The 65,398-nt window shown below is 49.4% G+C and overlaps 1 protein-coding gene and 1 pseudogene across 1 annotated transcript; one reads left to right on the forward strand and one right to left on the reverse strand.

Annotated features, from left to right (window-relative positions):
- Positions 1–21,285: 21,285 nt before the first annotated feature.
- Positions 21,286–37,258, reverse strand: LOC137147321 (GTPase IMAP family member 7-like; annotated as a pseudogene).
- Positions 37,259–41,855: 4,597 nt separating this feature from the next.
- Positions 41,856–60,432, forward strand: LOC137147322 (stonustoxin subunit alpha-like; the record flags this gene model as incomplete). The annotated part of the gene is made up of 3 exons (XM_067539333.1): positions 41,856–41,934; positions 56,504–56,627; positions 58,385–60,432. Coding segments are annotated over exons 2-3 (2,145 nt in total), but the record flags the coding sequence as incomplete, so codon positions are not given.
- Positions 60,433–65,398: the final 4,966 nt, after the last annotated feature.

A 65,398-nucleotide genomic window follows, 5' to 3' on the forward strand; every position in this document is an offset into this window, starting at 1 on the left:
ACACTCCTGAGACCTGGGCAAATAGCCCAATGCCCAGCCTGGAGTGACCCACTGCTCCATTCCCCCAACCGGGCGATCTCCCAGCCTGCCATGATCCCTGCAGGGCCTCCCTGTTCTGAGTACAACCCCCCGCATGCACCAGGCCCAGCTCAGCCTGGCCCTGTACAATCCCAGACTGCCTGGGAATAAAAGGAGACCTGAGTTGTGGTGCTGGTTCTTTCTTCTCTCCCCCCACAGCAGCCAGAGTTACTTGTGAGAATCAGGAGGGGTCCAGAGAGTTCAGCCCCTGACTCCAAACCAGAACCAGCCAGCACCACCAGGCCTGGACTCCTGGCCCTAGAGGTGTCTGTGGGAAAAGGAGTAGGGAAAGTGGAAGCAAAGCGTAAAACCAAAGGCCAAGGAGACACAGTTCTCTCACCGATGCCCCCACAGCCTCATCTCTCCATCTTTGGGATTTTAGAGCCGCCAATCACCATGGCATCCAGGTCCCAAACAAAGTTCAGCAGCAACAGAGCCCCTAGCAGAAATGGTGCCATTTTAGGCTGTATGGTGAGGCCCATGATTGTGTCGTTCCATCCCAGTAACAGAGGCACTACATATTCTTTGCAGTTTTATGTAGGCAATAACCTGAGAGACCTTGTGTTAAAGGTTCTCCCGCAAGAAACCCTGAAGTTTTCAGTCACAGAACATCCAAAGTTACCTGGCTGTCAACCACTTTTGACACCATACCAGTTAAAGAATTTTTTACTAGAATTTCCGTAATATTTACCCAATCTGGCTCAAAATTGTTCAAAATGATTGAAATATATTTAAAAATGTATTCAAATGATTAGTAAACGCATCGTATAACTTATACATGATACATATGTGAAAGCATGTTTAAAATGCTCAAAAAATCCTGGTATGCAGTGTTGTTCTAGCTGTGTTGGTCCCAGGATATTAACAGAGACACAGTGGGTGAGGTCATGTCTTTTAACGGACCAATGTCTGTTGATGAAAGAGACAAGCTTTCAAGAATATCATAGAATATTAGGATTGGAAGGGACCTCAGGAGGTCATCTAGTCCAACCCCCTGCTCAAAGCAGGACCAACCCAACCTAAATCATCCCAGCCAGAGCTTTATCAAGCCACATCTTAAAAATCTCTTAGGATGGAGATTCCACCATCTCCCTAGGTAACCCATTCCAGTGCTTCACCACCCTCCTAGTGACGAAGCTTTTCCTAAAATCAAACCTAGACCTCCCCCACTGCAATTTGAGACCATTGCTCCTTGTTCTGTCATCTACTACCACTCAGAACAGCCTAGCTCCATCCTCTCTGGAACCCCCTTTCAGGTAGTTAAAGGCCGCTATCAAATCCCCTCTTCATTCTTCTCTTCTGCAGACTAAACAAGCCTAGTTCCCTCAGCCTCTCCTCATAAGTCATGTACTCCAGCCCCCTCATCATTTTCATTGCCTTCCTCTAGACTCTCTCCAACTTGTCCACATCCTTCCTGTAGTAGGGGGCCCAAAACTGGACACAATACTCCAAATGTGGCCTCACCAGTGCTGAATAGAGGGGAATAATCACTTCCCATGACCTGCTGGCAATGCTCCTACTAATGCAGCCCAATATCCTATTAGCCTTCTTGGCAACCAGGGCACACTGCTGACTCATATCCAGCTTTTTATCCACTGTTACCCCCGGGTTCTTTTCTGCAGAACTGCTGCCTAGCCCGTCGATCCCCAGTCTGTAGCTGTGCATGGGATTCTTCCGTCCTAAGTGCAGGACTCTGCACTTGTCCTCGTTGAACCTCATCAGATTTCTTTTGGCCCAATACTCCAATGTGTCTAGGTCACTCTATATCCTATCCCTGCCCTCCAGCGTATCTCCCACTCCCCCAGCTTAATGTCATCTGCAAACTTGCTGAGGGTGCAATCTACCCCATCCTCCAGATCATTAATGAAGATGTGGCACAAACCGGCTCCGGGACCTACCTCTGGGGCACTCCTCTTGTGACCGGCTGCCAACTAGACACTGAGCCATTGATCACTACTCATTGAGCCTGATGACCTACTCAGATTTCTATCCACCTTATAGTACATTCATCCAACCCATATTTTTTTAACTTGCTGGCAAGAATACTGTGGGAGACTGTATCAAAAGCTTCGCTAAAGTTAAGGTATATCACATCCATTGCTTTCCCCACATCCACAGAGCCACTCATCTCATCATAAAGGCAATCAGGTTGGTCAGACATGACTTTCCCTTGGTGAATCCATGCTGACTGTTTCTCATCACCTTCCTCTCCTCCCAGTGCCTCAAAATGGATTCCTTGAGGACTTACTCTGTGACTTTTCCAGGGATTGAGGTGAGGCTGACTGGTCTATATTTCCCAGATCCTCCTTCTTCCCTTTTTTGAAGACGGGCACTGTATTTGCCTTTTCCCAATTGTCCGGGACCTGCCGCAATCGCCATGAATTTTCAAAGATAATTGCCAATAGTTCTGCAGTCACATCAGCCAACTCCCTCAGCACCCTCGGGTGCATTGCATCCGGTCCCATGGACTTGTGTATGTCCAGCATTTCTAAATAGTCCTGAACCTGTTCTTTCAGCACTGAGGGATGTTCACCTCCTCCCCATTCTGTGCTGCCCAGTGCAGTAGTCTGGGAGCTGACCTTCTCTGTGAAGACAGAGGCAAAGAAAGTATTGAGTATTTCAGCTTTTTCCACATCCTCTGTCACTAGGTTGCCTCCCCCATTCTGTAAGGGGCCCACACTTTCCCTGATCTTCTTCTTGTTACTAACATAGTTGTAGAAAACCTTGTTATCACCCTTCACATCCCTTGATAGCTGCAACTCTAATTGTGCTTTGGCCTTCCTGATTTCACCCCTTCATGCTCGAGCAGTATTTTTATACTCCTCCCTAGTCATCTGACCAAGCTTCCACTTCTTGTAAGCTTCCTTTCTATGTTTAAGCTCACTGAAGATTTCTCTGTTAAGCCAAGCAGGCTGTCTACCATATTTGCTATTCTCTCTGCACATTGGGATGGTTTGTTTCTGCACTCTCAATAAGGTTTCTTTAAAATACAGCCAGCTCTCTTGGACTCCTTGCCCACTCATATTAGCCTCCCAGGGGATCCTGCCCATCATCTCCCTGAGGGTGTCAAACCAGTCCTAACCAGGACTAGTTTCCTCAATCATCATGAAGCTGGCCTCAGTTTCAAGAGAGGCCTGTGTATTGTTAAGGAGACACTTAGCCATGACACCTGTTTGGGATGGAAGAGAGCAGTGCTAGGTCTGCAAATCAGGGGACTACATTTCTCATCAGTCCCCCTCCATTCCACTTGCCTTTCCTCTGGTAGCGAGGGTACTACCCTGCTTCTGGCATGCCAAGTGAGTCTGATGGTCAAGATCTCAAAGCTTTCATGGTAGTTTGGCCTATTATAGAGTGTAAAGGTCCTCTGTCGTTGGCGGGGTCGGTGGCTCTCCCTCGCCGTCTATCTCTGAGGGAGGTCACACCTCCCACCGCCTGCGCCCTGAGGGGAGTCCAAAAAAAGGGGAACGTCTCCTGCCCTTAGAAGGGCAAGACCCATTTTCAGGCCTGTCCCTTAGGTGAGTGAGCCAAAAAAACAGGAAAGTAGCTTCTGGCCCTTAGTAGGGCAAGCATGCCGTTCAAGGCCCTGACCCTTAGGCAGGGCGGGCGAAGCAAACAGGAATAATCTCGAGCCCTTCACAGGGTGAGTAAGCAGTTCTGAGCCCCAGCCCTTAGGTCTGGGAACTCTTCAGAGCCGTCCCTGTAGGGCAGCTCCTCTAGGTCTCCTGGGGTCTCTTCGGGCTCACAGGGGGCTGGCAGCTTGGGTAGCTACTTCAGGTCTCAAGTCACCGGGGTCTCCTCTGGCTCACAGGCTCAGGTAGCTCCTCCAGGTCCTCAGGGCCCAGGCAATGGGCAGCTCTGGCAGCCTCTCCTCCGGGTAACGGTTGGGTGCAGGCCCAGGCCCTGGCACCAAGTGGAGACGTCCTTCTCCCTCAGCCGCCTTCCCCTGACCGAGTGGAAGGCCCGCCCTCTGTACTCCTTGCCCCACCAACTGCCTCCGGTCAGGCGCTGCTGCACTCCTGGACTCCGCCCCCCAGAGGGGGCCCGGCTCTCCATCGCCGTCAATCTCCAAGGAAGGCCACGTCTCCCGGCTACAAGAGCCTTGTGACTGCCATGAGTATTCACATACACGTCCAGCCTCCTCTGTCCATAACTGACTTCCTCACCCTAACGATGTTGGGATGGCCTTATCCTGTAGGTCAGTATGTTAATTATATCAACTAAGTATCATCCATATCCATTCATTGCCAAGGCAAGTTTGTGGTTATGCATCTGCAGATGTTCCTATCCTAAACTATCCAAAAACTGGTATTTGTACATATTCCTGCAGTTACCTGCTATAATTTGATACAAAACTCCCCTAAACATAATATTCCCAGTTCCCCAATAAGTCAGGGTCACTGTTGGGTAGCTCATTTCAGCTAAAGCTCATAAGCCTCAAAGCCTTGTATTAAGTGTTCGAGCTAAATATTTCACAAGATATAGGCCAGTAGGTTCCTTGTGCTGCTGCTACATAAAATACCTGAAAGCTAGCTCTACGGGCTACAACCTGGACAGGAAGAAAGAAAGAGAGAGAGGGAGTGAGGAAGGAACCCTTTCGCTTACCCATGCTCAGAGATAAGAGCCAGGACTTTGGACAGATTTTTAGGACTTTGAAGTTTTACTCTTGAGTCTGAATAAAGCCAGACCCATAAAAGGATGGTGATTGGACAAGCAAGTGCATGGAGTCTCTCCAACAGAGGCTGGAATAAAGGGCAAGGCAGGGCAGGGTTACCTGAGCCACATGAGGGTGCACACAGCAGCCATCTCATCTACAGAGAGTTAACTGGACACAGGGTCAGTCCCATCTCCAGCATTCACAATCACACCGACAATGTTCCTGGGAAATCAATCAGCTCTTCTGGGAATACGTCTGAGACACAGAAATCAAGAGAATCTTTAAGCATTTGTGCAGCTTTTCTAAAGGGGAAAGATGTGAGCAACACCTGTGAGACTCCTAGTGATAAAACAGAGAGAGGCAAACCTGAAAGTAAAACTAAAGATAAAAGCTACAATAACGTCTTTCAAGGCCAGTAATTCTGTACCTTGTCTGCTGTTTGCAGCTGCCAGCAGGGCAAAGTCTCTCCACTCCCTGCCAGTAAGTTGGTTATTTAGAGTTCAAACCTGTGACTTGTTTAGCTACAATGAAATAGATATGCTCATGAAATCATTTACTATTCATCTAGTCCAAGGTAAGTGCTGTATTGTGGAATGGTTCCCGTCCTTGGGCCTATGCTCCAACTCAGTATGTGACCAAAGGTGACCAAATGTGAACAAACTCTTCAGCTGCCCTATAACCAGTGCTTCAGTTGTGTCAGGGCTGAGCCCTGGCACCTCTAGACTTGGCAGTTAGAATCATAGAATCATAGAATCATAGAGTTGGAAGGGACCTCAGGAGGTATCTAGTCCAACCCCCTGCTCAAAGCAGGACTAACCTCAGCTATATCATCCCAACCAGGGCTTTGTCAAGCCTCAGCTTAAAAACCTGTAAGGATGGAGATTCCACCACCTCTCTAGGTAACCCATTCCAATGCTTCACCACCCTCCTAGTAAAAAACTTTTTCCTAATGTCCAACCTAGACCTCCCCCCTGCAACTTGAGACCGTTGCTCCTTGTTCTGTCATCTGCCACCACCGAGAACAGCCTAGCCCCATCCTCCCTGGAACCCCCTTTCAGGTAGTTAAAAGCTGCTATCAAATCCCCCCTCACTCTTCTCTTTTGCAGACTAAACAAGCCCAGTTCCCTCAGCCTCTCCTCATAAGTCCTGTGCTCCAGCCCCCTAATCATTTTGGTTGCCCTCCGCTGCACTCTCTCCAAATTGTCCACATCTTTTTTGTAGTGGGGGGCCCAAAACTGGACACAGTATTCTAAATGCGGCCTCACCAATGCCGAATAGAGGGGAATAATCACTTCCCGTGACCTGCTGGCAATGCCCCTCCTAATGCAGCCCAATATTCCATTAGCCTTCTTGACAACCAGGGCACACTGCTGACTCATATCCAGCTTTTTATCCACCGTTACCCCCAGGTCCTTTTCTGCAGAGCTGCTGCCCAGCTCGTCGGTCCCCAGTCTATAGGTGTGCATGGGATTCTTCCTTCCTAAGTGGAGGACTCTGCACTTGTCCTTGTTGAACCTCATTAGATTTCTTTTGGCCCAATCCTCCAGTTTGTTTAGGTCACTCTGTATCCTATCCCTACCCTCCAGGGTATCTACCACTCCCCCCAGCTTAGTGTTGTCCGCAAACTTGCTGAGGGTGCAATCTACCCCATCCTCCAGATCATTAATAAAGATGTTGAACAAAACCAGCCCCAGGACAGACCCCTGGGGAACTCCACTTGTGACCGGTTGCCAGCTAGACATGGAGCCATTGATCACTGCACGTTGAGCCCTATGCTCTAGCCAGTTCTCTATCCATTTTATAGTCCATTCATCCAACCCATAGCCCAGTTCATAGCCCTGGCACCTTGGGGCTTGCTGCATCAGTTATGAATGTAAAAAAATTGCTTGAGCCCTGGGACCTCTTTCATTACAAATTAAGCACTGCCTGTAACCTCTGGTTTGGGTGGAGAGAGACATGGGTGAAGGATACAGAGGGGTCTTGCTATGCTGTTACCAAATACAGTGTTACAGTGGACAAGAAGCTGGATATGAGTCAGCAGTGTGCCCTGGTTGTCAAGAAGGATAATAGCATATTGGGCTGCATTAGTAGGAGCATTGCCAGCAGATCAAAGGAAATGATTATTCCCCTCTATTCGGCATTGGTCAGGCCACATTTGGAGTATTGTGACCAGTTTTGGGCCCCCCACTACAAAAAGGATGTGGACAAGTTGGAGAGAGTCCAGCGGAGGGCAACCAAAATGATTAGGGGGCTGGAGCATAATATGTATGAGGAGAGGCTGAAGGAACTAGGCTTGTTTAGTCTGCAAAAGAGAAGAATGAGGGGGGATTTGATAGGAGCATTTAACTACCTGAAAGGGGGTTCCAGGGAGGATGGGGCTAGGCTGTTCTCAGTGGTGGCAGATGACAGAACAAGGAGCAATGGTCTCAAGTTGCAGGGGGGGAGGTCTAGGTTGGATATTAGGAAAAAGTTTTTCCCTAGGAGGGTGGTGAAGCACTGGAATGGGTTACCTAGGGAGGTGGTGGAATCTCCATCCTTAGAGATTTTTAAGCTGCGACTTGACAAAAACCTGGCTGGGATTATTTAGCTGAGGTTAGTCCTGCTTTGAGCAGGGGGTTGGACTAGATACCTCCTGAGGTCCCTTCCAACTCCATGATTCTATGATACAGAGGAGTCCTCCTATGGTGTTATCAAATATGTCCCGAGGGCTGATTGAATCAAATCCTCTCTTAGACCCATGGCTGATGGGCCTGTTCATACCCAGAGTAACATCAAATGAAGAGCTTAAAATTTATTTTAGGCTGACCCAAGGTATTCATTTCAAAGACAGCGACATCTATCATTCGCTCATCTAATTAGGACACTCATGTTATTATTCTGATAAGGAAATGGGTTTATTTATGAAATGAGAATTAGAACCAACTTTAACCCTCTTTGGCATAAGCCTAGAAACTAACAATTAAAGGTTCATCACTCAGGACAGGAACACACAGGGATGAACGGATGGAGGCCAGGACCAAGGGTGGAGCTCGGGAACACAGGGACGCCAATGGACTCCAGGACTCAGGTGAGTTATCTTCTTTCTTCTCTTCTTTCCTTCAGCAGGTGGGTATGCGCGCAACTGACTGTCACTACAATGGACGGCACGAAGCTTCAGGGCTGCAAAACCTTTATAGCTTGTTTCCCGCCGTTTTCCACGCGGCCCTTAGCCCTTGGTGCACACGCTACTCATCTATGCACACAGCACCTTAGATTTCTGCACCCGACGCTAATTCTCTGCACTCAGCCCGTTGAGCCCCAAAGTTCACACAGGGGTCACATATAACTCTGACAACCAACAATCAGGTTTCTTACAGGGTAACAATGGGTGTGATGACGCGGCTTGGGGGCTATAGAGAGACCCTGGTATGTGGGGGATGGGGACACAGAGTCATGTTTTTCACACCTAGATATCACCTTACACAAAACACAAAAAGCAAGGAAATTACAATTTAAAACACCTACATGGACATTCCCTCTACTCCTCCACCAAAGGCACAGACTTTGCTACTCCACTGAGCACATCCCACACCCATAATTCTGCTCTCCTCAACCCTCTATTCTGCACACAAACCTTTGCCAAAATGTGTCTTCCCAACACCGTTACTTAAGGGTGTTTGGTGTCATTGTCTGCAGTGGGTAGTTTTGTTGAGGAGGGGGAAGTCTGGCATTTCCAGGGGTCAGAGGTAAAGTTATGATCTGGAATCTGTGATGCACGGTAGTTGTGGGAGGGGGGTAAAGTGTTTACTGGTGCAGGAATAGAGGCTATCAAGAAAAACGGCTTACCTTTTCATGTCTTTGCTTTTACAGATCTGAGTCAGGTATGTTAAGCAGTGGCAACCTTAATTGATAACAATGAAATTCCTCTTTCTGGCTTTTGATAAACTAACTTTTCCCTCCAAAAAATTCCAGCAATTGCAAACAGCAGCACAGCTCCACTGGTGCTAGCATAACACACGGGATGGGGTGAAATTATGTGATGCTTCTATAAAACTCCATCATGCTGCATCTCAAAACTCTTTGGTGAAGCACAGGCCAGAGTTTTACCTTTTCATGACCTTTCAGGAAGCTGTGCAGACTCAAACCCAGGACTATTGTGTTCAAAGTCATGAATGTAGCTCTAAGTAAGAGCTCCCGGACACTGTCAAAAAAGAAAACAACAAAATTGTTTTGTAAACAAATGTAAATTTAATTTTGAAAAGAATATTTTAAGCAGTCTTTTTTAAACAAAACCCATTAAGTAATGAGTCTACCCGTGTGTTTTTCCCATACAGATCTCAACAAACTCTGGTCCTGACATGCTCCTGGGATGGCAGTTTGGTTTGTAACATTTTTATCACAATGCAAAGTTTCAGGCTGTGCTCACAGTTACTTTAGGGGTCTCTGCTTACTCTCTACTGCCCTGGCTCATAAAACCAGAGCCTGACCTCAGAGCACCTGACAGAAGAAGGTTTAGTTACACACTGAGCAGTACAGGATGGTGGTGGAGTGCATGTCTGAAAGGCAGATTGCTAGATGGAACTGTGTACAGAACCGTTGGATGCTGGTGTGGCCAGCGCCATCTCTATGAGTGTGGCCTGCTGCACCCTGTGCGACATCTGTGAGGCTAAGGGGAGAATTTACACCTGGAGTGGGATCAGCATATGGCTAGTTCACAGACCCAGCACAGGCAACCAGGGAGTTCAACAGTCATTGCTGGCACTGGATCCATATGAGCAAAAGAAATAAGAAATGCCACATGTGCCCGCATCCATGTGTCGCAGGGTGATACAGATAAGGAACTGTGATGATCTAATGGATGAATGTGGTTCTGTGGGCTGTTGTTTTATACGGATCAATTTATTTGTTTTTGCTTTTGTGTAATGATAAGAATCTGATACTTTATTACAAGATTTAGATAGAACTTCCCAATTCCTCCTTTTTTCCCAAGCACTCACATGGCAACATATGGTGCAACCAAACCAATTAATTAAGAAATAAGTCTACTGGGGTGTTTTTCCCAAGCAGACTTTTAAAGTTTGCAGATGATGCCAAGCTGCAAGGGGTTGCAAGTGTTTTGGAGGGTAGGATTAAAATTCAAGATGATCTAGACAAACTGGAGAAATGTCTGAAGTAAAAAGGATGAAATTCAATAAGGACAAATGCAAAGTACTCCACGTAGGAAGGAATAATCACTTGCACACATACAAAATGGGAAATGACTGCTTAGGAAGGAGTACTGCAGAAAGCGATCTTGGGGTCACAGTGGATCACAACTAAATATGAGTCAAGATTGTAACACTGTTGCAAAAAAAATAACCATTATTCTGGGGTACATTAGCAGGAGTGTTGTAAGCAAGAGATGAGAAGTAATTCTTCGGCTTTGCTCCACGCTAATTTGGGCTCAACCGGAGTATTGTGTCCCCTTCTGGGTACGGCATTTCAGGAATGATGTGGACAAATTGGAGAAAGTCCTGAGAAGAGCAACAAAAATGATTAAAGGTCTAGAAAACGTGACCCATGAGGGAAGATTGAAAACATTGGATTTGTTTAGTATGGAGAAGAGAAGGCTGAAAGGGGACTTGATACCAGTTTTCAAGGACATAAAAGGATGTTACAAGGAGGAGGAAGGTAAATTGTTCTCATGAACCTCTAAGGACAGGACAAGAAGCAATGGGCTTAAACTGAAACAAGGGCGCTTTAGGATGGACATTAGGAAAAATTTCTTAACTGTCCGAATAGTTAATCACTGGAATAAATTGCCTTGGGAGGTTGTGGAATCTTCGTCATTGGAGATTTTTAAGAGCAGGTTAGACAAACACGTGTCAGGGATGGTCTAGTGTGACACTAGGCCCAAAAATGCCAAGCAACTTTACAAATTGCATGGCCCAAATCTGACCTTTAAAGACATACTATAGAAAAATACAATGGTGGTGAGGGTCAGTCCTCATAAGTAGACTAGAGCTTTGATATGTAAGTGTATGTTGGTAGTTATTTGATGTTGTTTACATATCTCTTGTTAGAGGTTAACAGTGTAGGTAAACTGCTTTCCTGTCTATCACTGTCCTATTGATTAAGAGTTCAACAGGAACATATGAACATTTAGATGGAACAATACTATTGTTTGTATTTCTCTTTGCAGTTTAAGTAGTAAATGCCTGTAAATGGTTGTAAATGGCCTGTTACCTTGTGCTAATGTCACTAGTTACTGGTGTGCACAGGACAGAGGAGATGATACTTCAGAGTCCCAGGTAATCATCTATTAATTGTTCAAGGAAGTACCTGCTGTGAAGAAAATGTCGGTCAGCCTGCATGAATCTATGAAAGACTCTAGTGGACTAATTCTTTTTATCTCAAATCTGTCCAAGCTCGGCAGGGAAAGTTTGGATCACAAGATTGAGATCCCAGCACCACCCTGGACTCACCCTGTTAATTCTCATGGGAGAATTTGAACAAACTCTGCACATGGACTATTTAGTCTTCATTTCTCTGGACTGGATTTCTAACAAAGAAGCTCTAAACAAGGACTGATGACCTCCAAGCTTTTGAGTAATTTCAGAGACTTTGTAATTTGAGAACTTTGCAATTCAGTTATCATCTCTACTTTGAAACTGACCTAAGAGCTTTATTTTCATCTGTGTATGTACACTGAGCGTTTAACCATTACTCTCTTTCCTTTTTTTTTTTTTTTTTAAATAAATGTTAGTTTAGTTAATAAGGATTGGCTTTAAGCGTGTATTTGGGTAAGATCTGAACTATTCATTGACCTGTTTGGTAATGTGTCCGATCCTTTGGGATTGGTAGAACTTTTTTACATACGATGGATAAAGATTGTCAGTAATCCCCATCATATGTGATTTGGCTGTGTGGGTGCTAGCCAAAGGGCTGGATAGTTTTAAGGGAACTGTGTTTTGTCTACTGAAGGACCAGTGAGGTCATCAGAAGCTGTTTGTTGCTGGCTTGGTATATCTTATGGAAGAAAAACCACCAGTATTTAGGGCTTTGCCTGCCCCATTGTTTGCAGTTTGCCCTGTTTAAGCTATCTTAGCATGGCTTCCCTGGAGGCCAACATCACAGTGGCGTAGTCTGACTTGGAGACACATTACCACAGATTAATTGAGTTTTGGATCATAACCCCACGATTCTCAAAACTGATTTTGGCATTTGAGAATTTAAGGGTTAAAAATCAGTTAAAATGGGTGAAAAGAGAGCAGATGCAGATCTTGATAGAAAAGCCCTTGAATACTTTGTGCTCGCAAAGGGCACTATCTTTTGAGAAGAAAAACAGATCAAGAACTCAAAAGCCTATTAGTAGCCTGTGAGCAGAGGACAAAAGATGTGTCATCACCTGCCTTGATACAGGGACTGAAGCAGGAATAGTGGGAATGCTAGCAGTAAAGAATAAGCAGCAATTCGAATATAAAGAGAAACTGGCAGAACTTCGAATAAGAGAAAAGAAAGAAGCTGCTGAAATAGAAAAAGCTGCACATCAAAGGCAGCTGGAACGCCTCATTGCTGAAAGAAGCTGCTGCATTCCAGGTTCTGGATGAACAAAGAAGGACACCACCACCTGGAAATCCATCTCTTCTGGATAACAGAAACTGGGAAAGGATCTGTCCCATTTATAGAGACACTGAGAATATTAAGAAATTTCTATCTACCTTAGAGCACCTGTGCAGTTTGCACAAGACCCCAGATGAACAGCGGATGCCCGTCCTACTAACCAGGTTGACTGAGAAGGCCAGGCAGCTGTTCAATGAAATGGGTATGCATGACGCTTTAAATTATGTTATTGCAAAACTTAAACTGTTATGACTAAACCCTTGAACCTTGGCTAGTAAATAACTACATTCTCTTTCTTTTATTCAGAAATCCAGTGAGTTACTGAGTATTAAATTGGGATTGAACACCATGCCAGTTAAAGTGTCTTCCGAGGAATCTTTCTGGTATTTATCACTTGTATTCAGGGAAATGTGATGGTGTGCACTCGCCTCATGATGCCTCCTGTTGGCTGGGTGCAAACCTACACTGTCTTTCTGCTCAGGGTGCCGCTGTCGCTCATCAGTGGCTCAGCCCTCCAGCTAAGTCTCACACACTCTAAACACATGAAGGTCCCTGTCCCAGGTCACAGAAGCCCAACAGGGCCTATCGCTGCGCCTTTGTTGGTAAGTGCAGCCTGTGTCTGGGCTCAGTTCTCAGCCCCTTCTCAGCTGACTTTAAGTCCATCCCTGCCCTGTTTTAGAGCACTGCCTCCAGGGCTTTCTCCCTAGAGACTTTGTCCTCAGAAGTTCTCTAGTGTCCCTTTAAGTCCTGTCCTTCACTTGTGCCTCTCAACAAGCCTCTCTCCTCCTCAGGGCTTAGGCCTCTTCCCCAGTGGCTGGGGGGGGACCCAGGCCCACCCACTAATCCGAGTCCCAACCCAGGATGTACTGCTTCCATTAATAGTTGTGCTGTTGCTGTTGCTGTTGCTGCTGCTGCTGCTGCTGCATTCCCTACACTGCTTCCTACTCTGTTCACTCACCTTAACCTTAGGGTTACAGCCCTAGGGTTCCCTGTTTGCACACGGTTTCTCCCAGGCGTCCCTGCCTGGAGAGACCATCTGTCTTATCCCTTCTGTTCCCAGCAGGAACTGGCCTGCTGATGTCCTACAGCACCTTTTAACTGAGCCGGGTGGGCTCTGATTGGCTGCTTCCCTGCAGCCTTTCTAGGCAGACCTGGAGGACCCACCTTCACTGCTCTTTTACCTGGGGTGAGATGTGGTAGGACTGCACAGCCTTCAGCAGGGGGCTCAGAGGGCCTGGTTCACCCATCACAGGAAACTTAGAACGATACTGGGCATTTGCTGAGAATGGACCTGATCCAATATCCCTGGAAATCAATCCAGGGGGTCTTCCCTTTGAATTCAATGCGCTCTGAACCAGGTATTGTGATTATATCTAAAATGGGACCTATGTTTACTGCAGCTCCCGAAGCAGAGATTCGGTGATGACTGGCCATTCAGAGACCAGCTCACTCTGCCTGGCCTAGACTTCGCTCAAGCAGAGAGAGATGAAAACTGGCCAGGATTATCACTCTTCCTGGAGAGCCAGTGCAGGACAAACCCTCCCAGCTGTTCTCCCTGGACAGAGGAGGAGGAGCACTTTCAGTCAGCAGTTCCTTCTCAGCCAGACTCAGGAGGGAAAAGAGGGGAGCGGGGGGGAAATTCCCAGTGCCCCTCCCCCACAAAGAGAAATAAAGAATACTACGCTAGCCATGTGCCCTGGTAGTAGTTTAACCCTGAGGAGAAGAGCTGGTGATCTGCTCCCCGCTCTGATAACGTCACAGATAATCTCATCACTCCGTCTCCTCTCCCAAGTATTGTCCTCTTCCCCTCTTCTTTGCTTTACACCCCTTCAAGTTCTGACCCCTTCTGTCTTTTCCCCCTCCCAGCCTCCATCTTGCTCCTCCCTCTTTCCTTCTGTTCCCTAAATTTGCATGCACCCCCACATCTCTGATTTCAAACCCCAAGTCCCCTCCCCATTTGTCTTTTGTTGCTCTGCTACACTCCTCTGGCGTTTGGAGAAGGTGCGCTATTAACTTTTGTTGATGCCTTTGGGGTCGTTTTATCCATCTCTCTGCTCTCCCGAGATTCCTGCTCCTTCTTTCCTCCCTGAAGCTCTTATTTTCCTTTGGCATCCGTTAAGAGATGACACACACACACATATTTACATGGGGGAAAATAACTTTTAAAACAAAAGTTAGCAGGCAATAAACTTACCAGTGTTCCTTCCTATACAGATTTCCACAAACGCTGGTACTGCTTTTTCCCCCGTGACACACTGCACCCTGTCCAGATTGCAGAGGGGAACGTCACAACTGCTGCTTAGCCAGTAGGTCCCCAGTCTGTAGCTGTGCATGGGATTCTTCCGTCCTAAGTGCAGGACTCTGCACTTGTCCTGGTTGAACTTCATCATATTTCTTTTGGCCCAATCCTCCAATTTGTCTAAGTCACTCTGTATCCTATCCCTACCTTCCAGCATATCTACTGCACCCCTCAGCTTAGCATTATCTGCAGACTTGCTGAGGGTGCAATCCACCCCATCCTCCAGATCATTAATGAAGATGTTGAATAAAACCAGCCCCAGGACTGACCCCTGGGCACTCCACTTGATCATTAGACATGGAGCCGTTGATCACAACCCGGTGAGCCCGATGATCTAGCCAGTTCTCTATCCATTTTATTGTCCATACATCCAACCCATACTTCTATAACTTGCTGATAGGAATACTGTGAGAGACCATATCAAAAGCTTTGCTAAAGTCAAGGTATATCACATCCACTGCTTTCCCCACATCCACAGACCCAGTCATCTCATCTTAGAAAGCAATCAGGTTGGTCAGGCATGACTTTCCCTTGGTGAATCCATGTTGACTGTTCCTGATCACCTTCCTCTCTTCCAAGTGCTTCTAAGTGCACCACCCATCAGCATCTCACCTCACATTCACCCTGAGTGGTTCAGTTTAACCCTAGTTATCTGTTGCCTCCTGAATCTCTCTGGTCAGTGGATCTGCGCTCTGCAATCATCCCTGGAATATCAACCGGGGCCAATTAGAGCAACCCAGACTCCTGGTCATTCCCTCGGTTGGGTCTTCACCTGGTGCCATGGCCCTGCCGCTGCAGCCCTGCCCAGGCCTAGCTGGTGATGGCAGGGGCTAGCCACACAAGAGCTGACAGCTGGGCTGGGGGTTCCTGCCATTGCTCCTCTTTGTGCAGGCTGGGCCTCCCTCCTTTCTGGATCACCGTGGCCGGTTTTCAGGCAGGTGGATCCTGGCCAGCAGGACTCATCCCTCTCCTGTCTGAGCAGAGCAGAGCCGCCCACCGCTCCAGCCTAGAGCCCTGTGAGCAGGGTCTCGCCATCACCCGCACAGAGCTGACGTGGGATGGCAGCAGCTCACACACACGCAGAACATGCCCACCCCAACACACAGAGCTGGTGTCAGCAGGGACCCCCAGCAGGATCTGCTGCACCCAGGGCATGGGAGAGCAGCCAGCGCTGTCCATTGTATTCTGTGTGTGGAATGAGTGCTGGAGCTCAAGTCTCAAACCAACACCTTCCCCTCCCCCTGCCCCGTCCCCCCCCACTTACTGTATCCCCCCCTCCTCCAGCTACCCCTGCAGCCACTCGCCCCCGCGCCTTCCTCTCGCCTCCGTCATTCCCTGCCCACGTCCCTGCCACCTCCGCTCCCTCCCTCCCTTTCAATCTCTCTCTTCCCCCCCATGCTCTCAGGTCAGCAGCTGCAGCTCTGGTCCATTTGCTCCACACACTCAGGAGGGGAGCTCCCCTCCCCGGGCCCATTTCCTCCTCCAGCTGCCCCTCACCCTGGCTACCTGCAGGCGTTAAGGCCACACCTGACCCCTTCCCATGAGCGATGGCAGCGTCTTCCCCAAGCCGCGGCAGCCCCATCCCCGGAGCAGCATGGGCTTAGTCTGCCCTGGGGGTGGGAGTGGGACCAGGACCAGGCAGCTCCTCTCAGCCCTGTGCTGCTGACAATCTCTGACAGGGCTGGGCCGGCTCCTGGGGATCTTTCACCCCCGCGATGGGCATGGAGTCAAGTGACCTGCAAACGTATCTCCAGGATCCGCTCATGAACCTCAGTCTGAGCCCTCAGCACCCCTCCAGCTTCAGTCCTGGGGTGCCAACCTCCCTCCCTTCCCACTTCTGGACCCACCTCAATCCTAGGAATGTAAAATAGCAAATGGTTAACGGTAAGTATTAGTCTCACCGTTTACAAATTGTGTTAACCTTTTAACCGTTCGCTGCATGCGGGGCTGTGCACGTGGAGGGTGAGTGGGGCCATTGCAGGGTGCTGCAGGGTGGGACGACGGGGGGCTGGGATGTGCAGGGATTCAGGGGAGAGCATTGGCAGCTCAGGGCTTTGGCACCATCTGAGCAGGCAGCAGAGTGAGTGAGCCAGGAGGCAGCAGCTGAGGTGCACCTGGGTGAAGGGTCTGACGGGGTCGAGCAGGCACGGGGAGTGTCCCCTGTCCAGGGGCAGGGCCAGGAGCACGGCAGGGGGCAGATGGGCTCGGGGGTGGGTGGGGCATGAGGTGCTTTATTGTCCCTTCCTGCGGGCTGGGGGCAGTGGGCCATGTGCGCCCAGGGAGAAGACTGGGAAGCCAGGGCAGAGGCACCAGCCCGTGTGGCTGAGGTCACGTCCTCTCTTGCTCCCCGGTGCCTGCCTCACCAGACAAAGCCCACCCCAGGTGCTCGAGCATGGCCCGGGCAAGGCAGAGACCGCCCCCATGCCTGCCCCCCCAGTATGTGTCTTGCTGCACTGGCTGAACAGCCCCTCGACTCCCCAACACAGCCGACTCCCTGCAGGGGAGAGCCACATGGCGGAAGAGCAGCAGCCGCAGCCACGCACCCTGGAGATACCCGGACCCTCCGCCACTCGCCTGGGTGGTGCAGCCGCCGCAGAGCACACTCAGCAGAGGGGATCCCGGTATCCTTGCCCCATGCCGGCCCCACTCACTGGGGAAGCACACAGCATACTGGGCTACAGATGTAAAATATGTCATTTAAATGTTTAAACAATATGTTTTTTTTATCGTTTAAACGTTTGTTTAATTAAATGGTATTTTACATCCCTACTCCAGACCCCCCGTTCACCCTGTTCCAGTCCTCCTTTCAAATCAGCCCCAACTTGCTGAATCCCCCTCTTCTCCAGTCTTGGCCCCATGGCTATGCCAATAAATCCAGTCTTTATCTGCTGCTATAGTCTTGGACCAGTTGTGACAGCCTGTATCCCTATGTGCACCCTTTTACAGGACTATGATAGATTTTGTATAAAATATACCTTGTGAAGTATCAATTGAAAACTCATAATTTGCTGAGCATTATTGTACTAGTAAAATATGTGTGGCAACGTTGTATGGAAAGATATAAGAGTCTAATGTATGATATTACTAAGACATGTTCCACGTCTTGAGGACAGTGACAAACCAGTTCCATAGAGAAAAAAGGCTAGCTGACACCACAGCCTGGTGTCATTCGATGGACCATCACCCAGGTAAGTGGTCATTCTTTGGCAGGAAAGAGGGTGTGGGTGAAAAAGCTACATCTTGACAAAAGAACAGCTTGGGGTTCCGTCCACACAGACTTTCTGTCTCCTGAACCTCAGCTGGAGATGATTCGCAAAGAAGAGAAAGTGCTATAAGAAGAGAGAACAAAGGCCCCAAATTATTCCTCCCTTTCTCTTTACCCATGGCAGTCACAACACCTAACAAAGGGAACGGTTTTGGACTGGTGGAGGAATCCTGATGGAAAGGAATTCAGCCAGTAAGACTGCTGAAGCATATAGTTAGAGAGACCTTTGCTTTGAATTCACTTAGCTTGTTAAGCTAAGCATTAATTGCATTTTACTTTTATTTCTTTGTAACCAATTCTGACTTGTATGCCCCATTAGCAAAGCTTTGGCTATGGTCTCCCACAGTATTCTTGTCAGCAAGTTACAGAAGTATGGATTGGATGAATGGACTATAAAGATGGATAGAGAGCTGGTTAGATCATTGGGCTCAACAAAGATCAGTATATCAAACCACTAATTAGCATTTGTTCTTTACCAGTATTATGTACTGTGAAATCTGTACCAAAGACCACCTGATTAGGAAAACGTGTCTAAGGGGACCGCTGTAGTACAAACCTCTCAAAATTAAACAAACACTGTTTAGATATCACTTGAAATGTATTTTATTTCATGTTTTGATTGTGTTGAAAATGAAATCGAGCAGGTAATCTAAGCTTCTGAGGTATGAAGTATTAGATAGCTGTAGTGAAAAAAGTATATGAAGTAACCAAATTAATGGTAATTTTTACATCCTGATAGAGAGAGTCTTTTTTTTTAAAGTTATTGATACAGTGGTTGCCAAAGCTTGTAAAGGACTGCAGAAGATACATGGCCTTTCAAGTGAGAGACACTAACTGTCTTTCTCTTTGTTCTTCTAAAATATTAGACAAGTAATTGTTTTCCAGTAACAAATATTAGAATTGAAGATGCAAGATCAGGTTTGCATTCTGCTTTCTCTAACTGGTACTGACTTTGTTTGTCTTTAAAAAGCATGTTTACATTTTGCACTTGTATTTCAATGAGTTACAATAAAATATTTTCATCTCTATTTATAAGTGGTTAGGAATATGGGATTTTGTTGGTTTTATTTTGTTCTCTTAAAGTGTCTAGGCACCAAACCTGTTCACACTCCAAATCCATTCTAGGGAAGCTACAGGGAAGCAGGGGACACTATGTCAGCTCAATCTCACTGCCCCCGGTGGTAAGAGGGAAGGGTGTACGCACAACCCAATGGACATGCTTAGTCAAAAGGTTCTGGGCTCATCCACGTGAGTCACACACCCCTACCGTGGGTCTGTGTGGACAAACACTCAAAGAAGAATTCTTCTTGAGCCTCCTGAAGAGGACGTTATGGCCCTGTGTGCTCCCACAGAAGCATCCAGGGGCTGTAGTAGAAGGGAGAATCCCTTCACTCATTTATAAAGGAAAGAAAATATTAATTTTAATTCTAAGGAGGCAATAACTGCTCCATGGTAAATGTAGCCTTTTATTTTATTTAAAGTGAATTTATTAATGATGTTGTATTACACCACTGTGGGTTTGGCTCTGGTTGCTGCAGTTTCTAGCTCAACAGAGTGAAATTTCCTGTCATGCTTTTCTTACATTTGGAGGATCTGGGAACATGCAAAGTCCAAGGATAAAGACCAGAGACACAAGCACAAATACCAAGTCTTCTCTGTGGGACAAGTTTTATTAAAAGTTTTACTTTTATTAAGTAAAGTTACAGTTACACAGGCATGTAAAAATCCTACAAAAGCCTACGTAATAATTATAAGTCTAGTCATACTCACACCCCTAATGCTATTTTAGGGTCCGATGGACCTCTTGCTAATTGACCACTAGTACAGGGACAGTTCCTGCAGGAGATTTTCTGTGGATATTTCCACTTTTACCCAACCAGGGAACCTTTTGTAAGTCTAAATATGCCTAACACTTTAGGCATATGCCTGGTGTCAGTCCTCTTTCCCTTATCTGTACTTTCACTCCCCATGAGTATCGGGGTGTCCCATTTTTCATAGGTTGTTTGTAGTTCTTATTATTGTCATTAGCATCTACACATGACGTGTATCCTGCAGTCAAGACAGACACTCAAAGATGTTACAATCAGGTATCTCATGGTCTCGGACAATACATTGCGGCCTATCGCAATCAGCTAATGGCACATCTTTACAGTAATCTTGTGACCGTGGGTGCACAGGGTTATTCCTAGGTCACCCACTCATGTCAAGCATTCTTAAACTTATGGCCTAGTATGGCTAAGCTAAAATATTACAGTTCTCAGCCTGTAGGCCTTGCGTTTCAGCCATGCTTTACTTAGATGCCTAATACATATTCATCACTCCTAAATATTTATTAATCCTATACTTCTATAATTCTACAATTTAAATCTATTTAGCACACATTGATTGGATATGATATAGCATATAAATTGACCCTAACATCACATAGCACAATGGAAAATGGATGATAAAATGAACTAATTGGCTACATAAAAAATATCTGGGTTACCATGTGTCCTAAAATTCAGCATAAAACTACACAATCATCAAGTGCTGCCATAGTTGAATAAAAATAATTGAATTTATTTGCATATCATCATTCATCAGTCACGGAAATTATCACATGACATTTCACAGCAAATCAGAAGTTAAACAGGAGAATTATGGGTAGGCTACATCCATAGGTAGGACTGTGGGAGATACACAGCAGTTAGAACTGGCTGAATAAAGCATTCAGTCACAAATACTTTAGTGAATAGAAATGTTGAGTTGAATGTGAAAAAATATTTACAAACCTTGAAGGTTTCATGAATTTTCACATTAATGGTTTGTAAATCCATAGCCTGCATCATTGGTTATTCTCTTGCTTGCAAAAATTTAATCCAGAAGCAGAAACAATACCATGTGACTTAGGTGGCCAGTCAGAAGTTACAAATACCGGATACTGACTAGTCAGAATGAACTGCTTGCGAACAGCCAATGAGCTGAGAACTGTTCATCCAAACTGTTCAGTGAATACTTATGAATGGTCATTTTTATGAACAGATTCTGATTTCTGTAAATGCCCAAGGAACAGAAGTAAGGTCTACATTCACAACCATATTGCAACAATATTAGTCACAAAGAATCTAATACATCAACCCAACTTGTAGCTCAGAAGAACTCTAATAGCTGTAGCCAGAATCGTTAATGGAACCAACACACAATGTTCATAAAGAACAAATGCAAATAGTTTCATTTACTCATGCATTGTAGACATCAGCTATAGGGTATGAAAGTACAAGGCTGACTAAGAAGCTGATACAAAGGTAAACTTCCATGCAGAAAAAATTAGGGGGTTAAAATGCAAAGCATTGAAAGTCCATTCATGACTACTGAAAAACTGGCAAAGTGGCTAGAGAAGGAGAAATTATAGTAAGTTAATTATTATTAAAGCCAGCGTTTGAATGTTTTAAAAATAGCTTCTGTTATAGTAACATCCTCATCAGCCAGTTCCCTGAGTTCACTTAGCTTTTTCTGGTAGCCATTTTTTATTTCCTCTATATCTTTTTCCAGTTTTTGCTTCATGGCCTCCTTCTGTTGTTTCAAAGTCTTTTCATCAGGTGAGCCTTCTTTCTTTAATTTCTCATCTAGATTTTTACATTCTTCATCATACTGAGATATCACAGCTCTTATTTTTATTTCCATCTCTTTCTTATAGGATTCTCGAGCATCTTGATTTTTTCTTTAGGTTTCTCCTGAGCATATTTATACATGTCATTAGTATAATGTGAGCCTCCATTCTGCTGCACCATCATATCAATCATTTCAATCAGCTCTGAAACCTGATCTGCCTGCTCCTGTCCTTTCGCTTTGTTGTTGAAAGCGCAGCATCGATTCCCGCACTTTTTCATCAACATCTGAAGATCTTTGTCATTGAACTCTTTTAAATAATCTTGTAATGTCATATCACCTAAGTCCTCTTTTCTGGTGAACAAGATGATCATGTACTTCACAGCTTCTTCCCCAAAAATGTCTAGTATTCGTTCAACTGTTTTGTTCTCATCTTCAGTGAAACGACCCAGCTGCCTCACCAGAACTATAGCATGGGGTCCTGGGGAGGAGACCACGACACAACGTCCTATTTCATTCATAGTTTTTTTTAAAGAAACTTTTATGTCAAAAAGCCCAGGAGTGTCAATGACTGCAATATCCCTGTCGTTCCAATCTCTTCTCTTCTTAGTACATTTTACTGTAATGGATTGTGCTGAGATTTTAGACTCAAACCTTCCCTCACCAAGGATGCTGTTTCCCGTTGCACTTATCCCAGCTCCAGTTTTACCCACAAGAACAATCCTTAGTTCGGATTTCTCAGTGCACTGGCTGGCAGCTCCTGGGCCTGGAAGAAGTAAGTTTGACAATGTCATGGTGTACAGATAATAAAGTAACAGTGGGTGTGTTGGGGGATTTCCCTTTCTGTGATTCTAACTGCTGTAAGGCCTCAGTTAATTGGCATGGAAACATTTTGCATTTTGGAGTGAGGTAGCAAAGCAAGGGGTTAGCATTGGCAGCCTGTCACCTCTGGAGGACTCGGTTCAGATCTGAGTGAGTTCTCAAGCACACAGCAGGCTCTGGGCTGCAGTGGGCCAGCTCGTTGATCAGATGTTGTGTCTTGGAGGGATGCTGATCTGGATCCTTACAGGTCTGTTTTGAAATCACTCTTCATGGTGTGGTGCTGCCCCCAGGCCTCATTCGCTCCCTGTCCAGCCTGTGCCCCATGCAGAGAGGAGCAGCAGTCACAAGAACCAGCCCAGCAACGTGGGAGCAGCAGAAAGAGCCGGGGCAGGCTAGAGAATGGGCTCCCTGTCTGGCAGAAGATGCTGAAGGAGTATAATTTGGACCCGACTTTCAGAGAAGTGGAGCACTCCCAGCTCCCCCTGGCTTCAGCTGGAGATTTGGGTGCTCAGCACCTCTTAAAATCAGCCCCTTTGTTTGTATGTTTGGGGTGAGAAGGTAAAAAGAGAAAGGAAGGAGACTAGGGAGAGAAAAAAGGGAATAAAAAAGAGAAAAGGGGGAATGGGGCAAATAATTGGGACAGACGGATGAAGGAGAAAAGAGTGAACCATGGGGGCACGGGAAGAAAAACAGGAATGAGGAGAGAAAACAGTGAAGGAAAAGAGGGGAAGGCAGGAAGAAAACACGGTAGGAGAGCAACAGAGAGTAGAAGTTGATGGTGAAAATGCCCCATGCTCACCACAGCACCTCCTGCCACTCTCGGTTGGAGGAGCTGATTAACACACCAGAGGAAATAACTGCAATAGGGCTGCATTGCCCGGCTTTAGAGCCAAATCCCCCCTTCTCCACGGCATGGAGCCCTTGGGCCCTCCATGGGTAGCCAGTCGGCACAGCTGCAGAGGAGCAGTGGAGTCCCACAGAGGAGCCCTCTGGCAGCAACAGCCACAGCATCCCCTGGACTCTTCCCCTCCTATGGGGTGTGCACGGCAACCAGCGAGGTGGGGAGTGACGTGAAGGGAAATGGTGCCTCCGAATGTTCCAGCAAGTGAGGCCATTCACCAGCTGAGTAACAGCCGGGGAGACTGAGTGGCTGAGCAGCCCAGGGAAAGCGGCTCTGGCTGACAGCTGCTGAGTGGAGCAGACTCCCACAGCATCCAGCCAGATGACCCTAGCAACTCCTCTTGTTTTTAACACAATTGCATCCGCCCTTGCTGCTGAGCAAAGAGGCCAACCTGGGGAGTGGGCACTACTGAGCCTTGTGCTAACCTGTTGAATGAGAGGAGATATTTGTGGAGCATGGATCAAACCCCCCATCCACAAAGAATGCCTGGACTAGCGATGTATGGACCTGAGCTCCCATTGCCCACCTCGGGCATCATGCGATTACATTTGGGAAGCCCCAGCAGCCCCTGTGCTGACAAACCGAGAAATGAACGTATCCAAGAATTAAACCATACCCAACTCTCATGCTGACGGCCTCAGAAAAGGCCACTGAAAATGATCTACAGGCATCTTGACCAACCCCCAATCACCTGTGTGGGACCAGGGCCAATAGAAATCTGCACCACGGGTTACTTGGACCAATCAGTGCAAACTAAGTAAGCGTGAAATGGAAAAAGCTTCTCTGTATTTCTGGGGAACCATCGCTCTGTATTTCTAACACACTCTTCCCTGTTGTAGCTGAGATGGAAGCAAACCCTGTTCTAGGTGGGTGTCAATCACCCTGTGTGCTTCCTACTTATGAAGGTGCTGTGCCAAGGCTAATTAATGAGGATGACTATAGAAGACCCAATGAATGATAGCTCAGGCGATGGTGCTTTATGAAGAGATGGGAGAGAAAATACAAAAGAGTGAAAACAGCCAGAAATGCGGGGAGGGGAGACACAAAATGGGATGGAGATGGACAGAGTGAGGCACAGACAGAAGGCATCAAGGCCCTTCATCATCAGGGGCTAATGGGGCTCAGCCCCAACAATGACAATCACAAGTGTGAGTGACTGATGCCCTGCAGAGCGCATTGCTGCCTGGGAGCTACTGGGGGGAAGGAGCTGGTCCACTCTTTGAATGCTGTAGCACATCTTGCTGCCACTACGGTACTCCTGGCCCTGCACACATAGGCTCTGCCTTCACTGCACAGTTAACCTGGGTGACTGGCATCCAGGTCTGAGTGCCCAGGTTAGCCTAGCCCACAGCCGGGTGAGCTAGTCTGGGTTTAAAACACCTCCTAACTCAGGTCAGAAGTTCTGGTGTGTGGATGGTGGGGGTTGGGGTAACAGCCCAGGGGTAACGGTGCAGTGAAGACAAACCCACAGCCTGCAGGCGGCAGAGAGGGGCACAGAGGAGAGAATACAGGTTTCTGTGGGACTCTTTCATTTAACCATTGCACAGTAGCCCATGTAAGCAGGACATGGGGTGTTTGCACATGCTTCCCAGTGCCTCTGCCCTGCTTTTCCAGACCCAGCTAGAAGTTGGGGCTTTCTGATCTGGGATTTCTGAGCCGCGGGTGGCAGGGGTGAGGTAGGAGGGAAAAGGATTCTGAGCCTGGGTCTGGGTTTGCTGGGTCTGGAGTGTTGCACTTGTCTGTGTTCTGAGCTGAGGGCGTCAGGTGGGAGAAGTTTCAGAGCTGAGGAGAGTGGTTCAAACCATGGAGAAATGGAGTAGGGTGAGCGTAAGCAAGGTCTGAATGAACTCCCCCAGATATCTAGTGCTGAGCTGGGGAAGAAGACTTCATGGACTGACCTTGTTTGCACAGACACGTCCATGCTGCCGAGGTGTGCAGCATGGTGGGGCTGCTTTGTCCAAACGTTCACAGTTGGCAGGTGTTGGATTGCACGTCACTTTGTTATTGGGTGCAGGGGCAATAAAGGGTTGTTAACCTGCGTGTGTGACTCTAGGGCGCCAGAACTGTGCTTAGCATGTCGTGACTGAGGGGTTCACCCTCCGCTGAACTGCGCTCACTAAGCAGGGCGTAGGGGTGCCAAAGCCAAGGAATGATGAGAGAGGGTGGCTGTGGGTTTTGCTTACAGGCCCCAGGTAGAAGCTGATCCTTCTTGTCTTGACTGTATAATGACAGAGCTGACTAAGTTCTGTTCTACACTTACCTGGCGATTTGATGGGAGTTACGTAAGTTACTCTGCATAGCTTGCGTAACTCCTGTCGACTGCTGTGCTTCCCTTCTGTGCCGTGTCTTCAGTACACTGTGACACTTGAGGACTTCTGGATCAACTGAGCGGGACTTTACTGCCGGCTCAATTGATCCAGATCGGTCGATCAGACGGCTCAACTGATAACTGGGTCTAAGCATTAGACTTGCTGTGGACAATATCTCTGATGCAAGAAACTGCCCAGCCTGCCCTAGCAGTGAGGCTCCCGCACTAACCTGGAGTCACTGGGAGCTGTGTTAAGTGGTGGGATGTCCCAGAGGTTGCACTGGAGCAAGTGGCTGGTGAAGTGAGCGGGTGGTGGAGCAGCTGACTAGTGGTGTGAGGAAAGTGCCCCTCCAGGGGGAGGTAAACTTGCACCTCTGAACTCTGGGTCTTCACTGACCAAGAACAACGACTGTGGGTGGGGTGTGGCGGAGGGAGTGGGGAGGAGCACACTGACGGAATTTTTGTTTGTTGGACTTTCTCACTGCAAGGTGAGAACCTGAGGCAAAGGACACTGCCCAACGCATTCTGTTGCTTTGCTCCTAGTTTTACGTGTCGGAATCATGCTGGTGGTGTTTTCCCAAATGAATGCTGGGTTACTTTCCCTTGTTTATTAAACATTTCTTTTCTACACACGGAGGTAGCGCTTGCGAGAGGGGTTTAATCCCCCCTCCCCCAGTCAGTCAGATTGCAGCTAAAGTCCCGTTGTTTACCATCCAGAGCAGCAGCAGAAGCCACGCTGTAAAGAGCAGAGACACTTGGAATCTGCTTCTTGAGTTACTTTTGTCTCCCCGTTCCCCACCACCACCCCTTTGGGGAAAGTCTCGAGTCCTTTCCCCCTCTCTCTCTCCAAGAGTGTGGGGTCCCCCTGGATAGTTTCCTTGCAGGAGACTAAGAGGGCAGGGTTTAGTCCATGCCAGGCAAGCCCAGCCCAGCTAGTGTGGGAGCCCCAGAGCAGCTGGTGAGCAGCGTATGCTGGGATGCTCCCTGTGTCTCAGGCAGCTGCTGTGGCACTGGCCATAGGACTTTCACTCCGGCGGCCAGAGCCAGTCTGTAAGACACTGCTGGGTGCAGCAGTGGCACCAACCACCCCCGATGATCCTGCCCTAGGGGCGCCCCAGGGCAGTGGGCAAAGTGGGGCTTCCTCACCGTGTGGCAGGAGGAGGAGGAGGATACTGCGGGCAGGGCATCTGGCAGCACAAAAGAACTGTGAAGGGCCCGGCCGGGACCCCTGCCCCCAGGCCAGCACCCAGGGGTCTGGCCCCTTCTCCCCATTCGTCTGCCACTGGTATATTGATTGCCACACCATAAATAGAATCATAGAATCATACGGCTGGAAGGGACCTCGAGAGGTCATCTAGTCCAGTCCCCTGCTCTCATGGCAGGACTAAGTAATATCTAGACAATCCCTTAAAGGGTTTTTGTCTAACCTGCTCTGAAAAATCTCCAGTGATGGAGATTCCACAACCTCCCTAGGCAATTATTCCAGTGATTAACGACCCTGACAGTTAGGAAGTTTTTCCTAATGTCCAACCTAAACCTCCCTTGCTGCAGTTTAAGCCCGTTGCTTCTTGTCCTGTCCTCAGAGGTTAAGAAGAACAATTTTTCACTCTCTTCCTTGTAACAACCTTTTATGTACTTGAGAGCTGCTATCATGTCCCCTCTCAGTCTGATCTTCTCCAAGCTAAACAAACCCAATTCTTTCAGTCTTGCCTCATAGGTCATGTTTTCTAGACCTTTAATCATTTTTGTTGCTCTTCTCTGGACTTTCTGCAATTTGTCCACATCTTTCCTGAAATGTGGCACCGAGAACTGGACACAATACTCCAGTTGAGGCCTAATCAGCGCGGAGTAGAGTGGAGGAATTACTGCTCGTATCTTACTTACAACACTCCTGCTAATACATCCCAGAATCATGTTCACTTTTTTTGCAACAGCATTACACTGTTGACTTGTATTTAGCTTGTTGTCCACTATGATCCCCAGATCCCTTACCGCAGCACTCCTTCCTAGGCTGTCATTTCCCATTCTGTACGCGTGCAACTGATTGTTCCTTCCTAAGTGGAGTACTTTTTGTCCTTTTTGAATTTCTTCCTGTTTACCTTAGACCAACTCTCCAGTTTTCCAGATCATTCTGAATTATAATCCTATCCTCCAAAGCACTTGTAACCCCTCCCAGCTTGGTATCGTCTGCAAACTTAATAAGTGTAATTTCTATGCATTTCTCTAAATCATTGATGAAAATATTGAACACAACCAGACCTAGAACTGAACCCTGTGAAACCCCACTCATTATGCCCTTCCAGCATGACTGTGAACTATTGGTAACTACTCTCTGGGAATGGTTTTCCAACCAGTTTTGCACCCACCTTATAGTAGCTCCATCTAGGTTGCATTCCCTAGTTTGTTTAAGAGAAGGTCATACGGGACAGTATCAAAAGCCTTTCTAAAGACCAGATATACCACATCTACCGCCTCCCCCTATCACAAGGCTTGTTACCCTGCCAAAGAAAGCTATTAGGTTGGTTTGACATGATTTGTTCTTGACAAATCAATGCTGACTGTTACTTATTACTTTATTATCTTCTAGATGTTTGCAAATTGATTGCTTAATTATTTGTTCCATTATCTTTCCGAGTACAGAAGTTAAGCTGACTGGTGCACTGTATTTGACCAGCACATCTTGCCTGGAATACAAGATACCTTGAACTCTTTGCTGGGGAGCTGGTGGTTCTCAGTTTCAGATCTTCAAAACAGATACTACCAGATCACTCTAGGAGCAGAAGATAAGGAGAAGACCGCCTTCATCTGTCCATTAGGTTTCTATCAGTTTGAACGCATGCCCCAAAGAATTTCCGGAGCACCTGTCATGTTTCAATGTCTTATGGAGAAAGTTGTGGCAGACAAGAACTTCCTGCAAGGCTCAGTTTATTTGGATGAGCTGACTGTGTTTGGAAGAACTTTGGAGGAACATGAAGAAAGATTTCAGTAAGTGCTAGACCGGTTGGAAGCCTGTGGACTGAACCTTTCAACTAATAAATGACTGTTCTGTAGAACATCAGTCAAATATGTGGGTCACATTGTGTCCTAAGAATGTGTGAGTACCAATCCAGATCAAATAGAAGCACTCACTATCTGACCACATCCACATAGTTACAGAGAGCTCAAGATCTGTCTAGGATTTAGTGGCTAATATCACGTTAGTGAAGAATTATGCTACCATCATAAAGCCTCTGAATGATCTCACCAGAGGATACCCATCCAGCAAGAACAAATCTAGGACCAAGGGGAAGAGGAGGTCTCCAGAGCCTCCTGAGCAGAGACATTGTGGCCCCTCAGAAAAATTTGGAACCAGATGGGACGAGAGATGTAAAAAGGCTTTTCAATAAATCATTCATTGCCTAGCTCATGCTCCAGTCCTAGTCTTTGCTGACCCAAGGAAGCCTTTTATCCTCCATGCAGATGCCAGTTTGGAGGGTTTGGGAGAAGTCCTACACCAGGGAGTTGAAGGTAAATGTAAACCTGTGAACCTTGCCAGCCGAGGACTGTCTGATAGCGAGACTCACTGCCCTGTTCACAAGTTGGAGTTCTCGGCCTTGAAATGGGCTATCACTGAGAAGTTTCGAGATACTGATATGATGCTCAGTTTCACGTGTGGACAGACAACAATCCGCTGACTTACGTATTAACAAGTACCAACTGGATGCTACAGGGCAGAGATGGGTGGCCACCTTGGCTAGCTACGAGATCAGCATTCAGCATCGATCAGAGAGAAGCAATGTGGATGCACTGCCCCAGCATCCACAGACATCAGAAAGTGCTGTGATTCCTACAGCTGGAGTGACAACCATTTGTACTGAATCATCAAGAGTCAAAGGCACATGAGAATCTTCATGGTTGTGTTGTAGAACCTTTGGGCCTGCCCTCGAAAGTGTGCCATTAGCCACGATACACTATGTTGTGTTGGACCAGTCTTCATTGCCTAGCCTCACTGCTGTAGACTGGCAAGAAGCCCAAATGCAAAATAACAATGTTTGTGAAACAATGCTTGCTAAAAAGGAGGGCCAAAATCCAGCTGCAAATATTCCATCCACCCCTGAGGGTAAACGACTATTGAGAAAATGGAGCAAACTAAAACGGATTCAAAGAGAGCTGCACCAAATCACAGCAGATCCTTTACAAAATCAATGCACACAACTAGTATTACCAAAAAATACACAGCCCTGGTCATGAGTGCCCTGCATGATGACTTTGGACATTTGGGAATGGACTGAACATTGCAACTTACTCATAGTAGGTTCTGTGGGCCCTGGATGGCTGAGGACATTCGCAGGAAACACAAAACATTCACGCTGTGTATTCAAAGGAAAACTCTGCCCACTAGGGCTGTGGACCTGGAGAATATCACCACTGGCAAACCTTTGGAGCTGGTATGCATTGATAATGGATGATAAATTAGCTAATTTAACAACAGCCTGCATTTTAAGCGTATAATTTATGCCCAAAATAGCTGCTTCTGCACCATGTGCCAAACCAGAAATTCCTGTTTATGTATTCCTTACAATGTGTGAGTAAGGGGACGAAAGAGGGGCATATCTACACTGGAACCTTCAAACTCATCTGTTGGTGATTTTTTTTTTAACATGACCGTTGCAGGTACTAAGCGGTCATCAATCAATGATATAGTGGCACCAGTATTTACAAGGGTTTGCTGTTCGAAAGCCCCCTGTTCAAACCACCTAGATAGTGGGTCATCCCAATGTATTAAGTATTAAAGGTGCCACACGTATCAGGGGACTCAGGGATGCCTGCCCCCGCACACACACACACACCATGCCTCCGAGGACTTCTCCTCAGGAGGTGGGGTCGGCCATTGACTCTCATCAGCACGTTTCTCTGGAGTGTGATTCTTTTTTTTTTTGAAAATCAGGTCAGCCAGATATTTATTCGATTTGCTGTCAATTAGGGCTTTAGGGGCATATTGGAGAGCTCGATTCCACAGACCCAGCACAGGGGATCGATCCTTCCATGGCCACACTCTCAGCCGCACCCTCTGTTAACTCCCTTGGGGACTAAATCACCTCCGTTACTCTCTTGACTGTGAAAGATGATCTGGGCAGCCACTTTTCCTCCCGTAAGTGCAGCAGCTTTCCCTTTGTGCTTATCAGGGAAGGCTTGGCTCACCAGGAAATGAGCTTGCCGAACTCTCTGTAACAGTGCCTCCCACGTCATAACTGGTAAAATCAGAGTACCCAAAGCAGTTTTTACTCTTCTATGAAACCAGTTGGAAAGTCTGTGTCCATAAGGGCTTCACCTTCCTCCTCATGCCCCATAGCTTGCCATAGGATTTTTTTACGCTGTAAATAGGCATCAGATTTTTTTTATGCTATAAATAGGCATCAGAAGGAAAATGCTTTCCTGGATCATGGACTATTTTCTTCAGGAATGGCTTCAGTATGTTTAATATTTCACTGTGGAAGGGTTTTTCCTCCTGTTCTTCTCCCTTCCCCTCTCCTTCGTTCTCCATCCCCACGGGCAATTCTACCCGTCACTCTCCACCACACCCACCGCCTGGGCCTTGTTTTCATCTCCTCTCTCCCCTCTGCCCCACAGGGCTGCTGATGCTGTATCCTGAAAGGTTTTTCCTCTTAAACATTATTTCAATATCACTTCAACTCGTGCCCTTTCAGAGCCGATATTTCTGTGCAGTATGTTTCATAGAACAATAGAAGATGAAGGCTGGAAGGGACCTCAGGAGGTATCTAGTCCAACCCCCTGCTCAAAGCAGAACCAACCCAACTAAATAATTCCAGCCAGGGCTTTCTCAAGGCTTTGTTTCCTTACATTCTATTTAGTTGCTTTGGTGCCAGTGAAAATGGGTGGGATAAAACTGGCTCAACCAAAGCATTCTTGGAACAGGGCTCGGTTTGTGTTCTTACCATTTCCCAGAAACACAGAGTGTTGTATCAATGAATTCCCTGTGCACTTCCCCCATTTCTACTCCACACACACAGGACTGCCATCTGGGTCAGGCCTGATGCTGGACAAACATCAGTGGGGAAGCTGTGGGGAGAACATGGGAAAGTGAAAGAAAAATATACAGGAGCTGTGGTTGTGGGTGATCCTTCAGAAAGTTTTGGAATTCGAGATGAAGGAATTTGAAAAGCAACTAATAAAAGATGCAAAAAAAATTGTTTTTTAAATCAGAAGCAGGAAGCCTGCCAAACAATCAGTGGGGCCACTGCACAATCAATGTGCTAACGGAGCACTCGAGGGAGACAAGGCCATTACAGAGAAGCTAAATGATTTTTTTGCATTGGTCTTCACAGCAGCAGATGTGAGGGAGATCCCCACACCTGACAGATTCTCTTTAGGTGACAAATCTGAGGAACTGTCCTAGACTGAAATGTCAGTAGAGGAGGTTTTGGAACAAACTGATAAATTAAGGAATAATAAATCAAAAGGACCAGATGGTATTTGCCCAAGAGTTCTGAAGGAACTCAAATATGAAATTGCAGAAGTGTTAACTGTGGTATATAGCCTGTCACTTAAATCATATTCTGTCCCCAATGACTGGGGGATAGCTAATGAAATGCCAATTTTTAAAAAAGGCTTCAGAGGTGATCTTGGCGATTACAGGCTGGTAAGCCTAACTTCAGTCCCAGGCACTGTGGAAGAACCAAAACTCAGGGGTCCTTACTTACAATTCCATTGCCCAGCGGATAGTCCAGAATTAGCCAAACAACAGATTAGCAAAGTCAGAGTTTATTCTTTACGTAAAGAAGGTAGTCCCTTCAAATGTAAGGGGCGACCCTTAACACCAAAACCTGACCATTTTTATAGGGTGGCATAAACAAGTCTTTACACGTCACAGTTTCCATGGTCATACATACTAAAAAAAATATTATCTAGGAATTTTCTAACTGAATACTTGCAACTTCCCTTATCTAAGTTACAAGGTCTTTCTCTGCATTCCATCCCTACTGGCTTCTAGGCCTCTTAACTATTTCATTACTTCAAAACATTCTAAGATTAAATAACTGCTAAAAAGACATTTTCCATCTCAGGCTTTTTACAGCCATTTCTAAAATCAGTTCTCAGCAGAAACAGAGACCCCATCTTCTTTTTCCTTCACAGCACATTGGTTGAAACTATAGTAAAGGACAGAACAATCGGACACAGAGATGAACACAATTTATTGAAGAAAAGTCAACATGGCTTATGTAAAGGGCTATAATGCCTCACCAATCAATTAGAATTTTTGAGGGGGGTCATCAAACATGGACAGGGTGATCCAGTGGATATAGAGTAGTTGGACATTCAGAAAGCTTTTCACAAGGTCCCTCACCAAAGGTTCTTAAGCAAAACATGCAGTCATGTGATAAGAGGGAAGGTCCTCTCATGAATAAGTAACTGGCTAAAAATGGGAAACAAAGAATAGGAATAAATGGCCATTTTCAGAATGGAGAGAGGTAAATAGTGGTGTGCCCAGGGATCTGTACTAGGTCCAGTATTCGTCACCATATTCATAAATGATCTGGAAAAAGGGGTAAACAGTGAGGTGGCAAAATTTGCAGATGATACAAAATTATTCAAGGTAGTTAATTCCAAAGCAGACTGCGAAGAGTTACAAAGGGATCTCACAGAACTGGGTGACTGGGCAACAAAATGGCAGATGAAATTCAATGTTGAGAAATGCAAAGTAATGCACTTTGGAAAACATAATGCCAACTATACATACAAAATGATGGGGTCTAACTTATCCATTATCTCTCCAGAAAGTGATCTTGGAGTCATTGTGGATAGTTCTCTGTAAACATCTGTTCAGTGTGCAGTGGCAGTCAAAAAAGCTAACAGACCGTTAGGAACCATTAGGAAAGGGATAGATAATAAGACAGTAAATATCAGAATGCCACTATATAAACCCATGGTGCACCCACACCTTGAATTCTGCGTGCAGTTCTGGTCACCCCATCTCAAAAAAGATATGTCATAATTGGAAAAGGCACAGAGAAGGACAACAAAAATGATTAGGGTGTGGAACAGCTTCCATATAAGGAAAGATTCAAAAGCAGATGGTTCAGCTTAGAAAAGAGACAACTAATGGGGGATATGATGGAGGTCTATAAAATCACAAATGATGTGGAGAAGATGAATACGGAAGTTTTATTTACTTGTTTACATAACACAAGAACCAGGAATCACTTGATGAAATTAATAGGCAGCAAGTTTAAAACAACCAAAAGGAAGTACTTCTTCACAATCAACCTATGGAACTTGTTACCAGGGTATGTGGTGAAGGCCAAACTATAAATCAGTTAAAAAAACAATTAGAGAAGTTCATAGAGGATAAGTCCATCAATGCCTAATAGCCAGGATCGACAAGGATGCAACCCCATCCTTTGGGTGTCCATAGCTTCTGTTTGCCAGAAGCTGGTAGTGGACAATGGGATGGATCACTCAGTGATTGCCTGTTCTGTTCATTCCTTCTCAGACACCTGGTATTGGACACCGTCGGAAGACAGGATACTGGGCTAGATCAGAGGTTCTCAAACTGGGGGGTGGGCCCCCAGAAGGGGACACGGTAGGTATTCTGGGTGCATAAGAAGATTTGGGGGAAAAATCTTACTGTGCACATTTTACCCACAACAATGAATAATTAGCTAAGCTGATTCCCCCAGACATATCAGGTCCTCAGATGGCGCTGTGCATTTTGATATTTCTGTTAAGCTTGCATAGCATTATACAGAATTGTTGCCCTCTGTACATTAATCCACTAGCTACAAAGCAGTATGCACATTTAATTGTAAGCATGAACCACTGTGATGTTGGCCTCCAGGGGAGCCAGGCTGAGATAGGTTAAACAGGGCAAAGTGCAAAGAATGGGGCAGGCAAAGCCCTAAATACTGGTGGTTTTTCTTCCATAAGATATACCAAGCCAGCAACAAGCAGGTTCTGATGACCTCACTGGTCATTCAGTAGACAAAATACAGTTCCCTTAAAACTATCCAGTCCTTTGGCTACCCCCACACAGCCAAGTCCGATATGATGGGGATTACTGAAAATCTTTATCCATCGTATGTAAAAAAGTTCTACCAATCCCAAAGGGTCAGACACATTACCAAACAGGTCAGTGAATAGTTCAGATCTTATCCAAATGCACACTTAAAGTCAATGCTTATTAACTAAACTAACATTTAGTAAAAAAAGGAAAGAGAGTAATGGTGAAAAGATCAGTATACATACACAGATGAAAATAAAGCTCTTAGGTCAATTTCGAAGTAGAGATAAGTGAATTGCAAAGTTCTTAAATTGCACAGTCTCTGAAATTAGCCAAACAGGTTGTAGGAGGTTGTAGGAAGGCGCTGTGGCCTTCCTCGGAGCCTGGGCCCTGGAAGGAACTCTTACAGATCATGAGCATTTTACAAATACAGCGACTAAAGTCAAAACGTGCAACAACCTGCTTGGATAACTTGCCGGAATGACATGAGGCACCAACACCCAAATGTTACACACTTCTGCCGTGGCACTTTGTTATTCAGTAGCAGAGTACTGCACTCCAGCATGGGCTCACTCTTCTCACACAAAGATGATTGATGTACAACTACATTCCACCATGCATTTTATTTCAGGCACACTTAATCTACTCCTTTACCATGGTTACCAGTTCTCTGAAGTGTTACTCTTCCCAGTGTTCACAGAGAGAAAAGCGCAGCAAAGCTCGTAATGAACCTGCATGATATGCCACATTTACCATTAATTAAAGACATGTTTCATTCACCACATAGTCATCTGCCCTCAGCTGTGGCCTTCTTCGGAGCCTGGGCCCAAGGAAGGGTCATTCTGCCCCTTCTGGACAGAACCAAGCCTGCAGGCCCAGCCACCCGGAAGCAGAGGGGTGGAGCCAGGCCCAGGGCTGGCAGTATAAAAGACAGGCCCAGCAGCTCAGTGGGGAAAAAGCTTCTGCGGGAGGCAGACGTGTCTTCCCGGAGGCTGCAATCTAGGCCTGATCCAGACCCCATGGCTGTTTGGCAGAGACGCCCTGCTGACCGAAGCCTCCAACCCTGGCTGGACCTGCCAGGCCCAAGTGTCTGGAGGGGGCTGCCCGACCCTGTTGACAGGGAAGGGCCGCCGGACCCTTGTAGCTGGGAAAAGTGACCTCTGCCCGCTGGAAGGGAGAAACCCCCTGAGGCCGGCCCTGACCTGGAGGAGCTGCCTGGCGTGGAGGACCCACCGGTGTGGATTGGCCCTAGCAGACTGGAGGAATCCCTGGGGCCCTGCGACCTGGAGGAGCTACCGCTCGCCGACGACCTTCAGGTGTATCCGGACCTGCCGCTAGTCAATGGTGAGAGACTTGCTGGACTCCCGCTCACCCCCTCCTCCAGCGACCTGGAGGGAGGTACGTAGACACAGGTACCTGGGGACCAGGGGGAGGAAGTGGCCCAGGGACAACCATAGACAGTGGCTGAGTCCAGGGCAAGAAACCCATTGGCATGTTGCAGCGGGAGACCTGCCAACTTAGTGGCAAATGCCTTTGCCACTGATAGGGCCCTGGGCTGCGACGCAGTGGAGACGGGTAGACCTACATCCCCCACCCCCCTTCCCTAGCCACCCCGGGAGAATGTGCTCTCCCATACCGCTACAGACAGCGGAGCCACTGCTTGCCCGCCCTGCCTAAGGGATAAGAACACTATGGCTTGACTTGACCGGATTGCATACATACATAAATAAATAAATACCAACTTTCATAATTAATCTCTAAGTAGCAACCAAAGAATGAACCTATTATAGAGTTCTATGGCACCATTACTTTATGTATGATTATTAAATTTGATTAATAATGCCTATTTTAATTGTATACATATTTATATAGTATTTTTAAAGCACAGTAAAGTGTTTATTACTTGCTATCAGTTATGATTCTTTACATTCTATAGTAATTTAGATTGTATTTCCTTAATGATAGTTAATGGAACTATATTGCTTATCATTAATTTATTAATAATATCTCCTTGAATTTTATACTCCATTATGCAATACTGTTTCTTTATATATAGCTAATGTCCTATATGTTTCATTTACATACCCTTACTTGGTTGTTTAATTTTTATTTCCAATTTCCTTTTAAAAAAAGGATTTTAATTTTTATGATTCAAGAAACAAGTTTCTTTATTCAAAGGTTAAATGTTCTTGTTTCTCTTTAGTTGCGGTGGCAGAGGAAATTAACTCTTACGCACTTATTTGTTGTAGGATAAAAGAAGGTTTTTAAAAATATGTTAGCTAATATTTTTTTTAAAAATAACTTTTTTTCTAGTGTTGGCAAGCTCCTAGGTAGAAAAGTGTGGGACCAGTTCCCTTAAGTAGTCTCATAATAAACCATTATTAATCATTCCTTCTATTTATTATTTGCTCACTTTAGTAGTTTCGTAATTTTGGTATTTATAATTATTTGTCATCCAACATTAACTTACACACAGAATAGTCCAACCGGAAGCCCACAGGCTGAATCCAGCCTGCAGGACAATCCCTGAACATGTCCTCCCCCACAGCAGACCTGCTTTACAAAATAGTGTCCTTTGTGCACACACTATACGTGTCAGGTCATGTCGCATGGAATCTCATCCTGTAATAAATTAATAGAATCAATGTTTTGTACAGTTACCTGGGATGATGGAGTCTTTGCGGCCATCATACAGCATCCCCAGCTGGAAAGGACGACCCAGAGCCGGCATCTCAATGGCTGCATTCTCAACAGATGCCATACTTGTAACTGGGAGATTTGCCCAAACCTAAAACACACCAGCAATGTAGTTACAGCTTACTGTACAGAATCTCTTGTAGGCCATGATCTCATTATATGAGAGCGCTAATTTCCCTGGTGTTCATTATTCCACATTTAAGTACCATTATGGCAAAGAGTGGGGAATAATACTGACAGTGTTAGAACTCCACCTTTGACTTTAATCTTAAATCAGGTTAGAGAAGGCTAAGTTACAATCATGCTCTGAGCACCTGTGAGTAACCAGAAAAGCAAAAGAGAAACAAAATCCAGACAAGGATTTAGGTAACTGAACAAAACCAAGAAAACTTCTGTCTCTGCTCATGTGTATACACAGCAGGTAGTGAGCAATTCTAATCAAGGCTGTCCCTACTCTAGTCTGGGAGTGTAACGTAGTAAAATCTCACCCCATGGACAAGTTAGAAAATGGGTGTAGTTGGATATCACTGAAAAGCCCTTTCTCCCAAAAACACAATGACACTAAACATGACAAACCTAGAACAATTATGTGGACATATAATTGAGAAAATGTTTAAAACTCAGATTTTTGTAATATATGTTAACACAGAGGTGCACTGCTTACATAAGAAAAGACACTGATTTGTGGCAATCCTAGGAAAATCAGCCTTGACATGTAGGACTAAAAACATTTACTCAAAGTCATCATCCGTGTTGTCTCCATCTGGGCACCACTGCTAGACACATTGTCACCCTGATCCTCCGGTGCCCCTATCTCGCACATCTTCATACGAGGCAGGCTGTTGGCCAAACATTTGCAGGGTGGTGAGCATTGGTCTTTGCACATGTGCCTTTGATTAACTGAAGGATTGATGCAGGAGCACACGGCATTTCATATACAACTGATGTGATCAAGTCCATCCTCAAAGACCCATCCATGCTCAACAGAGGAGGATAGTTTTGGATGTGCTCAGTCATTCCTCATTCATTCCATTGCTTGATAATTTGCCCTCCTGAGAGCAGATATAAATGCACCTCTTGTCACTGGCGATTTTTATCTCTTTGTCTCCTTCTTGAAAAACATGCACCAATATAGCACTGCAAATGTTGTAATGTTAGTCTTCAAATGATTAGCTCATCACATGAAAACCTCTGGTATGTTTATGACCTCATCCGTGGCTGTCTAAGCCATTCTGAACACCTTCAGGGTGAGGAGAAAGTCTTTGGAGGCTGAATAATTGCCATCCATTAACATAATTTGGTCTTTCCAACCAGCCGTCCAGTAGTGTCACATCCTGAAAGGACATGGAAACCTGGCAGTGCAGCAGCTTTTAATGGTACAACTGATAGGAAAACCTCTCTGAGGGATATGTAGAAATTCTGTTTCCCAGCAGCGGGCACAAAAACAGAATCTTGCAGAAATCTTGGGCAGCGTCTCACAAAGGGCATTAGAACATCTGTGTCCTGTGCAAAAATAGAGAGTTTAATAGCATCTCTCTCTGTGGCTTTGATGGCATGCAGGTTAATTTAAGTGTTAACCTCCTTATGGGAACTATGAGGAAACTCCACTCAACAGTGCAAGGCAGCTTGTGCAAGGCTTCATGTGAGGATGAAATTTGTTGAGTGATTCTTTGCATGCTGGAGTCTTTTTCATGTTTTCAAGTTACTTAGACAAGTTAGATGTCTTCAGATTGGCAGAGCCTGGATGAAATATATCCTAGAATACACAAGAAGTTGACTGAAAAGACTCATGGATGATGAAAGATTCTAGATGACTGGAAAAGGGCACATAAAGTGCCAGTCTATAAAGAGGGGAATAAGGACAACCCGGGGAATTACAGACCTGACAGCTTAACTTCAATACTCAGAAACATAACGGAGCAAATAATGAAGCAATCAATTTGAAAACACTTAGAAAAATAATAAAAGATGATAAGTAACAGTCAGCATGGATTTGTCAAGAACCAATCACTTCAAACCAAACTAATAACTTTCTTTGATGGGGTGTGACCTCTCTGTGCCTAGGATAGCCCACTTGAAAATGCCAACGTCAGGGCAGGCTGCAGTAGAGAGAACAAATTCTCCCAAAACTGGTGGTTAGCATTGAAGTTAGATTCACCAAGCAGGCATAGACAATGCTCCTGGTTCCCCATACTGGTTATCAAGAAGCCCCAAAAAAGAAATACACAGCTCCCTTTATTGCATTTCAGTCTCTGGCTCAGTTTCAGCAACTAGGTCCAATAAAGAGATAAGTTATTTAAAACTCTATTCACTTTACCAAAATGTTCTCCTGATCCCCAAAGGGTCAGCCACATTGCCAGATCAATGTTAGTTAGGATCTTACCCAAAACACCACGCTGCCAGCCAATCCTTTAGTAAGGAAAACTGAAGGTTTATTAAAAAAGAAAAGAAACAAACAAGAGAAGAGACGTTAAATGATCAAAGCTATCAGACATATACAAATGCCTTCAAAGTCCATATATTCCAGATTCTTAGCAGTATTGGAGTTTGCAGGCTTATACAGTTCCTCTGGAGTACATCCAGTACCTGGATGGGTTTCAGTCCTTTGTTTCACAGTTTCAGATGTAGAATATTTGATCCAGAGGTAGGAAGCAGGAATGAAGAAGACAAAATGGAGATGGTGAAGCTGCATTTTATGGTTTCTGCCATGTGGCTTGTACCTCCTGTGTTTCAAACACAAGCTGCTAACACATAGGCAGGGAAAAGCTCTTGGAGTTCCTGTCCACAGGCATGCCCTCACATGTCCTGATGACTCAGAGGCAATTGGCCTCTCTCCCTGAGCTCATTGTATAGCTGATGGCCCTTGATCAGGCTGGACAGTGCTGAGGCTAATCTGTTGGGGGTTTAACCCAGTAGCACAGCACAAGATTTTGGATACAGATACATCACACATATCCATAACTTACAATAAAAAGCTGATACATACACAAACAACATTATCATACTTAGGAAATTATAACCTTTCCAGTGGTACCTGACATGGTGTATCCCATACGAACTATTGCAATTTTGCAATATTGATATCAATGATATTATAAAAGGTCACTCCTAATCCAGACAGCATCACACAGGGTAACAAGCCTTGTGGATAGGGGGAAGTGGTAGATCTTGATTTTAATAAGGCTTTTGATACTGTCTCACTTGATCGTCTCATAAGCAAACTAGGGAAATAGAACCTAGATGGAACTAATATAAGGTGGATGCAAAACTGGATGGAAAATGATTCCCAGAGAATATTTAACAATGGTTCACAGTCAAGCTTGAAGGGCATATTGAATGGGATCTGGTTCTGTTCAATATCTTCATCAGGCATCAGTGACTTAGATAATGGCACTTATGAAGTTTGCAGACAATACCAAGCTGAGAGAGCTTGCAAGTGCTTTGGAGGATCAGATTAAAATTCAAAATGATCTGGACAAACTGGAGAAATGGCATGAAGTAAATAGGATGAAATTCAATAATGACAAACGCAAAGTACTCCACTTTTGAAGGAGCAATCAACTGCACACATACAAAATGGGAAATGGCTATCTAGGAGCTGTACTGTGGAAAGGGATCTGGGGATCATAATGGATCACAAACTAAATATGAGTGAACAGTTAACACTGTTGCGCAAAAAAAAAAAAAAAAAAAAAACCAAAAAAACCCAAACATCATTCTGGGATGTATTACCAGGAGTGTTGTAAGCAAGACAGAAGAAGTGAAATGTGGACAAACTGAAGAAAGTCCAGAGAAGAGCAACAAAAAATATTAAACGTCTAGAAAACATGACCTATAAGGAAAGACTGAAAAAACTGGGTTTGTTTAGTATGGAGAACAGATGACCAAGGGGGACATGATAATAGTTTTCAAGTACATAAAAGGCCGCTAGAAGGAGGAGATAGAATAATTGTTCTTGTTAACCTCGGAGAGCATGACAAGAAGCAATGGGTTTAAATTGAAGCAAGAGCAGTTTAGGTTGGACATTAACAAAAACTTGTTTAACTGTCTGGGCAGTAAAGCGCTGGAATATATTGCCTAAGGAGGTTGTGGAATCTCTGTTATTGTAGTGTGGCGAGGTGGGCCTGTTTCCCCCTGTGGGTCTGCACTCCTTACAGCTCTGCCGGTGGTGTGGCTGGGTGGGAGGCGGGGTGGGGGAGAGGGGGGGGGCTGGTCCCACCCTCTACCCCAGGCCCTGACCCAGGGACCCTGCGAGGAGTAGCTTCAAACAACTTAGTCCAAGGGTTACTACCTTCCCTGGGTCTCTCATCTGTAGCCCCCCCCTGGCTTGTGGCTCCACTTCAGGCTCTTTGGGGCCAGCATCCTCTGGTCTTGGTTGCACAGGCTCCTTCTTACCTCCCATGGCTGGGTGCTCTCACCACACCCACATAGCAGCTCCACACCTTGCAGCTGTGCTGCCCCCAGCTGCCTTACTGGGAGGCTTTTAACTGCTGGGGCAAGCTCCTTGATTGGCCCCAGCTGGCCTGATTGGCCTAATTGGCCTAATTGTCCTGGAGTGGCCACAGCTGGATCACCCAGGGAACAAGGATTTGCTAAGCCTGGGGCTGATCTATTGGCCTTCTAGCCCTTTCCCATGGCTGCTGGAGGAGTCTGCTGCCCTGGGGAGCCCCTACTGCTCCTGCTCCTTCTTGGGGGCCCTGCCTGCTTGCCCCCCAGCTGGCTGTGGGGCCTGCTGCTGCCGTGAGCACCCTTCCCCTGCTGCTGCTCCCTCCCCCCCCGGCCCCAGCCCTTGGGGCACCCCTGCCCCTTCCCTTCCCCCTCCCCCATTCCCTTTTACTGTCCCTTGCTTCCTCTGCAGTTTTCCCCACCCTGTAGCCTCCCCCCTGTTTTTGTTGTCCCCCCACACACATTGCACTCCCTCCCCTAAGTTGTAATAGTCCTTGTCCCTAGTGCAGCCAGAGGAGCCGGTGTTCCACCCAGGGCTGGTGAGTGTGTTCCTTGTGCCCTTCTCCCCTTGTCTTGGCGCCCTCCTCCCCTGCTTTCAGCATAGTGGGGAGGAGCGGTTGCCGTCCCTTCCCCCTCCCTTCCCTCTCTCCTCCCCGTCCCTTCCCCCAACCAGTCCCCCCCCTTTCTCTCTCCACCCCCCCCTTCCTCTTCCGCCCTCCCCCCCAATGGACCTGTTGGGCCTGGGGCTCCGGTGGTGGACACTTCAGGAGGGGACCCTAGGGGCTCTGCTGCTGCTCCAGCTCCTGCCCCCCCTGCTCAGGGGGGGTGCGCCTTTGGCCGGGAAGAAGGGCCAGGGGAAGAAAAAGGGCAAAGGCCCTGCCCGGGTGGTGCCCCCGCCCGTGGTGGGGTCTGCTCCGTCCCCCGCTGTCCCTTCCCCCGCTGTTCCCTCCACCAGCTCTGGGGTGGTACCGCTCCCAGGGCGTACACCCAGGTCGCTGCAAGTCCTCTGCACACCGCTGCTATGTCATCTGGCCCGCCCGCCGCCTCCAGCACCATCCCTGGAGGCAGGGGCCCCTTCCCCACCCTCACCAGGAAGCATGGGGTCCGCTGCCTCCTGGTGCCTGCCTCGCCCCACGTAGAAACCTACGTGCGGGCGTTGGCGCGGGTGGTGGGGCCCACAGCCATGGTGGCGGCCTCCAAGATGTACGGGAAGGTGGTCTTCTTCCTGGCATCCGAGGAGGCCGCCCAGGAGGCGGTGGTGACGGGCCTGGCGGTAGGGGGCGTCCACGTCCCAGTGGAGCCCCTGGACGACCTGGGCGTACAGGTGGTTTTTACCTCTGTCCCGCCCTTCCTCCCCAATGCTGCCCTTCTGCCTTTCCTCTCTGCCCTGGGGAAGCCCATCTCCACCATCAGCCCACTTCCCCTCGGCTGTAAGGACCCCGCCCTCCGCCACGTCCTCTCCTTCCGCTGGCAGGTGCAAATCCAACTGCCGCCGGCGGCGGCACGTGGCGGGGAGGCGCTCGAGGGGTCGTTCCTGGTGCCCCATCAAGGGGCCCAGTATCGGGTCCATTACAGCGCGGGAGAGGCCCGGTGCTTTCTCTGCCAGGCGACGGGGCACATCCGGAGGGACTGCCCCCTGGCCCGGCAAAGCGGGGAGCCCGGGCCCCCTGGGACCCAGGGGGGTGCCAGCCAGACCAGCGGCGGCGCCCTCCCCAGCTGTGCGGTCCCTGTGGCTGCCCCTCCCCCATCGATGGCCACCTCTGCTCGGGCCCCAGGGGTGCCTCCCCCGGTGCGCCCAGACGAGCGGGCGGGCCCCGCTGACGCCCGGAGCAGTCTGGCGGGGCCTGCGGGGGAGAAGGAGCCAGGGCCGTCTGTGGCGGGCGCTGGAGTGGGATCACCCCAGGGAGGGGTTTTTCCTTCCCCTGCTGTCCCGCCTCCGCTTTCCCACACCCCGTCCCCTGCGCTCTTGCCCCCTGGCCCTGCCCCTACCGCCCAGCCCTCCACCTCGGAGGGCCGGGTGCTCGTGCAGGGTAAGCGCGGCAAGCGCAAGGCCGGGACCCAGCGCCCCTCCCCTCGTCATCGAGGAGGGTGAACGTCCCTACAAGTCCCGCAAGGGGGCTGCTGGACCCGGACCTTCCGCCGCGCCCCCTGCACCAGCCGAGGAGACTGCAGCGGCAGCTGTGGATGGTACCATCTCCCTCCTAGAGTCCCTTCTAGAGGAGTCCCCGGCCGGAGGCACCTCTGCCCCCACACCCCTCACACCCTCTGCCGATGCCGAGGCTACTCCCTCCTCGGTCTCCGATGAGGAGGACCTTGTGGTGGCGGGGGGAGATTTCTCCTACCTTATGGAGGAGATAGACGCCTTGGGCCTAACCCCGGCGTGTCCGGAGGTGGACAAACCTTCCCGTCCGGAGGGTTCGGCCGAGGACGGGACTCAGATGCCCTCCCCTTTCACCTCACTCCTTTCCCCAGCTGCTGGCCCTGCTCCTGTCCCCCAGACTGTTCCTGATACTTCCCCCCCCGAGGTCGACGATGCCGCCTTTGCTGCGGCCACTGCAGCCCTCGGGGCGATGGCTGAGGCCAACCAGTCCGGCCCCGGGCAGCTGGCCTCCCCGCCTTCTACCATAGGATGGCCGCCCACTGACCCAGTCCTCCCTCCCCAGGAGTGCGGAGCCGCAGATGGTGCAGCTCCTAAGCCCGGCCCCGAGGCCGTACCCTCTGCCTTGCCCAACCCTCCAGCTCCCAGCCCCACTCCAGAGACACCACGCCCTGCTGGCTTAAATGCCGCGGACTCTGTACCTGACCCTGTTCCCCCTCCTGTCCCTTCCAATGACCCAGCCCCTGTCTCGACTCCTCCCCTTTCCCTTGGTCCTACCCCTCCTCCACCTTCCGCCCCCAAACCCTCCCTCCTGCTACCTGTGCCCCCGCCGCCCCTGGAGTTGTCTCCTTCCCCTTGGAGAGCTCCCAGGAGGCGGCTTTTGGTTTTGCCAGTCCCCAGCCCTATAGGGGCTGCTGTCTTCCCTCTGCTGCTGCCCCCGCCATCTGTCCTGTCCGGCAGCGGGGCCGCTGCGGGGCCAGGCCAGAGGACGAACCCGCCGAGGCGCTGCGCGAGGAGCTGCGCACCTTTCTCCGGGACTCACGTGGTGCCCGGAACCGGGTGCAGCTCGCACTGCAGCGCTTGGGGGGGACTTTCACCGCGTCCTCCAGGCTGTGAAGGCCACGTTGAAGGAGGGGAAGGGGACTGGGCGGCAGGACGCTGTGGCCTATCAGCGGACCCGCAGCTTCCGTGACACCCTGATGGCCTTTGGGACCGGTCACGGGCTGCTGCGGAGCCCAGCAAGACCTGCTGGTGTTCCTGGCCGCGAGGATCCCCGCCAGCCCTCCTCATGATGCCTGTCGTCTTTGCCACATTGAACACCAGGGGCTGCAGGACGGGTCTCCGCAGGACGCAAGTGCTCTCCTTTCTTCGGGAGGGGGGGTACTCCGTGGCGTTCCTGCAGGAGACCCACACGGACCCAGCTGCCGAAGCCAGCTGGTGGCTGGAGTGGGGAGACGGGGTGCACCTGAGTCATCTCTCCGCCCGTGCGGGCGGAGTAGCCACCCTGTTCTCCCCCGACCTGCAGCCCGAGGGGCTGGGGATCACCAAGGTTGTGCCGAGCCGCCTGCTGCGGTCGCCTCTGGGTCCGCATGGAGGAGCTGGCGTTGAACCTCGTCAACGTCTATGCCCCGACTGTGGGCCCGGAGCGGGTGCGGTTCTTTCGGCAGGCGGCCGCCTTCCTCGGTGCACTGGATCCTCGCAAGTGCCTGGTTCTGGGCGGGGATTTTAACACCACCCTCGAGGAGCGGGACCACACGGGGACCGAGCAGTGCCAGGCTGCCCCCGCCGTCCTCTGGGAGATCCTAGACCACCACTCCCTGGTGGACGTCTGGTGGGACCACCACCCGGACGACACCGTCACCTTCACCTTTGTCCGGGTGGGGGAAGAGCGGTCGAGCCACTCCCGGTTGGACAGTATCTTTTTTTTCCGTCACCATCTCTCGTGGGCCCACTCCTCCAGCGTACGGCCGGTCCTGTTCTCGGATCACCACCTGGTGCCCGTGACGGCCTCTCTGGCTGCAGAGAGGCCGGGGCCAGCCTACTGGCATTTCAACAACAGCCTGCTGGAGGATGTGGGCTTAGTGGTGTCCTTCCGGGAGTTCTGGCTGGCCTGGCGGGGGCAGAGGCACGCCTTTCCCTCGGCGCGGAGCTGGTGGGACACGGGGAAGGTGCGCGCCCGGCTCTTCTGCCGTGACTACACTCGGGGGGCCAGCCGGCGGAGGGATGCGGGGATAGAGCAGCTGGAGCGGGAGGTCTTAGCGCTGGAGAGGCGTCTGGCTGCCAGCCCCGAGGAGCGTGCCGGGAGAAGCAGGAGGAGCTCCGGGCCCTTGAAGACCTTCGGGCTCGGGGTGCCTTCGTTCAATCCCGCATCCGTCTCCTTCGGGAGATGAACCGCGGCTCCCGCTTCTTCTACGCCCTGGAGAAATGACAGGGGGCCCGGAAGCACGTCACCTGCCTTCTGGCAGGGGATGGCGCCCCCCTGATGGATCTGGTGGAGATGCGTGGAAGGGCCCGGGCCTTCTACGCTGACCTCTTCTCCCAGGATCCGACCGAAGCCGCCGCCCGCAGGATGTTCTGGAACGAACTTCCCACGGTTGGCACAGGCGACCGGAACCGGCTGGAGCTCCCTCTCACTCTGGCCGAGTTCTCAGAAGCCCTCCACCTCATGCCCACCAACAAATCCCCGGGCATGGACGGGCTGACCGTGGAGTTCTACCGCGTGTTTTGGGACATCCTCGGCCCGGACCTCGCCATCGTCTGGGCCGAGTCCAAGGCCAGCGGAGAGCTCCCCCTGTCGTGCAGGCGGGCCGTGCTCGCTCTGCTGCCCAAGAAGAGGGACCTCCGTGACCTCCGGAACTGGCGTCCCATCTCGCTCCTCTGCACGGACTACAAAATCGTGGCCAAGGCCGTCTCCCTGAGGTTGGGGTCCGTGCTGCAGGACGTGGGCCATCCCGACCAGACCTACACCGTCCCGGGCCGCACCATCTTCGACAACCTGTATTTGGTCCGGGATCTCTTAGAGCTTGGGTGTAGGGATGGTCTGTCGTTCGCCCTCCTGTCCCTGGATCAGAAGAAGGCGTTCGACAGGATGGACCACGGGTATCTCCTGGGCACCCTGCGGGCGTTCGGCTTCGGGCCCCGCTTTGTGGGTTTTCTCCGGGTGTTGTACGCCTCCACGGAGTGCCTGGTGAAGCTCAACTGGACCCTGACCGAACCGGTCAGCTTCGGGCGTGGAGTGCGCCAAGGCTGTCCGCTGTCGGGCCAGCTGTACGCCCTGGCCATTGAGCCCTTCCTCTGTCTCCTCCGTCGGAGGATGACAGGTTTGGTGCTCCGTGAGCCAGCGCTGAGGCTGGTCTTGTCAGCGTACGCCGATGACGTGCTCCTCGCGGTCCAGGACCCGGGCGACCTGGTGCGGTTGGAGGCCTGCCTGGCCGTCTACTCGGCAGCCTCCTCCGCCCGGGTCAACTGGGCCAAGAGCTCTGCCCTGGCGGTAGGGGCCGGGTGGCGGACGAGCTCCTTCCCACCCGCGCTTCAAGCCATCCGGTGGAGCGCGGGTCCGCTGCTCTATCTGGGCGTTTACCTTTCTGCCACCCATCCCTCCCCGGCAGAGAACTGGCAAGATTTGACGGACAGGGTGGTGCGGCGGCTCCGGAGCTGGACGGGACTGCTCCGGTGCCTCTCCCTTCAGGGGAGGGCGCTGGTTCTCAACCAGATGGTCCTGTCCATGCTCTGGTACCGCCTCAACACCCTGGTCCCGACCCCGAGTTTCCTGGCCTACCTCCAGAAGACAGTTCTGGAGTTCTTTTGGCCAGGACTGCACTGGGTCTCTGCAGGGAGGTGAGGGCAGCCTTGCCCCCCGCTGCTCACGCCTACCTCGAGCGGGTCCTGGGAGAGGGTGCTCCCCGCCCACCCCTCAGCCCTGGCCCTCCAGCACTCTCCATCGGGCCCCGGCCCCGCAAGCCCACTCGGCCCCCCTCCCCTACGCACCGAGCCGGCTGCATGATCTGCAGCCGGCCCCTTTCCGAACCGCGCCGAGAGACCACCTTTACATGCTCGTGCTCCACACCCTTCACTTCCCCGCCCTCGCGTCCCGCCCCTCCCCAGCAGAAAACTGGCAAGATTTAACAGACAGGGTGGTGCGGCGGCTACGGAGCTGGATGGGACTGCTCCGGTGCCTCTCCCTTCGGGGGAGGGCGCTGGTTCTCAACCAGATGGTCCTGTCCATGCTCTGGTACCGCCTCAACACCTGGTCCCGACCCCGAGTTTCCTGGCCTACCTCCAGAAGACAGTTCTGGAGTTCTTTGGCCAGGACTGCACTGGGTCTCTGCAGGAATCCTGAGTCTCCCCCTGGAGGAAGGGGGCAGGGCCTGTGCTGCATCCGCAGCCAGGTCCACACCTTCCGCCTCCAGGCCCTGCAGAGACTCCTTTATGGTGCAGGTAGTCTGGCATGGAGCCACTTGGCGCACACCTTCCTCCGCCACCTCCGAGGGCTCCGATACGACCGGCAGCTCTTTTTTCTCCACCCGAGGGGTCTTCCGCGAGCTGCCGGTCTTCTACCAGGTCTTCTACCAGGTCCTCCGGCTGGTCTCTGCCTCCAGGCCCCCTTTGGTCCCCAAGGGGGAGGATCTCCTCGCGGAGCCCCTGCTACACAACCCCCAGCTCGGTGTGCAGGTAGCGGAGACCCCCTCGGTGTGACGGACGTTGGTCCTGGTGGGAGTCACCAAGATCGGAGACCTCCTGGACTACGACCGGGGGGACTGGGTGGACCCCCACATGCTGGCTCAGCGCATGGGGCTCTCCACCCTTCGAACCCCCCGGTGCGTACTGCAGGAGGTGAGGGCAGCCTTGCCCCCCGCTGCTCACGCCTACCTCGAGCGGATCCCTGCCCGCCCCTCAGCCCTGGCCCTCCGGTACTCTCCATCAGGCCCCTGCCCTGCAAGCCTACTTGGCCCTCCCCTCCATATGCACCGAGCCGGCTGCACAAGTTGCAGCCGGTCCCTTTCCAAACCGCACCGAGAGACCACCTTTACACGCTCGTGCTCCACACTCTTCACTTCCCCGCCCTTGCGTCCCGCCCCGACATCAAATGACGGGACCTGTTGCCACCTCTGGAGGGCGGGGACCCCCGGTGGGCCAGCCTGTATTCCACCTTGACCCCACTGCCCGCCGGGGATATCAGTTGGTGACTCCTTCATGGAGCCATGAGCACGGGCGTGTTCTTGGCGCGGTTCACCCCCCGCCCCGACACCTGCCCCTTCTGCGGCACGAGGGAGACCCTGGTGCACGCATACCTGGAGTGCGCCAGGCTGCAGCCCCTCTTCTGGCTCCTCCAGAACCTCCTGCTGAGGTTCTGGCTGCACTTTTCCCCGCACTTGTTTATTTATGCACACCCCGTCCATGGCCCCACAAAGTCACGGGACCTCCTCGTCAACCTCCTCTTGGCCCTGGCCAAAGTCACCATCTATAATACCAGGGCGGGGAGGTTGGCTGGGGAGGCACCCTGCGACTGTAGGGCCTATTTCCGTTCCCTTCTCCGTTCACGTCTCTGGGCAGAGTTCTTCTGGGCAGCGTCCGCCGGCTCCATGGACACCTTCCGGGAGCGGTGGGCACTGTCCGAGGCTCTCTGCTCGGTGTCCCCTTCCGGCTCCCTTCGTTTATACCTCTGACCCTCATGCCCTTTCCTGTTTCTACATTTGTTGTACCATGGAATCAGTTGCTTTCTAGGTGCAGTAGCTCCTCCCCTTGGGCTGGGGGAGGGGCCTTGAGCAGCCTGCCCACCTTCCTAGTTCGCAAATAGGAGAACCCTCCTATAGCCGTCAGGGCTGGCTCCGTCACAGTAGGTTTTTAAGAGCAGGTGAAAAAAACACCTGTCAGGGATGGTCTAGATTAGGGGTTCTCAACCTCGCAAACCCCTGTTTATTATGGGGGGCAGGTCATGAGCTGTCATCCCCCGTGCATGCAGGTAAGGGTGATATGACATGGGTGGGGTCATCACTTTTTGGGGGAGGATTCATCACAGCCTGAAATATTTTCAAAGGGGGTCCCAGCAAAAAAAAAGTTTGAGAACCCCCGGTCTAGATAATACTTAGTCCTGCTGTGAGTGTGGGGGACTGGACTAGAAGACTTCTCAAGGTCCATTCCAATCCTATGATTCTATGAACACACCACTTTAACAAGTCCAGATGAGACCTTAAATTATATCCCATAAAAACATCACTGGTGTCTCATTTGTAGAAGCAGGTTCTGCATTCCTACTGGCCACCAGAAAGTTCAATCTTGCATTGGAGGCTACCCTTATCTGACACCACAGTGCAAATCACTCATTTGAATCTCTGGATAAACCTTTCCACTAACCCATTTCTGGCAGGATGCTATGGAGATCATGTGATGTGTGATAGCATTTCTTTTGACAAATAGTTGAAATTCTTTGGATGTGACTTGAGCTCCCCTGCCACAGTCTGTTCAGGAACCGTATAAAAAACAGTCTAATTCTTTAGCCCTGCCCTGAACTAGCTGAATTCATATGTGTACCACGGGGTCTTGTCTGGCCTCGTCATTGTGGCCCTTGCTCGGGCCCAGGCTCAGAGGAAGGCCACTGCACCTTCCAAAAAGGGGAAGGTTAGCCTCTCTGTACGCGCTTTAGTCCCAGGCAGGGCAGATGGCCAAGTAGTCTATTGCCCGGCCCTTGGCAGGGCGGGCCAGCAAGCAGTCTATGGCCCCAGCCCTTGGCAGGGCGGACAAGCAGGCAGTCTAGTGCCCTGGCCCTTGGCAGGGCGGGCAAGAAGCCGTGTCCTCTGGTCAGTAGAGCAGGGGACGGTAATCACTCCTCGGGCGACGAGGACAAGGGGGAGGGAAGGGAAATGCAGGCCCACCCGACCACTGCGTCCCAGCTTAGTGCCCTAGCAGTGGCAAAGGCGATGCCATTGAGTCGGCGGGGCTCCTGTCACAACACACCGACGGGGCCTTACCTCTGTCTCAGCCACGGCTTTGGCTGTCCCTGGGCCACTTCCTCCTCATACCCCCAGGTACCTGTATCAGCTGGGTCCTCGGGGTCGCTGGGGTACACGGCCCGCAGCAGGCTCACTAATCCCTCCTCGTCTACTGGTGGCAAGGTGGGGAGCTCCTCTGCGGAGAGTAGCTCCTCTAGGTCACAGGGCTCCGGGGGTTCAGCGTTAGGCAGCTCCTCCAGGTCAGGGCCTGACATCTCCCAGCCCTCTGGCTCAGGGGGCTCAGGGCAGTTGCTGGGGCCCAGAGGCCCTATCCAGTCCTTGGGGCTCGGTGGCCCGGTCCAGTCAAGGGGCCCTGGGGGTCCTATCCAGTCCTTAGGGCTTGGTCAGTTGGGCTGTTCCTGGCGCCTCTGCTACGGGAGGCGCTTGCTCAGGGCAGCGGCCTGGCTGGGTTCAGGCCTTCGCTGCAGCTGGTGGGACAGCACGTCTGTCTCTGGCGGCAGCCTGCTCCCTACTGACCTGCGGGGCCTGCTTTTTATACTCCCAGCCCTGGCGGAGGCTCCGTCCCTCTGTGGCCGGATTGGCCAGCTGGTGGGGCCTATTGCTAGCCAGCACCCTGGTTGCCAGGCAGACTGGCCAGTCGGCTCTTCCACTGTCTGCTCTGATTGTTGCGACCTTTCCTTGGGCCCAGGCTCAGAGAATGGTCTCTGCACCTTCCTACACACACCCCCCCGCTCAAGTCCAGACCCCCGTCTCCGAGGCTGCCCGGCTCTGGTGAGTCCATCTGGGATAAGGCATCCGCATTGGCATGGTCCCGCCCTGCGCGGTGTGTGACGGTAAAGGCGAATGGCTGCAGGGCAAGGTACCACCGCATCACTCGTGTGTTGGAATTTTTCACATGTTGGAGCCAGCGGAGGGGGGGGGCGTGGTTCGTGACCATGGTGAAGAGGCTTCCCAGCAGCTATTAGTGTAGTGCTTCCAGGGCCCACTTCACGGGTAGCGCCTCTTTGTCCATCGTTGCATAACACTCCTCATAGGGAAATAGCTGGCGGCTTAGGTAGAGGATGGGGTGCTCTTCCACACTGAATACCTGTGTCAGTATGGCCCCCAGCCCAACGGCCAAGGTGTCAGTTTGTACTACGAATGACTGAGTAAAGTCTGGGTTGTGGAGGACGGGCTCGTGAGACAAGGGCCTCTTTGAGAGCTACGAAGGCTCGGTCCCGTTCTGGGGTCCACTGAATGTGGAGCGGTTGGTCCTTCCACAAGGTGTCCATAAGGGGTGCTGCGAGAGTGGCAAAGCTCGGTACAAACCACCGACAGTATCTGGCCAACCCTAGAAACTGTCTGACCTGTTTCTTGGTGGTCGATCAAGTGTATTCTTGCAGAGCTTGCACCTTGCTAATTAGGGGTCGCAGGGTCCCTTGACTCAGTATATAGCCCAGGTACGTAGTCTTTTGCCACCCGATGCGGCATTTTCGCGTGTTGGTGGTCAAGCCTGCGTCGTGGAGGGTCCTCAGCACGGCGGCCACTTGGTTGAGGTGGTCGCCCCAGTCTTGACTATAGACGACATCGTCCAAGTAGGCGCCGGCGTAGCCTCTGGAAGGTCGCGGGGGCCCCCATGTAGTCCGAAGGGCATTCAGATATAATGATACAGGCCATTTTCTCACACGAGTGCGCTTCTGGGGGAATCTGCCAATACCCCTTTGTAAGGTTGAGAGTGGAAAAGTATTGGGCCTCTCCAAGCTGGTCTAGGAGCTCGTCAATGCAAGGCATTGGGTAGGCGTCGAACTTGGATATCTCATTGACCCACTGAAAGTCGATGCAATAGCGCTGGGAGCCATCGGGCTTGGGCACTAGTACCACCGGACTCCTCCACTCACTCGTTGACGGCTCGATGACTCCCAGGTGTAACATGGCCTGGACCTCCTCTTCTACTGCCACTTGCAGGTGACGGGGAGGTGAACATGCCCCTGTCCGCACGACTTCACCGGGTCGAGTCTCTATGACATGGTACACCCGGTCAGTCTTTCCAGGAGTGGCGGTAAAGGTGGTGGCGAAGGACTCGATCAGGTACCTGGCCTGTCGTAGCTGGGACCTGCTCAGGGTGCCCCTGAGTTGGGATTCTCCCGGCTCCTCCTGTTCGGGTATCAGTGGGCCCAGCTCTGGGTCTGGGGGCTGCAGGTTAATCAAGAGTCCCTCCCGTTCCTGCCAGGGTTTCAACAGGTTCACATGGTATACCTGCTTCCTTTTTCGCTGGTCGGGTTGGCGGATCTCGTAATTCACGGGGCCAATGGACCAGAGGACCTCATAAGGTCCCTGCCATCTGGCAAGCAGCTTGGACTCCACAGAGGGCAGCAGCACCAGGACCCAGTTGCCAGGCTCGAAAGATCGGGTTCGGGCTCCCCAGTTATAGGACTGGGCCTGTCTTTGCTGGGCAGCTTGAAGGTTTTCCTGGGCCAACACCCCGGCTTGGCGGAGGTTTTCTTGCAGAGCGAGCACATACTGGAGCATCCCTTGAGATAGTGATGGGGCCTGCTCCCAGTGTTCTTTCATTAAATCTAGGATCCCCCGGGGTTGACAGCCATACAATAGCTTAAATGGAGAAAACTGCGTGGAGGCCTGCGGGACCTCTCGGATGGTGAAGAGTAAGGGTGGGATTAATTGGTCCCACCACCGCAGGTCCTTTGGCGGGAACTTTAACAGCCTGTGTTTTAGCGTGCGATTAAACTGCTCGACCAGGCTGTCGGTTTGGGGATGATAAACAGAGGTCCGGAGTTTTCGGATCTTGAGGATGGTGTACACCTCTGGTAGCAACTGGGAGGTGAAGTTGGTCCCCTGGTTGGTTAGCAGCTTCTGGGGGAGCCCTACTTGGGCAAACACCTTGACAAGTTCGTTGGCCACTGTCCAGGCGGTGGCATTCCTCAAGGGGATGGCCTCGGGGAAGTGGGTGGTGTAGTCGACTAGGACCAGGAGTTAGCGGAACCCGGCCATGCTCCTTTCTAGGGCCCCACCAGGTCTACGGCCACCCATTTGAAGGGCATCCTGACCACGGGGATGGGGACAAGAGGTGCCCACAGGACTCCTGCCGATGCCACTCGTTGGCATTCAGGGCAGGAGGTGCAGTAGTTCTGGACCTCCCGGTGTACGCCCGGCCAATAAAATCGGGAGAGGACTCAGGCTAGGGTCTTGTCCACACCTAAGTGTCCTGCAGCCGGGATGTTGTGGGCCAACCTTAGGATGACCTTACGGTGCGGTCAGGGCACCATGAACTGGGCGTGGGGCTTCTGAGTCTGTGGGTCTCTCTCCAGGTGATAAAGCCAGTCCCGCCATAGCTCAAATTGAGGCCACTGGGCAGGTCGCTGGGGATTGGTTATGACCCCGTCTACCACCGACAGCTGTTCGTAAGCCCAGCTGAGGGTGGGGTCCTCCCTCTGGTCCTGGTAAAAGTCAGCCATGGGATCATCTGAAGGCGGCCGGTCCTCATCAGTTGGGACCGTCTCTTCTTCTGGCTCCTCTGTTTCTGTGGTCGGTTCAGAGGTGTAGTTCGGATGCTCCTCGCCCCCCGGTGGGTCTGGGGTTCCTGGGGTCCCTTCTGCCGGGGCCCCGGCATTGTGGTCCTCAGCGTTACCTGCCCATTGGAGGACCTCTACGAAGTCGGGCCAGTCCCGGATGAGGATCACCGCATAGGGCAGATGGGACACCAGCCCTATGGACAGTACGCAGGTCTGTGGTCCTATGGTCAGGGGGACCGGCATGGTAGGGTAGAACCACAGGTCCCATGGATGCAACGCAGACCGACTTTACCCAAAGTCTTCCCGTCCTTGGGGACCAGCCCCCGTAGGATGAGGGTCTGTCCACACCTGGAGTCGACTAGAGCCTTGACCTGTCTCCTGGCTAGGCTGACCGTGATTGTTGTCTTAAGGCCAGAGGGCCCCCAGGCCTGCCCCTCTCCGGCGTACACCTTGCCGTACGTACAGTTCAGGGTTGGATATGGAGGGCGTAGGGGTCCCAGTGGGCCATTGGCAAAGCGTGGGCCCGGACCCCTGAGTCTCTCTAGGGGTTTGTCTGGCCCTGCAAATGGGCATAGCCAGGCACCCAGCTGCTGCATCAACCACCGCTGCAGCTCCAGCTGCTGGGCCCACAGGTCCCGGAGCAGCTGCTGTTGCTGGGTGCACAAAGTCTGTAGTAGTTGCTGCTGCCGTTGCAACTGGGCCGCTTGCTGCTGCTTTTGGGCCTCTGCCCACCATTGGATGAGCTTGGCGGCCTCCATCGTCGGACAGGTCAGCGTCCGAACTCCGCTAGAGCGTCGGTGCAGGCAGTGCCCCTAGGTGTCAGGGGGGTGCCTGCATTCTCCACCACGTGTACCACGGGGTCCTGTCTGGCCCCGTCATTGTGGCCCTTCCTCGGGCCCAGGCTCGGAGGAAGGCCACTGCACCTTCCAAAAAGGGGAAGGTTAGCCTCTCCATACACGCTTTAGTCCCAGGCAGGGTGGATGGCCAAGTAGTCTATTGCCCGGCCCTTGGCAGGGCGGGCCAGCAGGCAGTCTTGTGCCCCGGCCCTTGGCAGGGTATGCAAGTAGCCGTGTCCTCTGCTCAGTAGAGCAGGGGACGGTAATCGCTCCTCGGGCGACGAGGACAAGGGGGAGGGAAGGGGGACACAGGCCCACCCCACTCCACTGCATCCCAGCCCAGTGCCCTAGCAGTGGCAAAGGCAGTGCCACTGAGTTGGCGGGGCTCCTGCCGCAACACGCCGATGGGGCCTTACCTCTGTCTCAGCCATGGCTATGGCTGTCCCTGGGCCACTTCCTCCCCATATCCCCAGGTACCTATATCAGCCGGGTCCTCGGGGTCGCTGGGGTACACGGCCCATGGCAGGCTCACTAGTCCCTCCTTGTCTACCGGCGGCAAGGCGGGGAGCTCCTCTGTGGAGGGCAGCTCCTCTAGGTCACAGGGGTCCTGAGGTTCCTCTGTAGAGGGCAACTTCTCCAGGTCACAGGGCTCCGGGGGTTTGGTGTCAGGCAGCTCCTCCAGGTCAGGGCCTGCCTTGGAGGGTATCTCCCAGCCCTCTGGCTCAGGGGCTCGGGCCAGTTGCTGGGGCCCAGAGGCCCTATCCAGTACTTGGGGCTCGGTGGCCCGGTTCAGTCAAGAGGCCCTGGGGGTCCTATCCAGTCCTTAGGGCTTGGTCGGTTGAGCTGTTCCTGGTGCCTCTGCTACGGGAGGCGCTTGCTCAGGGCAGCGGCCTGGCTGGGTTCAGGCCTTTGCTGCAGCCGGCAGGACAGCACATCTGTCTCTTGCTCCCTACTGACCTGCGGGGCCTGCTTTTTATACTCCCAGCCCCGATGGAGGCTCCACCCCTCTGTGGCCTGATTGGCTGGCTGGCAGGGCTTATCGCTAGCTGGGGCCCTGGTTGCTGGGCAGACTGGCTGCCGACTTTTCCACTCTCCGCTCTGGTTGTTGTGGCCCTTCCTCGGGCCCAGGCTCAGAGGAAGGCCATTGCACCTTCCTACAATATGGAATATTTCAAGCCACTTAGAATGGGCATCTATTGCAACCAAAAACGTTATGTCCCATAAAGAACCCAGCATAGTCTATGGATGGGATGGATTCGCTGTCATAGGGTTAGACCTTCTCTTTCCCTCGATGGCATTCATTTGTAACAGTCTGGAAATCATAGAATCATAGATTAGGGTTGGAAGGGACCTCAGGAGGCATTTAATCCCACCCCCTGCTCAAAGCATGGGGGATGAAATTCACACAGGGAGAACACAGGTAGGAGGAGATCACATTGTGTTTGTAACCATGCTGCTGTTGTGTTTTAGGGCTGGATCTGTCTCTCAGCTACCACCATGACTTACACTGGAGTTCCAATTGAGATGCCAGCCCTGGGCCGCCCTCTGCAGCTGGGGATGCTGTACGACTGCCGGAGTGACATGTTCATACCAGGTATGTTTAGACCTGCAGCTAACACCACTCATGTTTGTTGTTTACAGACCACTTGCCAACTTAGCACCCTACAGGGCCTTTTCAACAGGAGAACCTGGTTCAGGCTTTGCTCCTTTGGGATGGCAGCAGCTGTGAGAGAGGAAAGTGACTGGTTAGAACTAACACTGGGATGTAGTGAAACAGGAGTGAAATGGTTAAAGGGTGCTTAGACAGAAAGCATTTTCCAGACATTTATTAGGCAATAACTTCCACTGCTTAGACAAACCCTACATGTTTGTTAGAAAGAAACACTAAGAGCAGCTTGAGAAATGTCGAACAAGCCATTGGAGTGACTTGGATAATCTGAGCTCTGCTCCAAGCAGCAAAGCAAGATGGTCAGTGTCCCAGTTCTTGCTCACCGATGTGCAGAAGAATAACATTTCCATAGCGTCTTCCCGAACCTTCCTGGGCTCTCTGTTCCTGCTGCAATGGGTACCACGTCAGAGAGAAAAGCTGGTCCAAGGGCGAGCTGGCCGGGACATGCAGGAGACCTGGGATTAAATTCTTGGTCTGCCCCAACTCCCTGTGTGCCATCGGGCTGGTCATGCAGGGTGGAATCCAGGAAGCAGCTTAAGCTTCTGACTTCTATTTGAAATCAGTGGAAATTAGGAGCCTTCATAGAAGTCAGGAGCCTAAGCTGCATTGTGAATTCTACCCTTAGTCTCTCTGTGCCTCAGTTCCCCATCTGTGAAAAGGGAATAATGGTCCTTCCCCACCTCAAATGGGTGTTGCAGGGATAAATACATGAATGCACTTGAGGTTATAGAAGTGTATAGATAGCCAACTGCTTTTCTGCCCAGCTTTGTGTGAAGCTTAGTATAGTATAAAACTAATATGATAATACTAGTTTATTTTATATTTCTCATTTCCCCTCCCCCCAAAATCACTTCTCCTAAACCCGACCAACAAAGAAATTCAGAGTTTGTTGGCCAAGCCATCCTGGAGCAAAGATGAACCAAGTAAGTTAGGAATTTATTCTGAAACAGGACGTCAGGTGCAGTTTTCAGAAACTGTCATTTTAAAACACTGTTTTTCCAACCGAGCTTGTTTTAAGACTGAGTTTGATTAATTTATGGAGGGGTTGATATGATGAGATTGCCTCTAATCTGCCACTGCTAGTAGCAAGTTTCTCCAGTGGCTGGAGATGGGGCACCAGATGGGCAGTGCTCTGAGTTACTACAGAGAATTCTTTCCCAGCTGTCTGGCTGGTGGGTCTTGCTGACAGGCTCAGGGTCCAACTGATTGACATACTTTGGGTCGGGAAGGAATTTTCCACCAGGTCAGATTGGCAGAGACCCTGGGTTTTTTGCCTTCCTCTGCAGTTTGGGGCACAGGACACTGTTGGTTTGGACTAGAGTAAATGGCAGATTAACTTTAACTCTTTACATCAATATTTCAGGACATCAATAACTCAGTCAGAGGCAATGGGTCTATTACGGGAGTGGGTGGGTGAGGTTCTGTGACCTGCATTGTGCAGCAGGTCGGACTAGATGATCACAATGGACTCTTCTGGCCTTAAAGTCTACGAGTCTATGAGATGGACAGACAGATTCTAACAGAGGGTCAGATGACAGGTCACAGCGATTTGAGCTCTCACTGCTGTTTTTTTGTGGCTCATGATGTATTTTTAATTTGAAATAATTTTATTAAATGAAATTGGAACAGTTTCGTGTCCTCTCCGGTGATCACTGATTCTGTGCTCCTGTGGAATTGTACAGGTATCACTTTGTGGAGCATCGAGGCCCTTAAGAGAGACGTGGAGACAATGCCAAAGCACAATACTGAATTCCAGATCATTGCGTCTGACACCATTGAAGACAAGGCCTCTGCCCTCAGTCTGTCTGCGTCCCTGAAGGCCAGTGTCCTGGGGGGGATGGTGGAAGTAGGTGGATCTGCAGCATTTTTAAATGATACCAAGAAATCAAAACGTCATGCTCGAGTGGTTCTCCATTACTCAATGACAAACTGGTATAAGCAGCTGACTATGAGCCAGTTGGGGCCTGATAACATCGTTTATCCTGCTGTGTTTGACCATGGCACAGCCACCCATGTGGTCACAGCTGTGCTGTACGGGGCTCAGGCTTTCTTTGTGTTTGACCAGGAGGTCTCTTCATCAGAGAGTGTGGGAGAGATAGAGGGAAACATGAAACTGATGGTAGAAAAGATACCAAAGGTTTCTGGAGGAGCAGAGGGGTCTGGGAAGAAGAAGAACAAGGAAGAAGAAAAAACTGAAAATTTCAGTTGCAAATTCTATGGTGATTTTGCTCTTGAGAACAACCCGGTTACTTATCAAGATGCCATGGATGTTTACTCCACTCTCCCTAAGCAGCTTGGAGTCTCTGGTGAAAACGCCGTACCGGTGCGAGTCTGGCTGTACCCACTGAGCCTGCTGGATTCCAGAGCCGCTCAGCTAGTGCGCGAGATCAGCTCGGTGCTGATTAGCGATGTTCAAAGTGCCATGGAGCACCTGATGGAGTGCAACGTCCGGTGCAACGACATGGTGAGGGACAGAGCTGCTACGGCCTTCCCTGAGATCAAGAGGAAAATCCAGCAATTCAGAGATCTGTGTAAACAACACAGACAGACCTTCCAAAAAGAGCTAGCAAGAACCTTGCCTTCTATCCGGGGTGGCGGAGCAGAGGAAGGGGACCTGGTGGACTTTATAACCAACAAGGAGCAATCGCCATTCGCTGCCCAGCAACTCAATGAATTTCTGGGTAAGAAACAGGAAGAGATGGATTTTGTCAATTCCTACCTGGCTGATCTAGAGGGGGTGGAAGTCGTATCCTCCCGGAGCGAACTACAACGAACAGTTCTTAGCCCCAGCCATGACTTCGTTGTCTCTCTTGCACTCACTTCATTGCATAACGAGGAATCCTATTTATCAGAATTGAACCTTTGGCTGCGGAGACAATTGATGAAGAAAACTCATGATCCAGCATTAGCCAGTTCTGCCTGGGAGAAACCAAAATCCAAACAGTGGTTTGAGGAAGGAGAGATCAGAAGAAAAGCACGACAAGCCGTAAAGTCCTTCTCTGACTTTGCTCGTGTCAATAAATCTAATGGGAAGACCCGGTTCATTGTGGCCTCTGCTCCAGACAAGGACAATCCCGGAGCTTCCATTTACCTGTATGAAGATGGAGAGCTGGTCAGCACCAGCTTTGAGCCTCCCTCAAAGCCTCTTCCTGCCCTGATTGATGGAATCAGACATGACCGTGTGCAGCTCACGTTTAAACCAGCAGCCTATGGAAGGGCTGAGATATCCGGCTATCGGGTAGAGTACAGAATTGCGGGGCAGGAGAAATGGACAACTGTGAATGTAAATAACGAACAAGAGACATTCACAGTAACTGGGCTACGTGCAAACACCGAGTACCAGTTCCGATACGCTGCAGTGAGCAAACCAGGGCTCAGCGAGAGCAGTGATGTGAGTGGTACTGTGAAGACTCTTCCTACCAGCCCTCCTGGGAAGCCTGTAACAGATACTGTAGAATCATCTGCCATCACCCTCACCTGGCAGAGTCCCAGTCTCATTGGAGATGGAGTCAGTATAAGGGAGTACAAGGTGGAATATAAGGAGGAGGCAGGAGATACGAGTCAGGAGAGGAAAGACAAATGGCTGGAAAGAAGGACAGAGAAGAGAACAGAGTTGTGTACCATTGGGGAACTGATTCCTGAGACGCCCTACAGATTCCGGGTGTCAGCTGTGTGTGCGGATGGGGCTGTGAGTGACCGAAGTAAGGAGACGTCTATTTCAACTCTAAAGGTAGGAGAAAATGCAAATAAATGTGCATAGTGCTTACTCAAATGCCCTTTTCCAGTATCACCCACCTGACCCCTCCCTCTCATCCTGGTGCCTGGTACTACTGTGACTTCCAGTCCGACAATGTTGATGACTTTTCTTCTACTGCAACCTCTCCTCTTCTCCCGCTCTTCCCTCTCCGGCACTGATTCGGTCATTGTCTCTCCACTCTGTACTCTTCACCACCCTTGATTCCTTTGCCGCTCTCCAACAGCACTGGGTCTGCCCTGCCAATCCGCCCACCCCCCAGCTCTGACAAACCCACCATCTGCCTTCTCTGCTCCTGCTGTGGCTGAGCATCTGGTAGAAATCCCACCATCATGCTGACATCCTCAACTACAAGTTCACTCTCTCCTCCTTCAGCTCTGCCACCTTTCTGGGCAAGCAACAGAACTTTAATCTCATTGAAACCCGTGCTTCTAAACAGGATCATTTGGACACAATCATATATAAGATCATAAATCAATTCAGTTTTTATGTGTTTTTATAGTTTGGCTGGATAATATCGATATTTGTTTTCAAGCATTTTTTCAGTTTTCATTTATTTAAATTTTCACAGTTTTGCAAAATTGTGGGGGGCAGGGGCTGTCCAATATCACATGTCAAAATATACAAAAAAAAAAAAATTAAAAATCAACTCTAATAAGATGTCAAGCAGCATTTTCCTACTTTGCCTATCTGTAAATTTCTATTTTCAGTGGTGAAATCACTGTTTACCAACATATACCAATAAAAATCTTATCATTTCAACCCTCGATATCTAGGAACAAAAGGCTACACCATAGATTCATAGATTCCAAGAACAGAAGGGTCCATTGTGATCATCTGGTCTGACCTCCTGTAGAACACAGGCCAGAGAATTTCCCCAGAATAATTCCTAGAGCAGATCTTTTAGAAAAACATTCAATCTTGATTTAAAATTTGTCAGTGAGGGAGAAGCCACCAGGACCCTTCATAAATGGTTCCAATGGTTAATTACTCTCACTGTTAAAAATTTACACCTTATTTCCAGTCTGAATTTGTCTAGCTTCAACTTCCACCCATTGGGTCATGTTATATCTTTTCTGCTAGATTGAAGAGCCCATTATTAAATAGTCAGTAGTCAAGTCTCCCCTTAACCTTCCCTTTATTAAAATAAAGAGATTAAGCTCTTTGAGTCTATCACTAGAAGGCAGGTTTTCTAATCCTTTCATCATCCTTGTGGCTGTTCTCTGAACTTTCTCCAATTTATCAACATTCTTCATGAATTGCCATTATGAGAACTGGACACAGTATTCCAGCAATCATTGCACCAGTGCCAAATAAGAGGTAAAATAACCTCCCTACTCCTACTTGAGATTCCCCTGTTTATGCATCCCAGACTCTCATTAGCTATTTTTAGTCTGAGAGCCTGTGTAATTCCATGGGAAAGTTAGCTATAGAAAGGTAAGGTAGATGTCGTTTGACTCATAAAAATCTACAGAATCATGATTTCAGTGGTGTCACCCTTGGATGTGTTGCAGTGGAGTCTCGCTGCCCCCTCAGCTTCAGGTCTGCCAGTTGGTGGAAGTTTGGAGAATACTTTGTTGTCAGAAATGGGTCGAGCTGGGTTTCATCTGAAAGTCATTTCTACCGTGAACGCAATGGTACCAAACATGGCAAACCTAGGACAACGATGTAGCTATATATTAGAAAAAAAGGTTAAAAATCAATGTGTTTTTTTAAATTATACTTTAACACAGACCTGTCAAACATGCAGCCCTCACAAAGCTAAAGTGTGGCCCTCGACTGCCGGTGCTGTGTTAGCAGTGAATGCTCAGAACATGATCCCGGACACATTTTTCAATGTTACAGTTTACAATACATGAAAAAAGTGCTTCTGGTTGGTTTGCCATCATTGTGTCGAAGAAAACACAGTCTGCACTTCTGTTTGGATGGGCAAGGAAAAGATCTTTATTACAACGTAATTACCTGGGGCAACAGCTTCAGCTGAACTGCACCCCTGATCTGCGTCGCGTGAGGGTTTTTATACAAACTTATTACAAAGTCATTGTCATACAGCATAATGTATTAAACATGTGTAACACAAAGAAGAAATAACAGTGAGTTGCACAAACAGCTGTACAAGGAACTTCCCATATTTGGTTACATTCCTGTATTTGGTTACAAAAGAAATCATGCGCATAGCTTATTGCTAAATTGGAAAAATACAACTTCAGTCAAGAAGAAAGAGACAGTCAATAGTTTGCTATCTCATTCAGCTTCCGAGAAAACTTCGCCAGCCTAGCTGACCACTCTTATCGGTCAGCACATTTCCTAACGTCCTCTCAGCCTTCAGCTACATGCTCAAACTGCCTTTGTGACAAACTTCATGTTTCCACAATTGGCAACAAAGAAGCAGTTCAGTGGGATTGATTATCAGCTTTGTTTATTAGGCCAAAAGAGATCTAATGCAGCATTGGTGAAGATGTCACCATAAATTACTGGAATCCATCAGCAAACGGTATGCACATCATTACATTACATAAATTATATAACACAATTATTACAATCCCAACATAATTTATTACAAAATCCTGTATGTAATGTGCTGTGTGAAAAGGTAAAAGCAACCGAAAGAAATGCTAATTTTATAGCGACTCAGCTGGAGTTTATAAATTGTCTCGCAGAGTCTTTAATGGATGTGAAAGTGATGACAATGGCAATTGCAGAGGCTAAGTACAGAAAATATGTGCTGTGAATAGGATTGAAGAGGAACAAATGCTTAGCTCTGAAAGCACTGATTGAAGATGAGCTTTGGGATATAGACATAGGTTTTAGCAATCCTATCCACAGAAATGAATCATAGCAGACATCCTTAGAAGCTGCAGAAGACGTGGCACTCACAAAAGTGGCAGAAAGCGCTGATGTCAAAAGTAATATGAAGGCTCTGTTTGCAGCTGCTACATTTTTACAGAAAAGCATTTTGTCCTGCAGTATTAGGGAATTTGAAGGATCCAGAAGTGATGCCAAACCAAAAATAACACCATGTGACCTGTACTCCTTCTTTCAGTGGTGCATCAGTGGTTGCAGTGACTTCAGCACCAGCAAGTACGACAGGAAGCAAGTGGAGGGAGTGCAAAGCTGCCATTTTATCGTAAACCCTAATCTACGAGGGATTGAGTGAAAGGTAGGTTTCCAACACTTACATGACAACTGTGCAGCATGTGTGTAACCTACCACTACAGGTGGCTGCTGGTTTAGCAAGTCATTCCAAAACCAATAGCAAATTCCTTGTGCAGCTTATGCACAGCACCTTGCAGCACTGGAAGACTTTATGAAATGCTTTTTTGCTTTAGCTTTAACCAACTCTTCTGTGGTGATTGCCTGGGACCTCACTGAAATAAGAGACATAGAAAAGTCTGACCCTGACATATGGGGAGGAATTTCAAAAAGGAAATTGGGTTGTCTAAAGATTGCCAATTCCCTTCTATGCACTTGGTTCAGACAAAGTCCTAGAACTTTAAAAAGAGCAATGAAAACAATTGGAGATTGGTGGACATAACATAGCATCCAAATGTTTTCCTGACAAGCCCAGAACTCCATCAAATTTCAAACAAAATATTCAGTGTGGCTGAAATGATTACCCGAGAAGTAACCAAGCACCACCTAGACTCATTAGGTGCCATTAGATGCCAAGAAGTGGCAATTTTAAACATACAGGATGAGCTTATTTGCATTGGCCTCTTCCATTTGCATATGATGCACTGGAGTTAATTAATATAATGATGAAAGCAGTCTGCAGTGATCCATAGCTAAAGGTGTCAGTTGAATGGATACTTTGAGTCATGACTTGGGTGAAGCTTTCAAAACCCAAAGAATTATCCAAGGCTCCATCAGTCTATGGCTCCAGTCAGGAAGAACTTTGTGCTTGAATGCACAAAGAAAGTCAAGTGAAGGTGGCAGGGGCTATTGCAGAGCTAACCTCAGACAAGTCATTGTTTGCTTGTCTTGTGGTTGTGTCCAGATGTCAGTGTGACGTTTATCTATGTGAGAATTTGGGAAAGCATGAGTTCTCCATGGTACCATGATCCATGTTTGAATGCACTGGAATAATGCGTATGTGCCAGGTGAAACGCAAACTAATGCACATCTTGCATGGTCTTCAGCACCTCGTGACAATGTGTTTGATACCTTATGCCAGAAGAGGCCATTCAGCATAGAAATCATAGATGTTATGATTGAGGTACATGCTCTTGACAAACCAGAAACTATTAACATGTGCCGAGATTTGGCTGGACAGTTCATTAAGAGGCTACAGAGAAAAGTCCCATGAAGTCCATCTTGTGTTTGACACTTATACAGAGGAATCACTTAAAAATATTACCAGAAAGCAGAGACTCCATGGTATTACACGTGTTGAATACACTTTTTCACAATGGGCGCCATGATGGCAGATGACTATGTGGTGAATTAAACATATCTTTAATTAATGGTAGATGTGGCATATCATGCAGTTTCGTTACGAGCTTTGCTATGCTTTCCTCTCTGCGAACACTGGGAGGAGCAATACTTCAGAGAACTGGTAACTATGGTAAAGGAATAGATTAAGTGTGCCTGAAATAATACACATGGCAGAATTTAATTGTAGATCAATCATCTTTGTGTGGGAAGAGTGAGCCCATACTGGAGTGCAGTACTCTGCCACTGAATAATGAAGTGCCACGGCAGAAGTGTGTAACACGGCAGAAGTGTGTAACATTTGGGCGTTGGTGCCCCATGTGATTCTGGCAAGTTACTTGTTCTTTCTCTATTTTAGCCTCTGATCTTGCCTCATTTTCACTGGCATTCACTGTGTTAGATGTCCTATTGCTACTAACGTTTTCTGAAAACTGAAAATAAGTCTTTCAACACCCCTGCCATTTCCACATTTTCTGTTCTTGTTTTCCCCCACTCAATGAGTAACAGGCCT

Source organism: Emydura macquarii, unplaced genomic scaffold (assembly GCF_026122565.2).
Source record: "Emydura macquarii macquarii isolate MOO-44397 ecotype Brisbane River unplaced genomic scaffold, CSIRO-AGI_Emac_v2 contig_530, whole genome shotgun sequence".
Taxonomy (NCBI): Eukaryota; Metazoa; Chordata; order Testudines; family Chelidae; genus Emydura; species Emydura macquarii.